General features: G+C 34.6%; 1 non-coding gene and 1 pseudogene across 1 annotated transcript; both read left to right on the top strand.

The window, feature by feature from the left end:
- The first annotated feature begins 6261 nt into the window (after positions 1 to 6261).
- On the top strand, positions 6262 to 9995 carry LOC114401825 (annotated as a pseudogene).
- Positions 9996 to 25488: 15493 nt separating this feature from the next.
- LOC114403955 lies at positions 25489 to 25595 on the top strand. Its single transcript, XR_003664721.1, has one exon. It is a non-coding gene; the product is annotated as a small nucleolar RNA R71 (small nucleolar RNA).
- The last annotated feature ends 46494 nt before the right edge of the window (positions 25596 to 72089 follow it).

The following is a 72089-nucleotide window of genomic DNA, read 5'->3' on the forward strand; positions in this document are numbered from 1 at the left end:
GTACTCCTAAGCGCCCCAGGGTGGTTTTTCACTGACATGGTACCACATTGCATATAGGCTTGAGTCTTAGCATAACTGTCCCATGCGCTTGCTAATTGTTTATTATGAAATTGAGGTGTTATTATGTCTTGATCAGAGTGTGTGATTCTTGTGCAATGTGATTGATGATTGAAAAGTGTGATTGATGGATGAAAAGTGAACCTTGAATGAAAAAGTGGTGGAATTACATGAATTACGTGTAAGTAAGTTTTATTTGGTTTATATGATATGTATATCTAGTTGTCTTGTTTCTCTATTAGTTAGGAATGTGATAACTCACTCCCGGTTTGTTGTTTGTGTTTGGATCCTGTGATGATCTTGAACTTTGTGTTCGGGGGAGCAGATGACTAGGTGAACTGCGTTAAGGAATATTGTGCTGAAGGACGTCGAGACACAATGCTTTGATAGGATGTGACATTGGGGTATAGGGTTTTATATTAATTCTATGAAGTCTCAGACGACCTTGTTTGAGCCGATGACTTTATTATTTATTTGGACAAGTTTAAAAATGATGTAGAAGGAAGTGATTGTGAACCTTTTATTCCTTTGAAAGACTTGTATTTAAAAATGTTTTTAAAAAAATGCTTTTAATTAATATTTGAATTTTCATTCCTTTGTTAGTATATAGATGAGGGGTAGAGGGTGTCACAACACACAAAATTGAAGAGGGCACCTCTTACTTTATTCCCTTTGCGAAAGTTCCAAATGAAATATTCCCCCCAAAGCTCTTTCAATATGCACCACTTTAAAGGAAATGATGTTTTTTTGTCACCCAAAGCCCTTTGTGATTGTTGGGATTACAGAGAGAAGGGTGGTTAGTGTTAGAATAGGCTGAGTGTGGATGGGGAAAGAGGAGGAAGAGATAAGGGGTGAGATTGAGGAACGACTGATTAATGAGGGGTGTGCTAACACGTTATTTATGTCTCAATAAATTTATATTGATGAATTTGCCATACCAGATTCATCTTCTTGTAAAGGATGATGTATCTCATTTTCCTCCTTGAATATATTACAGTTTATTTCTTAAAAAAAAGTGATAACTATGATTTTGTATGGAAATAAGGTCAAATCAAACATGGCATATTATTTTTATTAATACTTCTGAGTTCTGACACTATCATAATATAGTCCAAATGCATATTCGTGATATGACATCATTTCCAATCAAAAGGAACCTTGCTTTGTAAATTTGTGACCAAGGGTTTTCTTTTCCATTTTTTAACCTTGCTTTGTTGCTTCACTGTCAGCATTTCATGATATGACATCATTAATGATGGTATTACTTGTTCCTTTTCTTGATTAAACAAAAAGTGAAATGATTGTGAGTAGTAGTTGATGTAGTTTTGCATAATTGAGTGATAGTGAAAAATGTCATTCTACTTTATAGTTGCTAACACGACTGTGATTGACTTATACATGGATATTTTAGTTATACTAAGCACTAAATCATTATGTCTATTTCATTCTACTTTTTCAGTTTATTTTATCAAATGGATAAGAGTTGGATAAACTACAATTCTCTTAATAAAGAGAAGTATATTAGAGGAGCTTTAAATTTTCTAGATTTTGTATTTGTGAAATCGTCAAAGGATGGAAAACTTTTATGCCCTTGTACCAAATGTGTCAATTGCAAGTGGCGCTCTCGGATGAATGTTTATGAGCACATCATTAGTAATGGGCTTCTAAAAGGATATGTTACTTGGATCTTTCATGGTGAACAAGTCGGCCCATCTAGTTCTTTAGATACATCCCAAGTGGAAGGGGAGTTTGATCATGACATAGATACATTGGTTCATGATGCATTCACAATGCATGCAACTAATGAGAGTAATGACACATATATAAATATGGAGAATGGAGATTCTAGAGAATTCATGAATGGACCTAGTGTTCAACAATCTGAAGACAATAATAATTCAGATAAGTTCTATCAGATGTTAAGGGAGGCAGAGCAAAGTCTTTATAAAGGTTGTAAGAAGTTTACAAAATTGTCATTCCTTGTACATTTGTATCACTTAAAGTGTCTAAATGGGTGGACTGATAAAAGTTTTTCGATGTTGTTAGAGTTGTTAAGTGATGCATTACCAGAGGAAAATACTTTGCCCAAATCATTTTATGATACAAAGAAGATTATTTCAGGGTTGGGTCTATCTTATGAAAAAATTCATGTTTGTCCCAATGAATGCATATTGTATAGGAAGGATTTGGCTGATGCTGAAATTTGCCCTAAATGCAATTTGTCAAGATGGAAATACAACTCTGATGATGTTGAATGTAGAAAAAAGATACCAGCAAAGATTTTTCGTTGGTTCCCTCTTATACCTAGATTGCAAAGACTTTTAGTATCACCAAAAATAGCTTGTTCTATGATATGGCATGAGGTTGGTCGAACTAAAGATGGACTCCTGAGGCATCCAGCTGATTCATTTGCTTGGAAGGATTTTGATTGTTAGTATCCTGATTTTGCTTGTGACGCTCGTAATGTTCGACTAGGTTTGGCTACTGATGGCTTTAATCCTTTCAAAACTATGGCAATTTCCCATAGCACTTGGCCTGTTATCTTGATTCCTTACAATCTACCTCCATGGATGTGTATGAAGCAACCTAATTTTATACTTTCATTGCTTATTCCTGGTCCAAAAGGTCCAGGTATGAACCTTGATGTTTATATGCAGTCTCTTGTGGAAGAATTAAAGGAATTATGGGAAATTGGGGTAAAAACATTTGATGCATGTAAAAAAGAGTCATTCCAAATGTGTGCTGCAATTATGTGGACTATTAATGATTATCTTGCTTATGCAAATTTTTCTGGTTGGAGCACTAGAGGCCAATATGCTTGTCCATGTTGTGGTTTTGAGATTGACTCAAAGTGGTTGCGTTATGGTAGAAAGTTTTGCTATATATGTCATCGTTGTTGGTTAGAGCTCGATCATAAGTGGAGATACAATAAAAGAGATTTTGATGGAACCCAGGAGTTTAGAGCTCCACCTGATCTACCTAGTGGAGCTTTTTCTTTGAGACAGATGGAATATCATGGAGTTGGGGATTGGTCACCATGGAAAAAGAGAATTATTTTGTTCACATTGCCTTATTGGCAACATAGTGTGCTCCGTCATAATCTTGATGTTATGCACATAGAAAAGAACGTGTGTGATAACATTATTGGGATGTTGTTACAATTAGAAGGTAAGTCAAAGGACAATGATAAGGCACACTATGATCTTGTTGATATGAATATTAGAAGCCAATTACATCCAAAGATGCAACCAAGTAAAGGCAAATAATATTTTCCTAGAGCTTGTTACCAAATGACTTTAAAAGAGAAAGAAACATTTTTGGAAGTTCTCAAAACAATAAAAGCTCCTGATGAATATTTGTCTAATATTTCAAGATGTGTGCAAGTGAAGGAACACAAAATATCCGGTCTCAAAAGTTATGATTGTCATCTTTTAATGCAAGAGTTTCTTCCTATAGCTATGAAAGGTTGTTTGCCAGACAAAGTGAGTTTAGCTATATCCGATCTTTGTTGTTTCTTCAAGGAGTTATGTGGAAAGGTGCTTAATGAGCGTAATTTAGAGCACCTAGAGCATCAAGTAGCTCTAACATTATGCCAATTAGAATAGATTTTTCCTCCACCTTTTTTCACCGTAATGGTACATTTGGTAATCCATTTGGCACATGAAGCAAGAGTTGGAGGTCCTGTACATTACCGATGGATGTATCCTATTAAAAGGTATGAATACTTTTTAATCATTTTAAAACATTCTAGAGTTATAAAGTAAAATGATATTATCTTAATTTGTAACCTAAAATTTTCTTTTTAGGTTCCTTCTGACTTTAAAGTCATTTGTTCGTAATCGAGCACATCCAGAAGGATCTATTGTAGAAGGATATTTAGCTCATGAATGCTTGATATTTTGTTCAAGATATCTATCTAGGGTGGAGACTCGTTTTAATCAATCTGCTCGAAATGATGACTCATGTTTTGTGGAAAATGTAAGTGTTTTAAATCCTAGAGGCAGACCATTGGGGAGAAAGAAGCAAGTTGGATTCAATGTGAAGAAGAGAAAAAGAGCTTCTCGAATTTCTCTTGATAAGAAAGCATTGGTTCAAGCACATAGATATGTGCTTTTCAATAGCAACAATGTTGACCACTTTCGAAAGTAATACAATTTTTTTCATGTTCATTTAGTTATTGAATATTTGTATAATATCTTTCTATCAATGATAATGCTTACTTTTTCTAACCTTTTATACATAGAGCCCATACTGATCTTATCAAGAGCCAAAATCGTCGATTTTCTCCATATGAAGTTGACAAAATTCATAGTAAAGAATTTCCAGATTGGTTATGTGAAAGAGTAAGTTTAGGAAGCACCAATAATATTAAATTTTGCATTCATTTAAAGTTTTAACCATTTGAAATAAAATTGTGGTAGGTTGCTCGATTGGAAGAGCAAGACAACACTCTAGTGACAAATGATATCAAGTGGTTAGCTCGTGGTCCACTAGAAATAGTGAGAAGATATAGCGGGTACATTGTTAATGGAGTTAGATTTCATACAAAGACACGTGAAAGGTGCTTGAAGACTCAAAACAGTGGCATTGTTGTAACTGTTAAAACAAGTTATGTCAGTTCAAGAGATAAAAACCCAAAGGAGGGAGAAATCCACTACTATGGTGCACTAACAGATATAATTCAATTGGATTATTCAGGAAAATAAAAGGCTATACTTTTCAAGTGTGATTGGGTTGATATAAACAGGGGTTGCAAAATTGATAACTTCGGTATGACATTAGTGAATTTCAATTATTTGCAACATACAGAGAATGATATATGTGATGATCCATTTGTTTTTGCATCTCAAGCTAAGAAAGTATTCTATGTGGAGAATAAAACACAAAATGGTTGGCTTGTTGTTGTGCATGCTAAAATCAGATATGTATATGATAAGGGTGATGAGCAATCCAATGACACGGATCAAGGGAATGAACAAGTCTTACAAGAGATAAATCATAATGATTTGATTAGAGCAGAAGCCGATGATAGTGATGATATCATTGAAGTTACAATACCTATGGAGAACATTTTACCACATGACAGGGATGATAATTATATAGATGATGATGAGAGCGATGCAGACTTCTTTTGATTTGTTTTTATTTGTTCTATTTGAACATTTGATTATATTTTGAGTATACATGTATTGAACATTTTGTCACATTTATATACTCTTATTCCTTTCTTTAGTTTTTTGTTCTTATTATTCATTAATCTTGTGTTTATTTTTTGTTATGTATAAAAATCACTCACAATATAATGATGTTATCCGTTTTTTTATCAAATTTTTTTTTGTTGTTTCCTCAATAGTTTGATTCTTGGTGATTGGAGATTGGTGAAAAAATAGCTTACAAGCAATCTAAATTTGCATTTTAGGTAATTACTTTATTCTTCTTTTATTTTTTGGCATGGTGTTTAAAAAAATCATAGTCAATAATGTAGTTATATCTAATTTTTATTTTATTTTATTTTTTGGATTGGTTTATTCAGCATACTATGGGAAAGCACAGAAAGTTGAATATCATTCAAAATGATGGTCAATCACAAGCAAAAGAGCAATCAATTGAAAGCTCTACTGAAGTGAACCAAAATAACAACTCTATACTTGAAGAAAATGCACAATTTGAAGGAGGTATAAAGATTTTATTAACTTAATTTCTTTATTTTATATTAAATTATTTATAACACAATTGTTTATTAACTAAATCAACAATTACAAACAGAACAACACATACAAGAAGATAGTCATGTTCAGTCTCATACTTCTCTTGAAAGTGCAAGTGAAAGTTCAACTAAAGGTATTTATACACATGCTTTTTTGGGTTAGAATTATATGTACAATTCTGTTTGAGTTGAATATCTTTTAGAATATGATAAGATTAAATTTACTAGTGAGTTTCTTTTTTTCATATAGTTCAAATCTGTGTGTGTGTGTGTGTTTGATAAATGTCATATCCATGAATGATTTAGGTAAAAAGAAAACCAGAGGTTATACACATATGCTAGATGTGTGGGACTTGCTAGATGGAGAATTCATACTTGTTGAAGTAGATCATTGGGGCAATCCTATGGGTTGGGAATGGAAAACTCTACTAAATGAAATTCGGAGCTTGGTAAGGAGACACCAATGTGCTCCTATCAATTTTCTTAGCTGAAAAGACATGCCTAAGGACTATATTACTGACATGGTTGAATTAATTCAGGTCCGGTATAAAACTTTATAAGTGTTGTTTCATCTTGCTTCTTGTAAAATTTTATGTCTTCTAATGTCTAACAAAATGATCTTTTTTGTTTGTTAATGATACTCATAATAGAGTAAGTTTCGATTTGTTCCTGAATTAACTGAACAAACAAAGAAAATATTGATTGATGACATGAGTCTGAAATGGAGGCAATTTAAATATGAACTGAAATCAAAAGGATATGCTGAGAGCAAAACCAAGGAGGAAATGGTTGCTTACATCCCAGATCCAAGGGTTGATCCTTCTCAATATCATGATTTAGTACATTATTGGTGTTCTGAGAAAGGATAGGTATACATGACAATGTCACCAACCTTTTGCTAACATAAAAATTATATATTATATGTTTATTTTTATTATTGACTTTTTATATTTGTTGGTTATAGAAAATAAGCAACATCAACAAAATGAGCCGCTCAAAATATGAGGACTTGCATTGCATGGGAACCAATAATCTTCCAAGACGGATTTATGAGATGGTTTGTCTTTTTTATATTTTTTATTATTAAATTGCTTAATACAAATAGGATGATTCATTTTTTTAACTAATGTTAGACAACAAAGGCTAAGGGAGTGCAACCTTCTAGGGCAGAAATTTATATTGACACTTGAACTCGAAAAGATGGAAGTATTGTTACTGAAAAGGCTGCTATTGTAATTGTAAGAATTTTAATTTTTATTTCAATACTTTCACTTTGTTTTGCTCAATTTTCTAATAGAAGGTTATGGGGTGAGGGGGAGTAACTAATGTGGAGATGAGTTTTGTTTAGTGATATTGAAGTATTCAGGATATTGATGTATGATAATAATTTATAAGGTGTATTTATGTAGGATGAACTAAAAAAGAAAATGGTTGAAGTAGAGAGTTCGCAAAATTTACAAAGCACCCAAGATTCTGCTAATTGGACAAATGATATATATTCAAAAGTCAAAGGACCTGAAAAAAAAGGACGTGTGCGTTGTCTTGGCAAGCTTCCACATCAAGCAAGTTCATCTCAAAGCTCTTATGCATACAATAGAATTCAAAAGTTGGAGAATTTGCTTGGAAACCTTGTAGTTGTGCTTAAAGTACGATTTGCAGAAGGTCCACAAATTAATCAAGTCTTAGAAGCTATAGATCAAGAGGTATGAATTTATAATTCTACTTATTCAACGATTTAACTATGATATGATACTTTACATAGAAAAAACATTCTTTTAAGTTAGGTACCTACAAATGGTTCTACCAGTAAAGATCATCAAACTACAAACAATCTTAACTAGAGGTGAGTTGAAATTTAGATGGTAATGAAGATGTGAGCCGGTGAAAAAATGTTATTTCAGGAACATGATTTAGATGGTAATGAAGATGTGAGCCGGCGACAAAATGTTCAACAGTTTGGTTTTTACTTTAGCTATTTGTCCAGAAACTCGAATTAACTCTTTTATGCATTTAGAAATTTAGAAACTTGTTACATTTTAGTGATGATTCCCTCCATGTAAAGAGGGTCATGGTGCACCAAAAATATACACTTAGGAAGGACTATGCACATGGTACTAAAAAACAAGGCAAAGTGAATTGGAAAATTTTCTATAGCACTACAAATGCTAGATCATTTCACAATGACAATGGATCAAGGGCTGCAATATGTTAAAAAGCACACAATCTAGTTACAATAATCACAAATTAGGCTAACAAAAATTTAATTGTATGTAGCAGGTTGTTGTACCTTTTCAAAGGCCATGTTGCAACAGATCTCTAACTTTGTGCAGCATAATAATAAGCTCATGTATATTTAATTAAAAATTATAATCAACAAAGAGTGTAATTAGGAACTAGTTTTATTATTATTATATGACATTTACCTACAGAAGACCGTAGGTACAAGTAAATTGACTTTTACCTACAGTTAGAGATTATAGGTATAAATTAATATCTTTTACCTACACATTTGAAATAGTAGGTGTTACCTATAGTGATAGTTAAATTTGACTGTAGGTAAAAATATATCCGTAGGTAAAGCCTATAGTGACAGACTATTAGTTGTCACTGTATACCCCTCAAAGTTGACGCAAAAAACGCCTGTAAGACAAAGTCCTTTATACATTTACCTACGGATTTTGGACTTCTAGTGATAGATTTTGACTGTAGGTAAAAGTCATTTACCTTGTAGTATGATTGTTTAAATTAGAGATTAGAGATGAGACAATGTCCCTTTATCTTATATATAATATGATATGATAGGGGGTCCTAACAAAAGGTTTAGTCAGTGGTTAGGATGAAAACACCCAAAGTCCATATCTTATAGAACAAGTCCTGTAGGTTGGCTTTTATAGACAAACACTCCAAACATTATTCCTTCAAATCAGCAAAATTAGATTGTGATTGTGATTGGAATCATTTCCTTCAAATAACTTTATTCCTCTGGCATGTGGGATTTCTGTGTGAGGATATCTAACCTGTCAAGGAGCATATTTGCTTCTAAAAAAATGAATATCAATGTGAAAGGGGAGTGGATCCTAATGCACATAATGTCATGTCCAAATTTTTTGTCTCTCTCTTCGTACTATTCTATCACATCATGTATGTTTAAGCATTCTGTTTTTTCTTTGGCAACTGCTAGAGTGGAGATCCCCTTTCCCAACTCTATGTAACAACCCAATCTTGACATTCATGCAACCCCAACCTTGAGATGTCTGTGGTTCTTGGGTCTCTATTTTTCCGAGGACACAACATATACTGCCCCATGCCATATTCTAGACATTCACTAGCCCAACCATTGTACCCTTTTTTCTTCTCTTCCTTTTAGGCATACATAGGAACGTGCATGATTTTCTCTGCCTTGCATTCAATTCATACTCTGATTTTGAAGTGAACATCTCTATCCTGAAGTGAACATCTCTATTCTTTCTGCTAGGTTTTGTCTATACAAGATGTTGTATTGAAACACTTGGGTTATAATTATTGTTTCTTCAATTCAGCAAACTATGGGACCAGTCATGTTCTTGTTCTGGCTGACTTTTCACCAAGTACTAGGACAACAAAGCTAGAGAAGCTTTTTGAGAACTTCAAGGATTGTGGATTTGTGATTCGTTGGGTCAATGATACAATTGCTCTTGCAGTATTCCGAACACCTCCAGTTGGTAATTATAAAGTTACCTGACTTTATTATTGTTTTCCTATGTAATATTATCATAAATTTTGCATACATTGAAGTGTATTGTGATGCATTATGATGGGGAACTCAGGTTGCATGCTGCTAAAGTTAATATTGGGGGGCTGATACATGTATCCTTATTAAAATGTAAACTAGTAATTAAACACTTTATTTGGATCTTTAAATTGAGCAACTATATACTTAGTTTCATGAATGTTTATTTATATTTGTTGATTATTACTTAGATAATATTGTAATTATAAATACGCAGCTTTTCATATTAAAAGTAATATTTATAATTAGAAATATTGATTATTAGTAACATAAAATAGTTTTCTAATTATAAATATTGATTTTAATATTATATAATAATATTTATTGATTATTAGCAATATTGATAATATCGTAATATTGATTTAATTTACCTAAAATTTATTTGCAGGTAATTCAACATTTAACATTGGTGCTGACAAATATGGAGTTTTTAAGATGGTGCTGACGTCAGTACCGTCTTAGAAACTCCATATTTCTACATCGTTCCTAACGTCAGCACCGATGTGGAAACAGACATATTCTACATCGTTTACCAAGGGACGACCGACTTAGAAGATGTAATTTCTACATCGGTGGTCTAGATAGCACCGATGTAAAAATGCGACCTTCAACAACGTGCATAAATTTCGCAATGATGTACATTAAACACTTTCTAAGTCGTTTTGAATCCATCAACGTCTTCAATAAATACTTTTCAAAGACGGTGGTGGGCTTAGGACTGATGTAGAAAATGTTGTATTTCTACAATGGTGAATTTTGGAACGATGTTGAAATATAACACTAACAACGACATCATATTCTACATCGGTTGACCACCGATGTAGAATGTCATTTTTGACCGATGTAAAAAACGCGCTTTGTAGTAGTACGTGCACTTAGCCAAACATATTAATAATGATTAGAATGACAAATGTTTGATCAAATTGGGCAGCCATACCTCGTGTTTAGTCACAAGTTCAACAAGAATTTCAATGGCTAGATCAAATGATAAAGGAACCTACACACATAATGCAATATAAATTAATCTTGAGTAGTCATGAATACTCAACATAAGAATCAAGTGCATGCTAGAATACCTGCAATAATAAAGGAGTGTATGTACCTTGCTGGTACATACGATTCACCAAATAACATCTTTAAATATATAAATTACATTTTCAAATTTATAATAAATTAATTTAAATTGTTTAATAAATATTTTTTTAATCATTAGAAAATGATCCTACAAAATATACAATTAGGGACTAAACATATATTTATATATTTAGAATTAGGGGCCCATAATGAAGGAGTGTATGTACCACGTTTGCCATCCCAGTCTTACACCCTGCGTTGTAATTCACTGCAGTCTTGGAAAATGGTCCTACAAAATATACAATTAGGGACCAAACATATATTTATTAGCATATCCTACTATTAGGTACCCAAAAATATTCCTAATAAAATTAAATAAATTGATAAATAAATAAATAAAATTGAAAAAATAGTATTGAAGATGATGGTTGGTTGGAACTAACTGGTTGCTTACCGCTAATGACAACACCCCTGTGATAAGACCAGCTTGCATAACTGCTGGTAAATATTTAGAATTAAAGTTCAAATAGTGGACGGACAAGGATTTAGTCCTTTATCTAGATGGCCCACCTATATAATTAATCAACTTCATACATAAGAAAAAAAAACGAAATTATGGTATATAAGATTGTTAGAAAGTTTACTTTAAAAAAATTAGAAAGTGAAAAAAAAAATGATTATATCTAACTCACAATTTGAATTCCATGATCTTGGCCCTTGACGAGGTAGGTGAAAACCCCAGCAACTACTATAGTCACCATATAGGAGCTATAGCCGTTACCCAAAAGAGTTTTGGATTCTTGTTCCTCTAAAAGATTGTATCAAAAGGAGAAATAATCCATTAGAATAAATTAACTTTGATACACGTATTAACTTAATTAATTAAAAAAATTAACAACACTTACGTACAGAAGAAAAGAGCATGCTTGTAAAAAAAAAGAAGAGCATATCCCGCCAAAAAAACATATATACAGTATATTATTACTACCATATTATATAATAGTTTGAGTTGTTTTCATGAGATTTTAATTATATGAGGCATTCATATAATTTTGAACACTTAAATGATTAACGTGGGGTTACCGTGTTCTATAAAGTGTATGAGAGGGTAAGTTTACTAAAAAAAGTAAAAAATATAAATTAAGTACTTATTTTTTTATTTGTTGATGAGCCAAACTTAATGATTGTTTTTTTTTTTTTGGCGTAACAAACTCAATGACTGATAGTTACTCAAAGAACAGAACCGTTTTGATGCTGATAAATTTTCTTAGGAAATACGTCATTTTTTGTTGAATGAAATTTAAGACATATTTTCCTACATCGCTGCTTATATATTCATATTAACATGGGAAGTGATTTTATAAAATCCAATTTTTTTTCTAACGATATTTAATCATATAGAATAAGAATAACAAATATTTTAAAAATTTTAAAATAAAGATGCGCATTAACACCTAGCATAGAAAAATTACATGTTAGACGATATTTATAAATTATAAGTCGTATATTTTAAAATAAATAATACATATATTATATAGACCGTGTAAAAATTAGACTACAATGTAACTTCCTATTATGTGGTAAATTATTATACTAGTGTGACACACGGAGAAGAGGGAGATTTACCTGTACAGAAACAAGTGACAGGCCTATCCATTTGCACATCTCATAATTTGACCCGATAAAATTCTTGAACTGATAAATATTTTTTCTTAGGATGCATTAATAATTAAAAATTAGAATCAGTGCAGAAAATTAAAAGTTTCAGCAGTGAAAATTACCAGTGGTGTTTGATTAATACTTACCAGAAGTTAAATTAAGTGAAAAGTGCCAAAATCATTAAGTACAGGGGGATCAAAAGATAAATACATTAAACAGTAATCATTTCATCATTGAACTTGGAAAAGTTAAATTAAGTGACTACTGAGTTTATGTCTTTTGAGGTACTCACCAGGAGCAGGCATTGAACTTGGAAAAGATATCGAGAAAACCAAACAGCAGGCAAATGCGAGAGTAGATAAAATATCCAATCTGAAATCCAGCCTTTCGATTGCAGTAATATGAAGGGTACAAGAGTACCTACATAAGCTGTTATGATGTATTTCCAGTATACTTTAAACCCAACTCTACCCTTTTCTCGTTCTTCTTCTTGAACAAGTTGTCCTTTGGGCTCAACAACTGTGTCATTTGACTTATCAGTTTGATCATTTGTGTTTTCCACATTTTTCTCAAGTTCAAAATCACTTACTAAGAGAATAGTAAATTGACGAAATGCTGTTGTTTGAATTCTTGACCATGAAATTCTTGAATCACTTACCAATATTAGATCAGCATTAGGTAAGAATTCTACTTGATGAGTAATGTATATCACAGTTTTTGATTTTAAAAGACCAAGCAAGCACTCCTGAAACAATGTAGCACAATCAGATAACACTCATATCAGCCTCTCCATCAAATGCATGACAAAAACAGGGTAATTATATTTTAAGTATATAACTATATCCAACAACAAGAACAACAACAAAGCCTTAGCTGAGTACACAATATGCTGAGGACGAACAGGTTTGCCGAGCAGGCTGATATCATAAGATCACTAACTCCAGAAAATCAGCAGTGTCAAAGAAGATAAAAAGAATACCATCATGTATGATTGGGACAACCCTTCGATATTGATATTCTGCCAAGTAAAATCAAAAGTGTAAAAATTTGCATAAATCTGAAAACACAAGTTCATTCCAAATTTATTTTTCAGCAAAATTAAATTCCCAAGTGTTAATGCAAGTAGAGTTCAAAATTGCACCAAGGAAAAAGAACATCCATGATTAAACCACCTATCAATTGAGACCAACAATTTACCTTTTCCCTCTGAATCAATGAAATTCACATACTGTGTAGATAATATAGAAAGGTGAATGCATTTCTAATTTACAACTCCTTAATTTTTTAAGGTCAGGCTTTATACCAGTGTTGACATTGCACACATAACCAATGATTCTCATCTTGTCTCGTTAGTTCAACTTGATTACTTTTAAGAGAACAATGTATAGCTTCCAGACCAGCCACAACTGGTTCAAAAAACTGCAAATATGACTCACTGTACCCCAACCAACAACCATCATGATGATATTAACATGACTTGAACAGTTACTTGATATCCCTTGATCATTTCTCATGAGAGCACAAATAGCTTGGATATTCATAAATCTTATTAAAACAATGGAACATGGGTTCTGGACTTCTGGTTCTACAGCTAGAAAGGAGAAAAGGTAGTATCAAGAAAAAAAGAACCTAATACCCCAATTTCAAACAGAAGGTAGATTTTAAATTACATTATTACAAAACTTGTTTATCACCTATTGACTTACATTTAAATGTTTTCACACATTGACTTCTAATATAAAACAGGTAAAACCTTCTTACATAAAACTCGTAGATATATTCAACACAAGTTTGAGAAGATTTGTAAGCTTATTCCTCTCCCCCCTGTATACATGTCCTGATCTCCTTAAGGTTGTTCTGATCAAGTAAGTTGTCAACGATGTAATATTTTATAAAAGCCCAAAATGAATTAAAGAGCATTTATAGCAATAGTGAAGGCAAGCAAAAGCAAGTGCAAAAAAGGGAGGTAGATAAAAGCATTTATACCACATTAGCAAAAGCAAATGCAGGTGGGAATGCGCAAGAAAACATCAAAATCATTCCAAACTACAATGCCAATTCTAAGAAATCTGCAAAACAGGATAGGACTATGTCAGTCTTGGGACACTTCTCGAACATGATGAGAAATCAAGCCTTTTTAGTTTAGAATACCACACACACATGTATATCTAAATCCAACTACTTATATTCCATATGTTCAAGAATTAATTAAAAATCATATACAATTTAAAAGTATAATGAATTTGGAAGTACCATCAAATAGCACATCTTCAATCTCTTCACCAATGCTAGCAGAGTAAGAGGGCTTCAGGTATTCTTTCTCTACTCTAGAAATAAACTGGAACTTGATGTAAGCTCCATTGGAGCTTGTAGGCCTAGGATTTTCTTCATCAATGAATTCCTTTGCTTCTTGGAAAATGAATGGCAGCGAAATGGAGAAGGAAGAGAGAGAGGAGACGCCACTTCAAGGAGAAGATGAGTCTAGAAGAAGCTCACCACCATAGGAGGCCATAGATAAGAGCTTGGAGGAAGAAGGAGATGAATGAAGGGAAAGGGAGAGAAGAGCACGAAATTTTGTGCTCTAAAAGAGCTCTGAAATCTGAAGTTTAATATTCAAATGATCAAAGTTGAAAAAAATGCACACACATGACCTCTATTTATAGCCTAAGTGTCACACAAAATTGGAGGAAAATTTGAATTTCAATTCAAATTTTACTTGAATTTGAAATTGAATTTGTGAAGCCAAACTTTGGAGCCAAAATTTCACTAATTATGATTAGTGAATTTTAGTTATGGTTCATCCCACTAATCCAAGATCAATTCCAAGATTCTTCACTAAGTGTGCTTAGGTGTCATGAGGCATGTAAAGCATGAAGGACATGCACAAAGTGTGACTATATGATGTGACAATGGGGTGTAGTAAGCAAATGCTCACCTCCCCCTCTAAAATTTAATTGGATTAGGCTTCTACCAATTCAATTAAATTTATTTCCCAACACACACATCAAATATTCACTTAGTGCATGTGAAATTACAAAACTACCCCTAATACAAAAACTTGTCTAGGTGCCCTAAAATACAAGGGCTAAAAATCCTATATTTCTAGGGTACCCTACCTACATTATGGAGCCCTAAATACAAGGATCAAATATAATGACATCCTAGTCCAATATTTACAAAGATAATTGGACCCAACCTTGGCCCGTGGGCTCAGAAATCTACCCTGAGGTTCATGAGAACCTTAGGGCCTTCTTCAGCAGCTCTAGCCCAATCCTCTTGGAGCCTCTTGCTCATGGCTCTAGTGACTGGTCCCTTTCTAGGGAGGATTGCATCATCCCCTACCCCTTGAAGAGGATTTGACCTCAAATCTGTTAGTTCCTCCTCCTCAATATCAGCTTCACCTGCAAAAGGAATTAAATCAGAAATGTTAAAAGTGGTGCTGACTCCATACTCTTCTAGTAGGTCCAACCTATAGGCATTGTTATTGATCCTCTCCAAAACCTGAAAAGGTCCATCCCCTCTAGGGCTAAGCTTGGATTTCCTTTTAGTAGGGAATCTATCCTTCCTAAGATGGATCCAAACCCAGTCACCCTCATTAAGAACTAGCTCTTTTCTTCCTCTATTGCCTTTAGTTGAATACATCTTTGTTTGGTTCTCTATTTGGTCCTTAACCCTCTCATGCAACTTCTTTACAAACTTTGACATAGATTCCCCTTCTTTATGTATAAAAGAAGTGTCCAGTGGGAGGGGAATAAGGTCTAATGGTGTTAGGGGATTAAACCCATAAACAACCTCAAAAGGGGACTGCTTGGTGGTTCTATGAACCCCCCTGTTGTAGGAAAATTCTACATGAGGAAGATACTCATCCCAAGACTTATGGTTGCCTTTTAGAAGAGCCCTTAAAAAGGGGGATAAAGACCTATTCACTACCTTTGTTTGCCCATCAGTTTGTGGATGACAAGTGGTAGAGAAAAGAAGTTTAGTTCCTAGCTTAGCCCATAAGGTTTTTCAGAAGTGGCTAAGGAACTTAGCATCTCTATCTGACACAATGGTCCTAGGCAAACCATGGAGTCTCACAACTTCCCTGAAAAAGAGTTTTGAGATGTGGGAAGCATCATCCACCTTGTGGCATGGTATAAAGTATGCCATCTTGCTAAACCTATCCACCACCACAAAGATAGAGTCTACACCTCTTTGGGTTCTAGGAAGCCCAAGGACAAAGTCCATACTAATGTCTACCCAAGGTGCAGAGGGGATGGGTAAGGGTGTGTATAGCCCATGAGGCATCACCCTAGACTAGGCTTGTAAACAAGCCACACACCTAGTGCAATGCTTATGGACATCTTTCTTCATATGGGGCCAATAAAAATTTTCTTTGAGTAAGACAAGGGTCTTGTCTATCCCAAAGTGGCCCATGAGCCCACCCTCATGGCTCTCTTTCACAAGTAATTTCCTAATGGATCCTTGGGGTATGCAAAGCTTTCCCACTTTGAACAAATACCCCTCAGCCAAATAGAATCCATCTTGGGCCTTTTTCCCACAACTGTCATAAATGGGAGAGAAATGTTCATCTAAAGCATACAAGTCCCTAATATTATCAAATCCTAAAATTTGAGCTCCTTGGGAGCAAAACAATGTGTGTCTCCTAGAGAGGGCATCAACTGCCACATTGGTTTTTCCCTTTTTGTATTTGATAACATATAGAAATTGCTCTAGGTACTCTACCCATTTTGCATGCCTCTTGTTTAACTTGCTTTGCCCTCTAATGTACTTAAGTGATTGATGATCACTATGAATGACAAATTCCTTGGAAACAAGGTAATGTTCCCAAGTTTGGAGGGCTCTTATTAAGGCATAAAGCTCTTTATCATAGGTAGGGTAGTTGAGGGTGGCACTATGAAGTTTTTTACTAAAATAAGCAATAGGGTGCCCACCTTGCAATAATACAACTCCATCTCCCACTCCAGAGGCATCACATTCTAGCTCAAAAGTTTTAGAAAAGTCAGGAAGAGCTAGAATAGGTGCCTTAGTAAGTTTTTCTTTGAGCAAAGCAAAGGCTTGCTCTTGTTTTTCACCCCAAGTAAATGCCACATTCTTCTTCACCTGCTCATTGAGAGGTGATGCAATTGTAGAGAAATTAGAAATGAACCTTCTATAGAAGCTTGCTAACCCATGGAAGCTCCTAATATCTCCCACACTTTTTGGGGTGGGCCATTCTTGGATGGCCTTGATTTTCTCAGGGTCCACTTGGACCCCATTTCTTCCAACTACAAAACCTAAGAAAACTATATTATCTCCACAAAAGGTACACTTCTCTATATTTGCATAGAGGGTGTTTTTCCTAAGGACTGAAAGAACTTGCCTAAGATATCCTAAGTGATCATCTAGGCTCCAACTATACACTAAAATATCATCAAAATAAACAACTATAAATCTACCTATGAAATCCATTAAGACATGATGCATAAGCCTCATAAAGGTGCTTGGTGCATTAGTGAGCCTAAAAGGCATCACTAGCCATTCATACAAACCAAACTTGGTCTTGAAAGCGATTTTCCACTCATCACCCTTTTTCATCCTGATTTGGTGATAACCACTTTTAAGATCAATTTTTGAAAAGATATTGGCACCATGCAACTCATCAAGCAAATCATCAAGTCTAGGAATGGGGTGCCTATACTTTATAGTGATGTTTTTGATGGCCCTGCAATCTATACACATTCTCCACATACCATCCTTTTTGGGCACCAACAACACTGGCACAACACATGGGCTTAGGCTCTCTTGGACCCAGCCCTTCTCCAACAATTCTTTAACCTGAGACTCTATCTCCTTAGTCTCCTGAGGGTTAGTCCTATAGGCTGGCCTATTAGGAAGGCTTGCTCCTGGGACTAAATCTATTTGGTGTTCTATTCCCCTTAAAGGAGGTAGCCCAGGGGGTATCTCTTTGGGAAATATATCACCAAAATCATGTAAGAGTTCTTGGACCGTTGGGGGTAAGTTCTCAAATGTAGGAATTGTGGCAATGCTAAGGGAAGTTTCCCTTGATAGGAGAAGGTAGAAAGATTGTTTAAGAATGAGTGCTCTTTTAATATCACCTTTTGTTGTAAAATGATTTTCTTTCTTAACAATCTTCTTGGAGGAATCCTTTCCTTCTTTTTCCTCCCCCTTGGCCTTTGAAGACAAGGCCTTACTATCCTTCTTTTTCTTTTGTTTTTCTACTTTTTCTTCCTCATCCCTCTTATCTTTCATAGTAAGTTGATCTTAGGCCACCTGTGAAGGTGTTTGAGGATGCAACACAAATTTAGTGCCAAGATGGGTGAGGGTAATCTCATTAGTTAGGCCATTGTAAATGATCTTCCTATCAAATTGTTACGGCCTTCCTAAAAGAATATGTCCTGCTTCCATGGGAACTATATCACAATTAACTTCATCCTTATATGTCCCAATGGAGAAAGGTACCTTCACTTGTTGGTTAACTATCATTTCCCCTTGCTCATTGAGCCATTGAAGTTTATAAGGTTTTGGGTGGGGAATGGTAGTGAGGTTCAACTTGGAAACTAATCTTGTGCTACAACAATTGCAACAAGATCCACTATCCACAATGAGAGAACAATTTTTATCTAAAATTTTGCATCTTGTATGAAAGATGTTCTCTCTTTGGGATTGAGATAGATCACAAGATTGACCTCCAAGGAGCCTTCTAACCATTAAGAGTTCACCTTATTCAAGGGGGTAGACTTCCTCACTAAACTCTTCACCCCTTACATCATCTTCACTTCCACTAGAGGAAGGGGAAGAAGTAGTCTCCTCTTGACTACTATAAATGTCTTGACCCCTCATAATCATGGTTTTCTTTGTGGGCCATTGAGAGGCAATGTGACCTCTCCCAAGACATTTGAAGCATTTAATGTTGCTAATCCTTTCTTGGGAATTAGTCTTAGGGGTGAATTTCTCTATGGTCTTACCCTTATCTTCCTTGGGTTTTGAAGGTGCAGCCCCCAAAATTCCTTGAGCTTGGTCATTCCTTGGATAAGAGTGAAAGCCATAAGATTTTGAAGAAGGCTTTCTTTTAAGTTGATGCTTCACTCTTATACAAAGTTGGACTAGCTCATCTAGGTCCCTATATGGAAAGAGTTCAACCTTATCCCTCACTTGCATATTAAGCCCACTAAGGAATCTAGCTATGCTTGTTCTTTCCTCCTCCCTAAGTCCAGCTCTTAAAAAGAGTAGTTCTATTTGTTGTCTATATTCTTCAACACTCATACTCCCTTGTCTAAGCCTTTGGAGCTTGTCCATAAGCTCCCTTTCATAGTAGGAGGGAATGTGCCTCTTCCTTAGGGCACTCTTAAGATCATTCCAATACTCTACTGGAGGATCCTCATGAATCCTTCGTTTCCTAACAAGGGAAGTCCACCAATAGAGGGTGATCGAGGCTGTACCCGAATCAAATAAACATTAAAAATGCAGTATCTAGGAAGTGATCCTAGGTCGTCTCCCAACGAGCAATGGTCAACCAAACGTTCATAACAGATAGTAGGAAAATAGTAACGAATTTGGGGGGGGGGGGTTATTTGCTTTTGTAAATTAAACAGCAAATAGATGTGAATTTGAAAATATCAGAATTAAAACATGTTGCTTCCCCTTGATTCACAAGCAAGTCCCTTATCCTAGGTTACGAGAATTTATCCTTTATCAGTTCAACCACTTAATCCAACCCTAAATTAAATTACAAAGCGAAATTTAACATAAAGCATTCATTATGTGATTAAGCAACACATACACCAATTAATCATGAATGATCATTAAGCATGAACGTAAATTAAGCGCAGAGACAATTAATCAAGCACTAAGCATGCATGGATTAATAGCAACAAATACAGAGTAATTGGTGAAGAGGAAAAACTGATCAGAATTTAATAGTGATAATAGAACCTCAAAGAGAACTATGCTTGATCCTCAAGAGAAAACAACGCTGGAAACTTAGCCTTCCATTAATCAATAGAGTACGAAATTATAGATTGAAGCAAGAACGAAATTTTATTGCTAAAACGAAAAGTGACTAAAACGAAAAAGAGAGTAGCACTCTAAAACTAAAACGAAAAAGAGACAGAGGAGAGGAGAGAGAGAAGAGAGGAGAGAGAGAAAGAGAAAAGAAAGACTAAACTAGAACCTTGGTGCTGTTATATAGTTTTCTGCCCCAAAGCTTACAAATCTGTTTTAAATCCAAGTCCATAAATAAAATAAAATCTAGATAAGATAAGATAAGATCTAGATGAGATAATATCTAGATGAGATCAAATCTAAATAATATCTAGATAAGATAAAATTTGGTAGAATAAAATAGTCTGCTCTCTTCAAGTCCAAGCCCAATTCTGGATTCAAGCCCAATTGCTTATAATTCTCTTGAAATTAAATTAAAAACACAAAATTAATCCAGTAGGCCCAAATGATAAAACTGCATAATTAATTTGACAATTAAGACTAATCAGTAATTAAAATGGTGTAAAAAGGGTTAAGAAATAGGAGAAAATAATGGCACATCAAAACTCCCCATACTTAGCCTTTTGCACTCCTGGGCAAAATGAAACAAAGAACAAAATCCAAGGATATCAAAGAGAGACAAACCCAATCATGGAAAAATAGTTAATCAGCTCAAGAATGAAAAGTGATAAAGCCTCACAAGATATACATTGTATCTCTCAAGTGTCTAGGCTACTATTTACCCTTAAAGCACCCATGAAAACCAACACCACATAAACTTGGCAAGATTCCAAAATTGACAATCAACCCATAAACACAAGCACATGAGGATCAAAAGGTCTTTTAAGGTTGTAATGAGGCCAAGGACAAGGTAGGGAAAAATATGGAATAAGTAGCTAAATCCCAAAGGAATAAAGGAGCAATGGGGAATAAGTGCATAATAAGAAAAAATAAGAAAACCTAAAGATAAAATTTTAAACACAAAGAGTAGAGCCAAGAGTCTCATCATTATTTTTCCATTTAAGATCTTATTCACTCAAATTTATTGCTTTTCTTTTTCTTTTTTTCGAATTGATTCAACTTGAATTTTTTTTTTTTGCAATTTTTTTTTGAACAGTAGCATTTGAGAACTAACAAAGGTAAACTTATCACTTTCAAATGGACATTGTTCAAAACACACCAAAAGATTATGATGATGGATGGCTCAAATTCTCACAAAGGTAAACTTATCACTTTCAAATGGAGCTTTCAAAACTATCATGACATGTAGAGGAAAAACAAGGATTTCAAATCACAAAACGGCAAGAGACTTTTATTTTCAGAACAATTACCCATTTTTTGAACATATCCTGTAATTCATAGAAAAATATGCAAAGTTGTACATGCAAGCAGAATTGACCTAAACTGTTAAACTAGAAACCCAACAAAACTAACAAAATTAACAAAACCAACAAAACTAGCAAAACCAAAGAACACCCCCCCCCCCCCCTCATACTTAAACAACACATTGTCCTCAATGTAGCACAATTAAAAGATTAAAAGCAATTAAACCATCAAATAGAATCAGACAAATGTAATAAAAGTAAAGAAGGAGATAGGAAAAGAAAAACTCCCTAAGTCATGGTGGAGGAAGAGTAGGGTGGAGTAAGGAAGTCTCTTCCACCACTACGTCCACTAAAGAAGGGTTTGTGAGGAATGACTTAAGTTGGTGTCCATTGACCTTGAAGCTCTTGTTTGTGGAGTCGCTTTTGATCTCAACTATACCATAAGGAAAAAAATTAGTAACAACAAAAGGACCAATCCACTTAGACCTCAACTTACCACTCATGAGTCCAAGCCTAGAATTATACAATAACACTTTTTGCCCAACCATGAAGTCCTTCTTAATTATCATGCTATCATGGAACTTCTTGGTCTTTTCTTTGTAGAACTTGGCATTCTTGTAGGCTTTTAGGCGGATCTCATCTAACTCACTCAGTTGCAACTTTCTTTCCTCACCAGCTTGATCCATAGAGAAGTTGCTGGTCTTCACTGCCCAATATGCTTTGTGCTCAATCTCCACTGGAAGATGACATGCCTTTCCAAAGACAACCCGATAAGGAGACATTCCTACGGGTGCTTTGTAGGCAGTCTGATGTGCCCAAAGAGCATCATCAAGCCTGGTACTCCAATCTTTCCTGCTTGGCTGCACAATCTTCTCTAAAATTCTCTTGATCTCCCTGTTAGAAATTTCTGCCTATCCATTGGTTTGGGGGTGGTATGGTGTGGATACCCTGTGTACAACCCCGTACTTTTTAAGCAAGGCATGCATTGATTTGTTGCAAAAATGGGTTCCTTGATCACTAACGATTGCTTTAGGTACTCCAAACCTGCAAAATAGATTAGATCTGACAAAATCTGCAACAACCTTAGCATCATTAGTTCTAGTGGGCTTGGCTTCCACCCATTTTGAAACATAATCAACTGCAAGGAGAATGTAAACATAACCAAAAGAGACAGGAAAAGGGCCCATGAAATCTATGCCCCAGACATCAAACACCTCACATAATAGCATAGGTTGCTGAAACATTTGTTGTCGCCATGTAAGTGCACTTCCTGCTCTCTGACACTGCTCACAAGTGCTACAGATCTTCCACACATCTTTAAAGATGGTGGGCTAATAAAAGCCACAGTCAAGCACTTTGCGAGCTGTCCTTTGAACACCCAGATGACCTCCTGGTGCGGAAGAATGACAGAACTGCAGGACTGAGTCAGTCTCATGATCTGGAATGCATCGTCTAATGACCTGATCACTGCCAGGCGTTCAAGCATCTAGTCAATGAATGGCAGTGGAAAATGGTCCTTTTTGGTAACCTGGTTTAGCCTCCTATAGTCGATGCAGACTCTCCAACTGTTCTGCACCCGAGTAGGAATCAGCTCCTCCTTCTCATTTTTTATCACGGTGAGGTCAGTTTTCTTCGGGACTACCTGGACGGGACTCACCCATTGGCTGTCGGAGATAGGACAAATGATTCCAGCTTGCAAAAGCTTGGTTACCTCCTTCTTCACTACATCAAGAATCACCGGGTTGAGTCTTCTCTGTGGCTGTCTTATTGGTTTAGCCCCATCCTCTAAATTTATCCGATGCATACATGTGGATGGGCTAATACCAGGAATGTCCGCCAGGGTCCAGCCTATAGCCTTCTTATGCTTCTTGAGAACTGATAACAACTTCTCCTCTTGCTCATCAGCAAGGGAGGCAGATATAATTACTGGAAAAATTTTGCTATCATGGTTAGTTCTATCTGACTCTAGAAAATCAATCTCAAGAGGTAAAACATCACCAGACATATAATCAATATCAAATTCAGATTTACTCTCAGCATCAAATTCAGACATATGATCAAGTACAAATTCAGATTCAATGCATGAAGAGTGACAGACATGCAGATTAGAATGAAGATCAGTCATGTATTCATCAACAATATGGTCAATTATTTCAGCACGAAATACAGAAAGATCTTCAGGTGGATGTTTCATAGCATCAAGAATATTAAAATGAACATTTATATCACCAAACTCCATAGATAGTTTGTCTGCATATACATCTATCTTAGTTCTAGAAGTTTTCATAAAAGGTCTGCCTAGAATGATGGGAACTGATCCTTGAGAAAATCCCTCCTCCATATTCAAAATATAAAAATCAACAGGGAAAATCAGTTCACCAACTCTAACTAAGACATCCTCTATGAAACCAGCAAGATAAGCAACACTTCTATTAGCTAAATGAATTACCACATCAATTGACTGCGAAGGACCAAGAGATAGAGAATTAAAAATAGACAGAGGCATAACACTAACAGAAGCTCCTAAATCTAGCATGACATTGTCAAACTTATTGTTCCCTATAATACAAGGTATGTTGAATGTACCTGGATCTTTACATTTTTTAGGGATTTGGGGAACAGATTTACCAATCAATGCAGAGACATTTCTGCCCATACTAATTCTTTCACTTCCTTTAAGCTTCCGCTTATGAGTACACAGCTCTTTCAAGAATTTAGCATATCTTGGAATTTGCTTTATTGCATCCAGCAGAGGTATGTTTACCTCTACTTTTCTAAATGTTTCCAAGATCTCCTTCTATGCCTCTTCCATTTTTTTGTTGGAAATTGCTCTTGGAGGGAATGGAAGAGGGATATGCTGCTTCTATAAATCAGAATTACCAGTGGAAGATTCACCTGCATAGAAATTGTTAGGTAACTTACTCTTTAAATTTTTGTCATCATCTTATTCTGGAGTAGAGTGAAGTTGGGCAGGTTCATTTGCGGATGAGGAAGATGTTGCTAGTGGAGGTCCTTGACACTGCTTTCCTGACCTTAATGCAATGGCACTCACATTTTTTGGATTCTGGACAGATTGAGAAGGTAATCTGTCAGAATTATGGGACTGTTGTTGATTTAACTGTGTAGCCAATTGTCCCATCTGATTAGTTAAGCTCTGAATGGAGGCTCTAGTCTCTTGTTGAAACTACATGTTTTGCATAGTCATTTGTCTCACAAGTTCTTCAAGGGAAGGTTGCGGAGGAGCCTCAACTGTTTGCTGTTTCTAGGGCTGTTGTTGTTGTTGTTGTTGTTGTTATTGGATTGGTGGAGGAACGTATGGTCTGCTTGGACCAGCAGCATTCGGAAAATAAGGCTATTGTTGTTGTTGCTGCTGTTGTGAAGGATTCGACCATCTAAGGTTGGGATGATTCCTCCACCCGGGATTGTACCTATTGCAGGAGAGGTCATAATTGTTCTGTTGTGGCTAATTTTGATGTTGAGGTTGAGGAGGTCTATTGTAGATGTTTGCAACATAAGCTTCAGGCTATTCAATTACTTCAGATTGTTGCATAGAAGGGCAAAGGTCTGTGTGGTGGTCGGCAGAGGAGCATAAACCACAGAGTTTGGCGACAGGTGCAGATTTTTTATTCATGGCCAGTTAGGTTACCAGGTTAACCAAGGCATAAAGATTACCTTCAAGCTTCTTAGTCTTGGCTGATGAAGATGAATTTGTGGCTACTTCATGCACTCCTCTAATGACAATAGCATCATTTCTGGCACTAAATTGATGGGAGTTGGAAGCCATCTTCTGAATTAAATTTCTGGCTTCAGCAGGGGTCATGTCTCCAAGGGCTCCACCACTGGCAGCATTTATCATACTTCTCTCCATGTTATTGAGTCCTTCATAAAAATATTGGAGAAGAAGTTGCTCAGAAATCTGGTGGTGAGGGCAACTGGCACATAGTTTTTTAAATCTCTCCCAGTATTCATATAGGCTCTCTCCACTGAGTTGCCTAATGCCTGAAATATCCTTTCTGATGGTCGTGATCCTGGAAGCAGGGAAAAAAATTTCTAAGAATACTTTCTTGAGGTCATCCCAGCTCGTGATGGACCTTGGAGCAAGGTAATATAGTCAATCCTTTGCCACTCCCTCTAAAGAATGAGGAAAAGCCTTCAGAAATATGTGATCCTCCTGGACATCTGGGGGTTTCATGGTGGAGCAGACAATATGGAATTCTTTCAGATGTTTGTGCGGGTCTTCACCTACAAGGCCATGAAACTTTGGAAGCAAATGGATCAGTCCAGTTTTAAGAACATATGGGACATCCTCATGAGGTTATTGGATGCACAAGCTTTCGTAGGTGAAATCAGGTGCAGCCATTTCCCTTAGAGTTCTCTCACGGGGTGGAGGTCGTGCCATGTTCTCAGAATGTTCAAAATCAGGATGTTCAAAACTATAATGCTCAAAATCAAGATGTTCAAAATTACCAACCATAAAATGCTCAGACTCACCAATAACAGAATGCTCAAGATGCTCAAAAGGAACAAAATGATGCCTAACTAATCTATGAAATCTCCTATCTATCTCAGGATCAAAGGGTTGTAAGTCAGATGGATTGCCTCTAGTCATACACTACATTCAGCATGCACAACTAGTTGCCTTCTTATGCAAGTAACAGTGTAGGTTTGAACTACAGCTACCCTCAAATGATATCCAAAATGACTTGAAATTTTTTGATCAACACCCTAAAATCATGAAAAGATGGCACAAAAATTTTCAGGCAAAAATTCAAAGTCTAACTATGGAAACTACCAAAGGAAAGTTTAGAAAAATAAAACAATAAAACTTGAAAAATAAAAAAAAAACTAGTAAACAGGAGATTTTGGCTAGCTAGAGACCTCAACCGGCCTTTGGTGGGCTGCCACGATATGGGAAATTTTTTTCTATCCCAAATACATATATAATAATAGTCATTCTGATACCCAGAGCAAAAGTTATGGCCGTTTGAAGCTTTGCTAAACACAAGTTCTCAAATTTTTTTGAATCTCTCAAATCTAGCCACAACAAGTGTTCCTGGTATTTTTCACACAAAATATGAGTCAAAAGAACCTACCACACCAAAATTTAGCCAAAAATAACAACCCTAACTATCAAAACAAAAATCGCCAATTAAATTGTCAACAACAGTCACTAATTCAGTCGCTAAAGGATTTGCACTACTACTCTGTTTTCCAGATCAGCAAAAGTGGTCGTTAAATCTGTCGCAAAGCACTATTCACAGCAAAACACAAAAACTGAAACAGGGAAAGCGCTGAACAGAAAAACTAAAACAAAACACCACACTAAACAAAATAACAAGACACTAAACAACACTAACACAACACGAAAGCATAAAACAACTAAACATAAAACATGAATCACTAGCTATTATGAACCTTTGGACGCTGCTCCCCGGCAACGGCGCCAAATTTGATCGAGGCCATACCCGAATCAAATAAACATTAAAAATGCAGTATCTAGGAAGTGATCATAGGTCGTCCCCAACGAGCAATGGTCAACCAAACGTTCATAACAGATAGTAGGAAAATAGTAACGAGTTGGGGGGGGGGGGGTTGTTTGCTTTTGTAAATTAAACAACGAATAGATGTGAATTAGAAAATATCAGAATGAAAACACGTTGCTTCCCCTTGATTCACAAGCAAGTCCCTTATCCTGGGTTACGAGAATTTATCCTTTATCAGTTCAACCACTTAATCCAACCCTAAATTAAATTACTAGGCGAAATTTAACATAAGGCATTCATTATGTGATTAAGCAACACATACACCAATTAATCATGAATGATCATTAAGCATGAGCGTAAATTAAACGCAGAGACAATTAATCAAGCACTAAGCATGCATGGATTAATAGCAACAAATACAGAGTAATTGGTGAAGAGGAAAAACTGATCAGAATTTAATAGTGATAATAGAACCTCAAAGAGAACTGTGCTTGATCCTCAAAAGAAAATAACGCTGGAGACTTGGCCTTCCATTAATCAATAGAGAATAAAATTATAGATTGAAGCAAGAACGAAATTTTATTGCTAAAACGAAAAGTGACTAAAACGAAAAAGAGAGTAGCACTCTAAAAAGAAAACGAAAAAGAGAAAGAGGAGAGGAGAGAGAGAAGAGAGGAGAGAGAGAAAGAGAGAAGAAAGACTAAACTAGAACCTTGGTGCTATTATATAGTTTTCAGCCCCAAAGCTTACAAATCTGTTTTAAATCCAAGTCCATAAATAAAATAAAATCTAAATAAGATAATATAAGATCTAGATGAAATAATATCTAGATGAGATCAAATCTAAATAATATCTAGATAAGATAAAATTTGGTAGAATAAAATACTCTGCTCTCTTCAAGTCCAAGCCCAATTCTGGATTCAAGCCCAATTGCTTATAATTCTCTTGAAATTAAATTAAAAACACAAAATTAATCTAGTAGACCCAAATGATAAAACTGCATAATTAATTTGACAATTAAGACTAATCAGTAATTAAAATGGTGCAAAAAAGGTTAAGAAATAGGAGAAAATAATGGCACATCAGAGGGCATACCCTTGAAAGCTAAGGGTAGCCAATGGAACTTTTCTCTCTTCGCTAATATGATGGCAAGCAAAGAGTTGTTCAACCTTCATTTCCCAATCTAAGTAGGCCTCAACATTATCTTTTCCATGGAAATATGGGAGGCTAAAGTTAATCTCTTGAGGCCTTCTATCCTTTTCTTTGAGAGTGATGTTTAGTATGTGAACTATGGCGCCCTCTATAATAGTCACAAAGTTCTTCACTTAAACTCTTGCAAGAGTCATGACTACTATAGGAGGCATGTTTTTCTCTTTTCATTTCTTTCATTATTTTTCTTCTTTCTTCCTCTCTTATTTTCTCTCTTTCATCTTGACTTATTTCTTCCACTCTTTTTTTACCTTTTTCTCTTCTCTCTTGTTTTTCTTTCCACAACTTAAGGGATCTCAACTCATCTAATATCTTATACAAGGGGTCCTTAGGAGTAGAATCCTTATCATTAACACTAGATGAAGAATGAAGACTCATGTTGGTTCCTAAGTTATGGTTCTTTCTTGTTGGGGGTTTGAAAAAAAAAGGTAAAAGAAACTATGGTTGAAACTAGCCAAAATAAACAGTAAAAGAGGTGTGAAAGATAAGGTAAAAACTAATTGGTAAAAGGCAAGCTATCTAGGCGGTTTGACAATGGAGGGTAAAGGAAATAAGCTATGAAAGTAAGCAAGAAGTTAAAGTGCAAGAAATGCAAACTAGGCAGATCCTAAGAGTGTTTGGATGACCTCATTTAAGGTTCCCAACAAAACGCTCACTATCCTAAGGGAAAATTGCCTAAAATTATTACACACAAATGGAAGTAGGGTGACCTATTGGAGGCTCCCAACTTACTTCCAATGAAAGGCCTTTTTGTTACAAAGTTTGAAAGCAAAGAAAATTTCCAATTACAAATTACAAAAAAAAAGTCCTCAATTTTGGTGGCTATTCTCTCTTTTGTGTTTCACTCAGTTTGGAGTGCTTCTTATTCCAATAGCTCTTAAGGTGGTTGGCCTCTTGCTTCTTGACTCAAATTCTTCAAGGAATGACACCAATTCTCCTTTCCAATTCCCTATATGACAACTCACAAACAAGGAAACAAAGAGACAAGTAATAACCAAAGACCAAAAAATGAGATGAAAGATAAACCAAAAGAGTTTTGACAAGACAAATTTTCAAGGATGATTCAACAATTAAAGCAATGAAAAGCACATAAAAGCAAGGTAGGACTCAAAGAGAAACTTAGAATGGCTCTAGAGTAGAGTAAAAAAAAAAACTAAAAAAAAAAGACTCAAGAAACCTCTAGTTTTGGCACTTGTATTCACAATAATTTTCAATTGAAATTTCATAACTAGGATTGGTATAAAATAGGCACCAATTATAGAACAAATTTTGAGCCAAAACAACAAGCACACTTCCCTTTCACTTTTTTTTCCTGGACACTGATTTTTCTGCCAACTTGTGTGATTTTTCTTATTTTTTCCTTTAATCCAAATTGCTTGGTTCTTTTTTTATAATTTTTTTTCCAGATGTCTAGAAAATTAAGTAAAAATTTCAGCTCAAAACACGTAGTGACCAATTCCCAGTAATTTATACAAGTTTGTATGTTCAAGCTGTCAGCACCAGCGATTTCAACCTAGAAATCAAGAGTAATGTTTATGTTGCTTAAGGCTTGGATAGTTACAATTTGTGTTTGCTTATGCTCAATTATCTTGAATAAAACAATTCAAGAGAGCTTAAGACTTATTTGATTCACAAATCCAGCCACAACTCAGCACCACAACTCAACTTCATCATAGGCATCATGTAGGAATCTTAGAAAAGAAAAAAGAGTTCAACAACAAGACTACTTCTAGGAATTGATTTAGAACATGTTATGAACTAAATAACATTCATGAATTAGACTCAAAATTCAAAAGATAGGCTAAGAATGACAAGAATACATGAACAAATGTATCTAGAATTCAATAAACAAAATAAAAATTCAACACAAACTTAGAGCATAATGTGACAATTACTATGACTAAACATGACTCTAAGACAACATAGATTAAGTGATTTACACTTAGATTTTTGTTTTTTTTTTCTAATCAATATTTTGGAAGAAAATTTAGATCTAAAGGTTCAGCACAATAATATTATGAATGAAAAATGATAGAACCTAAAATCAACACAAAAACATGATTCAAGAGTAGATCTACAAAATTTGAACCATATAAATGCAAGAACAAATGTAGATCTTAGATTTAATTGGTTTATTTTATTTTTTTAATCTACTCTAAACAGCACCAAACCACAAGACAATGGAGGATGTACATGGAGAATAAGATGAAGAACAAGGAATTAAAGAGAATTCACCGAACAAAAAGATAGAGGAAGCAAAAGAACATCACCTAGATGAAGATGCTCTTGATACCACATGGTGTAAGCTCCATTGGAGCTTGTAGGCCTAGGATCTTCTTCATCAATGGATTCCTTTGCTTCTTGGAAAATGAATGGAAGCGGAATGGAGAAGGAAGAGAGAGAGGAGACGCCACTTCAAGGAGAAGATGAGTCTAGAGGAAGCTCACCACCATAGGAGGCCATGGATAAGAGCTTGGAGGAAGAAGGAGATGAATGAAGGGAGAGGGAGAGAAGAGCACGAAATTTTGTGCTCTAAAAGAGCTCTGAAATCTGAAGTTTAATATTCAAATGATCAAAGTTGAAAAAAATGCACACACATGACCTCTATTTATAGCCTAAGTGTCACACAAAATTGAAGGGAAATTTGAATTTCAATTCAAATTTCACTTGAATTTGAAATTGAATTTGTGGAGCCAAACTTTGGAGCCAAAATTTCACTAATTATGATTAGTGAATTTTAGTTATGGTTCAGCCCACTAATCCAAGATTCTCCACTAAGTGTGCTTAGGTGTCATGAGGCATGTAAAGCATGAAGGACGTGCACAAAGTGTGACTATATGATGTGGCAATAGGGTGTAGTAAGCAAATGCTCACCTCCCCTTCTAAAATTTAATTGGATTGGGCTTCTACCAATTCAATTAAATTTATTTCCCAACACACACATCAAATATTCACTTAGTGCATGTGAAATTACAAAACTACCCCTAATACAAAAACTAGTCTAGGTGCCCTAAAATACAAGGGCTGAAAAATCCTATATTTCTAGGGTATCCTACCTACATTATGGAGCCCTAAATACAAGGATCAAATATAATGACATCCTAGTCTAATATGTACAAAGATAATTGGACCCAACCTTGGCCCGTGGGCTCAGACATCTACCCTGAGGTTCATGAAAACCCTAGGGCCTTCTTTAACAGCTCTAGCCCAATCCTCTTGGTGCTCCTTGTTCATGGCTCTAGTGACTGGTCCCTTCCTAGAGAGGATTGCATCAAAACTTTTCTCTTGCTTCTCCTTTCTCATTCTTCTTGTGTCTTGAGAAATAAAAGATCAATTAGCTATTGTATATTGGTAACAGGTAACATGGTTAACAAAATAAACCCAGCATAGTCCATGTCCAAGGGGTGAAAAGGCTTACCAAACCCGACCTATACATTTTATAGCTATACTTGAGATAAGGCAATGAATTTTCCACCAAGTTTTCCAACACCTGGAAAGATGTTTTCTTTTACTCCACTATTTTAAAGGAAAAGCCCCAAACTAAAGAAAGGGAGAAAAGTAGAAAAGTAATGGGTAAAGGAGAATGGAATAAATTAGCAGTAAATAATACACATTTACATAGCGGTAGGTGACTCAGTGAGAATAGATAATATAAAAAATAGGAATCTTTGGAAAAGGATTAGCAAAACCAATAGTAGCACACCATGAAAGCCAAAAGAGCCAATAATGTTTTCAAATCCACATCTCCTGGAACAAAGATGATCTTTGGTGCGCTTCACCATGTACTTAAAATGAACTTAAATTTTGCAAACAAATTCACCCAGTGGTTCAAAAATTAAAGAAAAGAATAAGTTTGTTATGAAATATCAAATTAGAATAATAAAAACTTCCATAAGGGATATAGTCTTGTTATGTTATCACAAAACAAAACCAAAGATCCCATGCATCTTCATACAAAGTAACATCGAGCGGCTATGTTGATTGATCTTCTTACAAACTATGAACACCAACAAATTTCAGAGTACTACATTCATCACAAAATCAACCCTAATCAACAAATCCCCAACCCTAAACTACGAAAAAAAACCAATTAACCTCACCAGAATTAACAAATTCACTCACACAATAACCAAAAGCGATAAGAAGAAGCTGATGATCATCACCGCGATATGAAGACTCCCAAAAGCAACCGAGGAGCACGAGAAATCAACGTGGTGGAACTTTGCAGTTCCGTTAGGGTAGAGAACCCCCCAACTCCTCCTTGTTGCTCCTTCCTCCTTATCGAACATCTCGTAAATGAAAACCTCTATCACACCGTCTTTGAGCAACGACGTTCCCATTCCAGATTTAAGATGCTTCACGAGCCCCTTGAGGTATATCTCAGCATATCCTAAATTCGCGTCGAACTCGTTAGCGGCAGCGTTGGAGCTCGGCCAGCCAGTTTCAGTCAGAATAATCGGCACGGTCTCATAGCCGGCGACGACAACGACAGAGACTACGGCGTCAACCATGACGTCAAAGTGGTTCCGGTACCAAACACCGATGGTGAAGTCATCGTGGAAGTTAAAAGGATGTTCTTGAAAAAGCGCGATTCTGAGAGGAATCTCGGGGTTGAGGCGATAAAGATTGTAAGGGTAGAGGTTGATCAAGAAGGAGGAGTTGGTGTCGTGAAGGAATTGGAGGAGTGGAGTGAATAGGGTTGCGCCGTTGGATTATTGAAACTGTGCGTTTGAGGGAGGGAAAGGGGAGGTGAGTGCGGTGACGAATGAGAAGGAGGTGGAGACCTTGATTCACGAAATGAGAAGGTTGGAGAACTAGGGTTGGCGAAATGAGAAGGTGGGAGGACGCGTTTTGCTTTTTTTAATTATGACGATTTTTCATTAAAACCCGTTGTAAACTTTATTGTATATAACATTCTAAGGCAGTTTTTAATAGCTGTCTTAGAATGTACGTTGTAAAATGTAATTTTTTTAGTAGTGAAGGCATACTAATTGATGATCGCTAGATCACCCAAATGACTCGAACCTTACGACATTCCGACTTATTTTGTGCGAGTCACAAACTTGCCTTTACAACCGATTGATTTCATTAATTGGATATCCTAAAGGGTTTGTACTATTGAAGTACTACCTTGAACCGTTAGGACATGGCAACACTAGGGAACTATTGAAGTACTATACTTGGTACGAAGGTAGAAGGACTGCACACACAAACACGTGTGTATCATTGTTGCAGGACACCACATACAAATAGGGGAGAATTGTATGGTCCTTCATAGGTTAATGGTTAGGCAAAGCTAGGAGGAAACATTGACGAATGTTTGAGCTTAAGACACCCTAGTTCTCTCGTTGGTGTTCTTCGACATGAAAATAGACATTAATAAATTACTTTATATTTATCAATAATTTTATTATATGCTTCGAATTCAATAAAAATATGTATTCTTGATACAACTTTTATAAAAAAGATTCATTAAATTTTAAACTTCGATCTAACTTATCATAAATTTTTATAATTGAATAGTGCCGAAAAAAACAAGCACGTGACTCAGGTATAGAAACACTTTCATAGGTTTGCACAAAAAAAAAACCTTTAATTCGCCGACAGTTACTTGGTTTATGTTGAAAAATGAAATTATGTATTCTTGATACAAATTTTCATCAAATTATTAAAAAAGTCTTATCAGAGAAGGTACTACTCCCTTCTTCTCATTATGATTATCGTTTAGATTATTTTAAACAAAACAAGAAAAGTTAATAAATGGACGAAAAAGAATAATAATTTTACAAAATTAATATTATTATCAGTAATTCATTTTAGTTTTCGTAGCTCTTATCATTAATATTAGAAGGGGATATCAGTGAAAGAAAACAATTCATGTTACATTTTTTTTCTAGGTCAGAGACCACGAGTATCTCCCAAACTACTAGGTTAGAGACTAATCCCGCTCGCAATGCATGACTGTTGCTGGCCCAAGGGGATTTAGCACATAGTAGGAATCAAATACAGATTCTACTATTAAATAAATCGTTCTAAAAACATTGAAAAGCTAACATGATAATTATTTTGAGACTAATCCCGCTTGCAAATGAGTCTTACAACATTGCGCCAACCCTTTGGATTAATTCAATTCAATTCAATTCATGTTACAGTGAAAAGCTAACACGATAATTATTTTGACACAATTTTTTTTACGCAACGATTATTATAGGACAAAGGGAGTAATTAATTTACTAGCTAGTATCAATTATTTACAAGTTCTAAAAAAAATATCTTTTTTTTTGTGTGTGAATAAAAAAAAGTATCTACAAGTTAAACTAGATATCATTTTTTCCAAAAAAAAAAGTAAATAATGTATTATAAAAATAGTGTATCACGCATAAATGATACTAATTTACTAGTATAATAAATTTTTAACGAAATGTAATTAATAAATGATACCAATTTTTTTTTCTTACCGAAGGAAACTCAGCTCATATCATTATGAACAAACTGGAAAATACAATAAGGAATCTCGTAATAAATAAAGGGATGAACTAGCTTTCTCAATAGCTACTCTTACCAACATATGAACACCTATATTAGCTTCTCGTCTAATCAACTCCACCCAAAGTAAGGGAAACGAGATAAGATATGTTTGCACTAAGATATAACAACATCTACTTCTGATAAGTCAGAAGGTCTCCCACTCAATCTATCAACAACCCCCTTGGAATCTAGCTCGAAAGTTACATGAGTCAAGTTCAATTCGAGCCCCCACCTTATCGCTGAGTAGGCCCAAAGACTCTCATTCTAGCACTGAGATACAGATACACTCCATTATGTTTTTGCCTTCAAGGCCTTTGTTTACATAATTACGTTAAAATCGATAGAAGTGGAAGGAAATAATATACCACATTATTCTTTTTACATTTTAGCATTGTGCATAAATTGTCAATCATTTGTTTTTTCAAAATTGTGGATAAAATTTTGTTGAGAAATAGAAATATCGCCCATTAATCGACTAATTACTAATAATTATTTTTCTAGAAATTATTGGTAATCATCTCATTTTTATAATACTTTTTATATAAATTTAAAAACTATATGAAACTTCATTTTAATATTTATGTAGACTAAATAGAAAAAAATTGATGTCTTTCTAAAAATGGAACCCTCGGCGGTTGCCCCTCTCGAACATGCTCAGGACCGCCACCAGAAAAAAAAAAAAAAAAAAAAACTAAGTTTGAATCTAAAGAAAGAACGTACCCCTCTTGACAAAGGTATCAGCAACCTTATTACACTCTCTTAATATATGAGAGAAAACAACTTGCATATGCATGGGGGAGGCCAATAGCAATTTGAATAGTATGAGTAATCATTTGCTCTTGATGTTGAGGACTTGAGGAACCTTATCACCAATGACCAGACATTTGGTCTTCAAATAGCTACTTTATAAGTAAAAGCCATAGTTAGGCCACCAAAATACCAAACACTGCTTCACCGTCTAACTATAGTCCTGTATATAGACAACCGTTGTCCCCGTCAACAAACAGTATCTTTGACATATTTGCTCAAGATGAGACCCTAAAATTACTTATCACCGAATACGCGTTGCACCAATTGAATTTATACCAAAGAGATTTCTTCCTATTCATAGATACTATAAGAGCACCACTCATGTAGATTAAACAAAATTATTGCAACTGAATCAAAAGTTTTGTATATAATTGTGTTAAAATTTTTAAAGAAAATTTATGTCATCCATATTGATTCTACTAAATTATTATCTCTTCTAAAATATATACATGTAATTCATACTAAATAACATTATAAGTAATATACTTTTACAAGCTTGAATATGACATAATTAGGAGACTTGGGGTATGTTTGGTGTAACATCCTCAAATTTCAATTCTAGGAAGTGATCCCTAAAAAGTATCTTGTGCTAGTGGATAAAATACTTGTCACCACTTGCCTTATAGACTCATATAAGTCCAATCATATATATGTCTTAATTTAGATATTTCTATAAACATAATTACTTACATTTTTTAGGAGTATTAGAAAAGCTTTCTAAAATACCATATTTATTTATGAAGTTTTTTTTTGTTAAGATCCTTGTACTCTTTAAAATTAAAAAATCTTATATATGAAGCATTAGTTTTCTATTTTAAGAGAATGTATTATAATTATAATTTTCGTTATTTACTATGAGGAACTTATTTGATAATTAATTTCATATTCCGAATAATTCAAAAGTATAATATATTATTTTATAGCTATACCTGTAATACTGAGTTATATAGATTATATTAAACTTTCAAAGTTGGAATGGTCATACTGCCAATGGTTTTATGAAATTTAGAAGATTGTTGTGATAAGGTAATAACTATTAGATCGACTATTTTGTAACAATGGGTTATCATTTTATTTATCTTTTAATAGCTTAAATTAGATAATAGAATTTTGAGCTAAAGTGCCCACACTATAACTATTTTACTACATTAAGATAATGATACTTTAAATTGATAATTATTATATTTTTTCTTAAATTTTTCAAAATTATTACCTTTCTTAATAATTATTATAATTTTTCTTAAAGTGTCCGCGTTCTTTTTTTGTTTCATTGTGATCATTCCATTGTATCCTAAGTTATGTTTTACTCCTTTTCTCACTAAACTTACTATACACTCACACTTTAATTCTTACTCTCCTTACTCTACATGGCCACACCACCTATCCAACAACCAATCAATATTGTTTCATTTGCTAGCTTCACACACAACAATGCATACCACCGTGGACCACCAACATTCAAGCTAAACTTGCCGTTCCTACATCACCTTTCTTGAATCCCATTTCAGACACCCACATGCATACAAGTTTTCTCTTTCTCGTTCTCTAGACCGAGACCTCCTTGGTTCATTGGAATGTCATTGTTTGTCATCGAAACTTGGAATCGCATCAGAGTTTATAGGTCATATGCGTTGATCAGACACCTGAGTGAGAGGTTATCTGTGTTAGGGATGCCATGGGGGATTTAAAATAGATCCTTGGATGGCTACGGAACTATGAGGTAGGGTAGCTCATAGAGCTACTTGTTGAAATATAAACTTGATTTGGGCCTAAATTAATTATTTGGTTCCTTGGACTTAGCTATTTTGGGCTTAAGTAATTATGGGTCATGTTTCTAGAGAATTCTTGTAGTGTTTGGAGTGTCTAGATATTTCTTATGGTTGTAATATTCTCTAGAATACTCTTTGGATCTCTAGAGTTGAGAACTCTCTAGAATTAGTGTATCTAGAGTTCTCCTTAGAGTAGTATAAATAGAGATGTAATCCTACACATTTGAATCAAGAAAAAATACAAAGTTCTCTCCTCCATAAAGAATTCTCCTTCCTATCAAGTTTCTATTCAAAGTCTCCAATATTCCTAAACACTTTTCCTAAACATAAAAAGCCTTATTTCCAACAAAGTGGTATCAGAGCTTCAAGATCCTCAAAAGATGGCGAATGGAGGTTTTCCTTTCCAAATGCCGATGCTCACAAACAACAACTATGATAATTGGAGTATCAAGATGAAGGCGCTACTAGGAGCTCAAGATGTGTGGGATATCGTAGAGAATGGCTTCGAGGAGCAAGATGAAGCCTCGCTAAGCCAAGGTGTAAAGGAGACGTTGAAGGAGTCAAGAAAGAGAGACAAGAAAGCTATTTTTCTCATTTATCAATCGGTGGATGAAGATACATTTGAGAAGATATCCAACGCAACGACGGCCAAAGAATCATGGGATAAGCTTCAAACTTGCAACAAAGGAGTTGAGCAGGTAAAAAAGATTCGTCTTCAAACTCTTAGAGGTGACTTTGAGCGTTTGTTTATGGAGGAGTCCGAGTCAATTTCTGATTATTTTTCTCGAGTATTGGCCGTAGTCAATCAACTTAAAAGAAATGGTGAAGATGTTGATGAGGTGAAGGTCATGAAAAAAATACTTCGACCTTTAAATCCAAGTTTTGACTTCATTGTTACCAACATTGAAGAAAACAAGGATTTAAAGACCATGACTATTGAGCAACTCATGGGTTCCTTACAAGCATACGAAGAAAAACAAAAGAGAAAAATTAAACAAAAGGAGGCTATGGAGCAACTACTACAACTCAACGTAAAGGAAGCAAACTATGAAAATTACAAGAGCCAAAGAGGACGAGGTCGCGGCCAAGATCGTGGACATGGACGAGGACATGGAGGAGAAGGAAGAGGTGGTTACAACAACCACTCCAACAAATTCAATAATGGAGAAAGAAGTTGGAATCCACAAGTAACAAGAGGTCGTGGAAGAGGAAATTCATGGTCGAGGTATGACAAATCACAAATCAAGTGCTTCAATTGCAACATGATTGGTCACTACGCATCCGAGTGTAGATTCTCGAAGAAGGTTGAAGAGAAAGCTAACTTTGTAGAAGAAAAAGGCGGAGAAGAAGAAATTTTGCTACTCGCGTGCCAAAACAAATTTGAAGAGAAAAGAAACAAGTGGTACCTCGACACCGGCGCAAGCAACCACATGTGCGGCGATCAAAGCATGTTCGTGGAGATCAATGAAGCGGCAACTGGCGATGTCTCATTTGGAGACGACTCAAAGATACCAGTCAAAGGCAAAGGTAAAATTCTCATACGTTTGAAGAATGGGAGTCATCAATTCATATCCAATGTCTACTATGTGCCTAACATGAAGAATAATATTTTGAGCTTGGGACAATTATTAGAGAAAGGCTATGACATCCATTTGAAAGAACATAGTCTTTTCTTAAGAGATTGTAGACATAACTTGATTGCTAAGGTGCCTATGTCAAAGAATAGAATGTTCCTCTTGAACATTCAAAATGATGTGGCAAAGTGTCTCAAGGCTTGCTATACCGACTCTTCGTGGCTATGGCATCTACGATTCGGGTACCTCAACTTCGACGGTCTAGAGCGTTTAGCAAAGAAGGAGATGGTGAGAGGCTTGCCTAGCATCAACCACCCAGACCAACTTTGCGAAGGATGTCTAATTGGGAAGCAATTTTGTAAAAGTTTTCCAAAGGAATCAACAACAAGAGCAACAAAGCCGCTAGAGCTCATACACACCGATGTCTGTGGACCAATCAAACCCAATTCATTTGGTAAGAATAAGTACTTTCTCCTCTTTATTGATGATTATTCCAGAAAAACCTGGGTTTATTTCTTGAAAGAGAAATCAGAAGTGTTTGAAAACTTTAAGAAGTTCAAAGCCCTCGTGGAGAAAGAAAGTGGTCTTTCCATCAAGGCCATGAGATCTGATCGAGGAGGAGAGTTCACTTCAAATAAGTTCAACAAATATTGTGAAGACCATGGAATCCGTCGCCCACTGACAGTGCCAAGATCGCCACAACAAAATGGAGTAGCAGAGAAAAAGAACCAGACCATACTTAACATGGTGCGAAGCATGCTCAAAAGCAAGAAGATGCCGAATGAGTTTTGGGCTGAAGCAGTGGCATGTGCAGTTTACCTAACAAACCGTTCCCCAACAAGAAGCGTGCATGAGAAGACACCACAAGAAGCATGGAGTGGAAGGAAGCTCGGGATCTCTCACCTCAAAGTGTTTGGAAGCATTGCCTATACCCATGTTCCAGACGAAAAGAGGACAAAGCTCGATGATGAAAGTGAGAAGTACGTGTTTGTGGATTACGACTCAAGATCCAAAGGGTACAAGCTCTATAATCCAAATAGTAGAAAGATCGTCATAAGTCGCGACGTGGAGTTCGACGAAGAAGATTGTTGGGATTGGAGTGTTCAAGAAGATAAGTATGATTTTTTTCCTTATTTTGAAGAAGATGATGAAATTGAACAACCAATCATAGAGGAACATATTACACCACCTGCCTCACCAACACCAAGGCTAGATGAAACAAGTTCAAGTGAGAGGACACCGCGACTAAGGAGCATTGAAGAGATTTATGAGGTAACCAAAAACCTAAACGACATTAACCTCTTTTGTCTTTTTGGTGATTGTGAGCTTCTAAGCTATCAAGAAGCGGCGAAAAACATAAAGTGGAAAGACGCCATGGACGAAGAAATCAAGTCAATCACGAAGAATGATACATGGGAACTTACTACACTTCCACGAGGACACAAAGCAATCGGAGTAAGATGGGTGTACAAGGCAAAGAAGAATGCTAAAGGAGATGTGGAGAGATACAAAGCAAGATTGGTGGCTAAAGGCTATAGTCAAAGACAAGGAATTGACTATGATGAGGTATTTGCTCATGTTGCTCGTCTTGAAACTATTAGACTGATCATTTCTTTGGCAGCCCAAAATAAATGGAAGATCTATCAAATGGAAGTGAAGTCAGCCTTCTTGAATGGTTTTCTCGAAGAAGAAGTCTATATTGAGCAACCACTGGGCTATGAAGTAAAAGGGCAAGAAGAAAAAGTCTTGAAGTTGAAGAAGGTGTTGTACGGTCTCAAGCAAGCACCGAAAGCTTGGAATGTTCGAATCGACAAGTACTTTCAAGACAAGAACTTCATCAAGTGTCCATATGAGCATGCACTCTATATCAAAGCGCAAAGTGGAGATATTTTGATTGTGTGTTTGTATGTAGATGACTTGATCTTTACAGGGAACAATCCAAGCATGTTCGAAGAGTTCAAGAAAGATATGTCAAATGAATTTGAGATGACGGATATGGGGCTAATGGCATATTATCTCGGCATCGAAGTAAAACAAGAAGACAAAGGAATTTTCATCACCCAAAAAGGCTATGCCAAAGAAGTCCTTAAGAAGTTCAAGATGGATGACGCCAATCTAGTTGGCACCCCAATGGAATGTGGCAGCAAGTGAGCAAGCATGAAAAAGGAGAGAATGTGGATCCAACTCTTTACAAAAGTTTGGTTGGAAGTTTACGTTACTTGACATGTACAAGGCCGAATATTCTCTATGCTGTAGGAGTAGTAAGTCGCTACATGGAAGCTCCAACCACAACTCACTTCAAGGCAGCAAAGAGAATCCTTTGATACATCAAAGGTACAACAAACTTTGGCTTGCACTATTACTCTTCTGACAATTATAACATTGTTGGCTATAGTGATAGCGATTGGAGTGGAGACTTGGATGATAGAAAGAGCACTACTGGTTTTGTGTTCTTTATGGGAGATATTGCTTTCACTTGGATGTCAAAGAAGCAACCAATAGTCACACTATCAACTTGTGAATCCGAGTATGTCGCTGCCACATCATGCGTTTGTCATGCAATTTGGCTAAGGAACTTGTTGAAAGAGTTAAAAATGCCACAAGAAGAACCTATGGAAATATATGTTGACAATAAATCAGCACTCGCTTTGGCAAAGAATCCAGTCTTTCATGAAAGAAGCAAGCACATCGTCGCCCATTACCACTTCATAAGAGAATGCATTGAGAAGAAGGAGGTAAAGTTGAAGTATGTGATGTCTCAAGATCAAGCTGCTGACATTTTCACAAAGTCACTCAAGTTGGAAACTTTCGTGAAGCTAAGGAGTATGCTTGGAGTCACAAATAAAGTTTAAGGGGGGATGTTGAAATATAAACTTGATTTGGGCCTAAATTAATTATTTGGTTCCTTGGACTTAGTTATTTTGGGCTTAAGTAATTATGGGTCATGTTTCTAGAGAATTCTTGTAGTGTTTGGAGTGTCTAGATATTTCTTATGGTTGTAATATTCTCTAGAATACTCTTTGGATCTCTAGAGTTGAGAACTCTCTAGAATTAGTGTGTCTAGAGTTCTCCTTAGAGTAGTATAAATAGAGATGTAATCCTACACATTTGAATCAAGCAAAAATATAAAGTTCTCTCCTCCATAAAGAATTTTCCTTCCTATCAAGTTTCTATTCAAAGTCTCCAATATTCCTAAACACTTTTCCTAAACATAAAAAGCCTTATTTCCAACACTACTCTATTGGCCACAAACCAAAGGTCAAGAACTATATGACAAGTTAATTGTAGTGACTGCTAAATTCATATATGTTTAAATGCCGCAACTGCTCTATTAACCCTCAATGTGAAAACATGACCTTAAGCAAATATACCACTTGTTTGCCTACATTTTTTTTAAGTGATTGGTTGATTAGTGCTTTGTTAGACTTTTGATTTTGAAGGGAATATATAACTTGGTTATGTGCAGGTATGTTGGGAATGTGTTGTACATGTGGCAGGTGAGATATCTAAAACTATTCCTTCTTTAATCTCATCTCATGTTGTAACCATTGGTTATTGAGCCAATGATTTGCTTAAATGATTTTGAATATAGTGGACGTTCAACAAATCGTTACATGGTTGACATTGAAAATTTTAAACTAGGCAGTTAATATGAGTTAAGCGTAGAGTATGATATGAATCTGTTGGATGGAAGTTGTGTAGTGAATTAGAGTCCAAGAATCCTATTTGCATCTACTTACTTAAGTGTATAATAATTGTATCAAACCATGTGTTTTCAGATACTGGATGACATGAGGAGAATTTGAGCTAAGTAGTACTCAAAAGCTTTGGTTGTTAAAAACTGGTACTAATCTGGAATGAACTAGTTTAAATTCTTGTTGTGGTCTTCCACAATTACGTTTTATCTTTCAAATGACATTGGTTTCATCCTAATGTGGATTCTGGTTAAGGTGGATTAAGGTACAAGGTAGGTTTTGTATATCTAGGGCTTTGTATCAATTTGAGATATGTCAAGTTGACTTATGGATTGTAACTATACTCCTTATTCTCCTGCACCTTGGAAGTGTGCCCTAATTTAGTCCTTCTTAAGTCTAAGCCTTGTATGAACTAGAGTGAATTTAATCATCCTAAACCAAAACAAGAGATAATGCTAAATGGTTGGTACATATACAATATCTTTGATGTTGCTATGTAGCTTGCACAAGATATAAGAATCCATTTTAGTTATTTTTATAGACTTAGAGTTTCATGTCTTAGCTATTGAACTTAATTAACCTTGTTCCATTACATTCTTCTATAATTTATAAGAATAATTACATTAAGACATATTAAACACGGAATTGAACAATGACCTGTTGCAAGGGCAGACCTAGATCTAAGAAGACAAGATGGCTGATCACAAAATAAAATACATCCAATAACTTTTTTTTTTCTCAATAAATACATCCAACAACTATATATCATTAATTTTTATACAAAATATTCATAATTTGATGTTTCAATACATTAAATTATATTATTAGTCTATTAAAACACATAACATTGTATCACTAAAAGAAGCACATATCGTCTTTCTTATATGTTGCAAAAATAATCAATAATTACTAATTTCAATAATTTTCTTTTCAATATATACTAATAAGTGTTAAATAAAAAATTATCTTTCATCTTATTACGAAGTTTAGTGTTGTTAATAAACATTAAATTAAAATATGAAAAATTAAGAAACTTTCTTTTGTGTGGTGCAATGTCTTTCAGACTTGTCGATGTCCAAACTTGTGATTACAATAATTTTTATTGTGTGTTTCCATAATTTGAAAATTACAACAATATCCAATCAATCCAATGACACTTGTTTATATGAGATTTCGAAACAAGAACTCCTTCAAATGCAAAAGAAGAAGAAGAAGAAGAATTTAACAATTAGATACTAACGAAGAAAAAAAACTCATTATATAATAACTAAAATCTAATGAAATATAATATTTAGATAAATTTTCTTAAAAAGGATAAAAGTACTATTAATTTTATAATTTAAAAAAGTTCGGAGATAAAAATTGATCATATACTAACTAAATTTTGATCAAATATAATATTGAGATAAGATTTCTTAAAAAAAATATACTATTTATTTTATAATTTTAAAAATAAAGTTAAGAGGTAAAATCTATTTGCATAATAATTTAAATTTTAAAAATAGGTAAATAATTAAATTTTTCACTTAAAGTGTGAGGTATTGATAAATTGGTCCCTGAAAAATAAAAAATTTAAATTTAATCTTTGAGTGTGCCAAAAGTTTGATTGATTAGTCTTGGAGACAATTTAATAACAAATTGATCCCTAAACTTTGCAACTTAATGTCAAATTGGTCATTGAAAAGTATAACTTATTGTCAAATTTGTCTTTGAACATTACAACATTTTTTGGTGAAAAAATCCATTTGAATATCAAAACTTAATGCCAAAATAATCTCACAAATTTAACAATGTTACTAATTTGGTGCACTTTTTGAACATTCAATGACTATATTTGTATTTTTCATCTTCGAGAAACTAATTTATAACCACCACATCATACTTTTGGGAACAAATTTTGTTATATAACCTTAAAAACAAATATTGAATGTTTGCACGCAAGATTCATGTCCTTGTTATTCAAAGCTTATGTTATTTATAGCTTTCATCTCGAAGAGTTCATTATCTCACAATTGGTAGATTTCTTCACTTGTTCTTCGTCTAATGATATTGATCATTGGAGAATTTAATGATTGCATTAAATGCATGTCCTTTCTCCATGCAAAGAGTCCACTCTGGTTGACTTTTGTGTTGAGCAGTTCAACAAAAAGTTAGTTTTCATTTGTCAAAGCAGGTCTACATAGCAGAGCGTGTCATTTGATGAAATTTGCTACTTTTAGATCTTGAGCTTCATTTACTGCATAAGATTTGACATATCCTAGGAAAATGCCTCTAGAAAACGAATCTCAGGCACAAAACAATAAAAGAAGTCTTGAATGCTAACTCTAAAAATATTGTATCACATCATGGTTTTAACTTGTTATCGTTAGATAGTTCAAACACAGATTCATAAAGCAAAATCGGATAGCACACAAGACGTAACTTTGAACATTTGTATTTATTTGCATGTAATCAAAATAATTAGGAGTTTTGATTCCTCTTATGACATAAATGTCTTTTGACTTAGCACTATTTTTTTAAATAATTTCAAATAAAAAAGGGATTTGAAGTTCTTTTAAAAATTAAATAAAATGAAAACTGAGTAAGTATTCTTTAAATTTTATTGTTTTAAGTAAAAGAAGAATTTTTTTTGTGCAACTGAAATGGTGTTGGAAGCTAACATACACCTTCTAAAAAATAAACCGTTGATCGATGTTCATCTAATGGTTTATAATATTTCAACTAAAAAATAAAAAAATTAACAAGATGTCATCTGATGAACTTGCCCAATAGGCCAATCCTCTCCAAGTCCATTTAGCATCTTCGAAGGGTTGTGGGAGAAGCCAAATCCTTCAGTCGTACTGTCTAAGCCACCATCGGACAATCTCTTATCTTTGTTCCTTCCTCTGTCCCTTCTCTCTACATTGTTTCTTGATCATAATATCCTTATCTCGCAATTATAAGGTGAAAGAGGATTTAGTAAGTTTGTTGACAAAGACCAAGATTGATTTGGAGAAAAAAAATTACAATCGATCTAGTCATCTAATTGTTGTATCTTTCACAAGGGTTGATTTGTACTCTAAAGAATTAATTGCAATTTATCATGCAAAAATAGCTCTGGCCAATTTTAAATTCCTGCAATACTAAATTTGAGCATTGAATAAAGAGAACAATCATTGATAATGCACTCAGTGCATTCAGTCTTGGCAGAACTTGTCGGAGCCTATCCCATGGTTGTGATAGCGTATTGCAACCACTACAATGCGCTTCAACTGTTGAACAACTGCTCGAGCGGGAGAAGAAGAAGACACTGAACAAACTTGGAAAGGATTGGTCAAGTTAATCCCGTGACAACTTGCTATTTTTCTTTTGGTTGAAATATTATAAACCATTTAATTAACATTGATCAATGGTTTAGATTTGTTGTAAGTTTAATGAATTACACCTAGTATAAATGGATCTTATCCCAATATATATAAACTTGAGTAATGCTTCATACAATTGAATTTAAGAAAGAATTCAAAAAGTCATCATAAGGATTAACGATACATTTTTTTTAACTTCCAATAAATCCCATTTCAAGAAACCAACATGTAGGCATCTAATTAGACCATGAACTAGAAATTACATGAAATGCAAGATGTGTGTCCAAAGTTCCAACAATCAAATCAATGTAGTATATGAAAGGTGACATCATAAACTTATAATATATAAATCTATTTATTATAAATGATGTCATTAAATCTAATAAATGCATCTGATTTTTTTTCTAAAATAAATCTAAATCTTAATAAATAAGGAATTAAATAAATAATTCATAAAAGTAACAAAGAATTGAATATTTATGAAATGCATGACACTTTATAACATAAATGACGTAATGATATGCAAATAAGGAAAAAAGTGAAGTAGAATTTCCATGGACTATCCGTAACCGAATAATGAAATCAACAACTTGAATTGAACATGGTGTAGTACAATGAGACATTCATAGCATGTTCCTTCAAACCACCATCTACTATGACTTAGCTTCTTTCTCTTTCGTTTGTCTTCATGCTCAATATTAGAGACAGTAAATTAGTTGAGCCCTTAAAGACCCACTACAATAAACAAGTATTATGAAAACAAGTTGAACTTTCCACGCACATAGAAATTACAATTTCCACTAAACATGATTTAATAACCATACCTCAACAAAGTAAAAACTCATTTAATATAAATAACCCATTTAATACCTCTTTTTGTTATACTATACCACTTATCTTATTATCACTTCTCTCTCTTCATTTTCTTTTCATTCATGGTGTTGACTAGCATTTATTAGCAATATTCATTTCCACTACTTACACCATATAAGCCATCAACAAGAATTCTAAAAACAATCATGTTGCGTAGAAGATCTTTGATTTGCCATGAACTCACGATTCTCCCACAAAAACAAATCACTTGAACACAAATTGAACTTGTTCATAAATAGAAGCATTGATTAATTGAAGAAATTCATTTACAATAGATAAATGGAAACCTGTATGCTGACTCATAACGCTTCTCCCAATAAAAAAACATCAAGAAATAAAACATTGCATAGAACCATCCTCTTATTCCCGCATTATGATGACACACTATAACTAATATCACACTTCAATGAAAACCTAAAATATAAATCAAATAAAACATGACACATTAAGAGATCATTCACCAACCACAGATTCCGCAACTAAATGTTGAACCCGAATTGGTTTCCACCCCTATTGCAATCAATAGGGTTATTGTTGTAATTCTTTTTTTTTATTGTTATTGTCGTCATTTTCACCTTTGTTTCCTTCAAGAATGTACTTGTAAATATTAGGATGCCAAAAGGTCCAGAGCGTGATCTTAACGTTGCCATCGACAATGACTTGGCTGCCAATGGCACCACCAATGGCTTGGCCTCGAGAGGTGGAGAGGTGGATCCCAAAAGATAAAGGAGGGGGAATGATGGCTCTAAAGTTAAGGTTGAAATTGTTGTTCAATAAGTATGAGCCGTTGAGGCAAAGCAAGGTGAAGGGCTCATGGAGTGTTAGGGTGGCAACGACATGGAGCGAGTTATGAAGGATCACCATGGTGACTGTGCCAAAGGTGTTAAGGATAGTGAGGTAGGCACGACCTAGGTGAACAACATCAAGAATGGACTCCATGATGTCCTTACTTGGGTCGACATTAATGATGACGATCCTCACAAATGGCTCACCGGGCATGGCCATAGGGAGGGAATGTTAGAATTTATGTCTCATGTGAGAGGCATGTGACTTATGTAGGGACTAATAAGTAAATAATTAACGATTAAGGACTAAATTATAATTGGGCTTAATAGGAGACATTTTTAGGGTTGACTGCTACTTGATGGGAGTAGTGGTTATAAAAGGGGCTTAATATCCACTAACGTGAAATAAGGTCCCCTTCCTGACCAGAAAAGTGTTCTCTCTCACTCATAGCCATCACTAACGGAGAGAGGCAGAAAAGAAAGGCCAAAGGAAGTGAAATCTTATTTCTCTCATCTTTCAAGGAAATCAAAGTGCACCGGAGAGAAGTTCCTATGGAGAAAGGTACAAGTCTTCCTATGGAGAAAGGTACACATCATTATCTATTGTTGTTTATTGATTGTTTGTGAGAACCATAGGTTTCAAGATCCTGTTGTTTCCTATCATTGATAGTCTAGGAAACCCCTTAAGAATTTTTACATGTGGTATCAGAGCATGTGTTATGAAATTTATGATTCTCCAAGAATGATTTAATTTCTCCCAATTATGTATGAACCCTAATTATGAAATTTAGGGATAATTTAATTTCTTCCAATTATGCATAAATCCTAATTATGAAATTTAGGAATTTTATTTTCCGCTGCATGTATTGTTTTATTGGCAATATTTTGTTATTGTTGAATACCAATTTATGGGGAAAGATTATTTGAAAACTTATGATTATCGGAGAGAAAGCTACACGACATGTATATATTAAATTTGGAGAAAGTTTTTACTTCTAATGGTGAAAGAAAGGAAGCGTGCCATTAATGTAAAGATTCAATTCCAATTTTGAAAAGCTGCGCAGGTACGTTTGGTATTTGCAACCTTATGTTTGCTATTTCCAATCCCACTTGATCCTTTTTTTTTCTTCGAAAAATTATTGTTGAAGGTGATTAAAGGATTGAAAGTTTATATTCTGTAATTAAATTAATGTGAATGTTTTGCAATTATTGGTAGCAGTAAATATATGTATATGCTACATATTTGCTTGAACGTGTTTGAATGCAAAAACACAAATAAATGCAAATATTATTTTATGGCCTGGAATGAAATTAATAGAATGGCTATGAATTGTTAATAGCAATAAGTATGTGCAGACCATACATATTTGGTTGGAATTAAATGTATGTTGAATTTGTTAGTCACCAAAGTGGCCAAATTTGTAAGGTTATTTAATTCCAAATTAATGATTATTTCAATTATACTTGGTTGGAATTAAATGTATGTTGAATTTGTTAGTCACCAAAGTGACCAAATTTGTAAGGTTATTTAATTCCAACTTAATGATTATTCCAATTACTCATAGAATAATGGATGCTAAATTATATGATTATTGGTATATGGGTAATTGAAATTCATTGTTATAAGGCATTTATGGATCGCCCAAAGGTTGATTAGTTGTTCTTATAATTAATGAATATAATTGTAGGCAATTTGTGTGTATCATTAGTTTTATTTATATGCCCAAAGGAAATAGATATTACTAATTGGTGCATATTTAATTGTCAAATAATGTTAAAATTTTATTAGCATCATTATGTTTGTATGTTGTGTGTTGGTGTATCACCCAAAGGAGAACATCAATATACATTAACCGTTATCTGAATGAATCATATGTATGACATGTATTTTATCTCTCAAAACACTTAAGTGAACTTTATTATGTAATACATGTTTTGAATTCATTGGATTCTTATGTATCATCTGAGCCAATTTTAATGGGCTTAACTTCTCTGACTGAAATGAGCAAGTCCAATTTCACCTTAGTGTTTTGGATCATGATCTTGCTATGTTGGAAGAGAAGTTTGTTACTTTTATTGATGCTAGTAGCAATGAAGAGAAAGTCCATTATAAAACTTGGGAAAGATCTAACAGACTCAGCCTAATGTTGATGAGAATGACTGTTGCAAACAGTATTAAGACAACTCTCCCTAAAATCGAAAGTGCTAAAAAGTTTATGTGATTAGTGGGAGAGTGCTCTCAAACAGCTGATAAGTCTGTTACTGGGACATTAATGAGTACATTGACCACCATGAAGTTTGATGGTTCACGTACTATGTATGAACATGTCATTGAGATGACAAACATTGCAGCAAGACTTAAGACCTTGGGAATATAATGGCTGTGAATGAGAACTTTGTTGTTCAGTTTGTTCTAAACTCATTACCGTCTGAGTTTGGCCCGTTCTAAATGAACTATAATACCATGAAAGATAAATGGAATGTGCATGGATTGCACAGTATGTTAGTTCAGGAAAAAAAATAAGGCTTAAGAATCAAGGAAGTCACTCAGTTCATTATGTAAGCCACCAAGGAAATCAAGGAGCTTGAAAAGAAATTTATGAAGAAGCATGATAAAGGCAAAGGGTCATTAAAGAACAATGACGACTCTTTGCAAATCCAAAGGAAGGTATCAAAGGGAAATAATTGTTAATTTTGTAGGAAATCCGAACATTTCCAGAAGGATTACCTAAAGTGCAAGTCTTGGTTCGAAAAGAAAAGTGAGCTTAATGCTCGTGTATGTTTTGAATCAAACTTAACTAAAGTTTTCCATGATACATGATGGATTAATTCTGGATGTATGACTCATGTTTCTAACATTATGCAGAGATTCCTTACAATCCAAACCATAAGCTCAAATGAGAAGTTCATTTTCATGGGGAATAGAGTGAAACTCCAGTGTAAGCAGTTGAGACTTATTGCGTAAAACTCGACGCTGGACATCATTTAGATTTACTGGAAACTCTTTATGTACCTAGTTTATCTAGTAATTTAGTTTCATTATCTAAACTTGATGTTACTAGATACTCTTTTAATTTGGTAATGAATGTTTCAATTTATTTAAGCATAATCATCTCATTGGTACTGGTATTCTTGTGATGGTTTATATAAATTGGAAATAAACAGTTTGTATGCTGAAACTGTTTTAACTCTGCATCATAATGTTGGCACTAAACATAGTTTAGTGAATGAACGATCTTCTTTCTTGTGGCATAAATGTTTAGGTCACATTTCTAGAGAAAGGATGGAAAGATTAATAAAAAATGAAATTCTTCCTTATCTAGATTTTACGGATCTAAATATTTGTGTGGGTTGTATTAAAGGAAAACAAACAAAACATACAAAGAAAGGAGCTACAAGAAGCACTCAGCTTCTTGAAATTGTGCATACTGATATTTGTGGACCTTTTGATGTTAGTTCTTTCGGAAAGCAATGATACTTTATCACCATTTTTTATGATTATTCACGTTACAGTTATGTCTACTTACTGCCCGAGATTTCTTAGGCAATGGATGCCTTAGGAATTTACTACAATGAAGTAAAAGGGCAATTAGACATAAATGTGAAAATTATTAGATATGATAGAGGTGATGAGTATTACGGAAGATATGATGAAACTGGGCAGCACCCAGGTCCATTTGCTAAGCTTGTTCAGAAACGTCATTTGTGTGCAATACACAATTCCCGGTACACCACAACAAAATGGTGTATCAGAAAGGCGAAATAGAACTTTAATGGATATGGTTAGGAGTATGTTAATCAATTAGACTTTATCCGTATCCTTGTGGATGTATACCTTGAAAACTGCCATGTAGTTGTTGAACAGGATTCCTAGTAAGGTAGTTCCAAAGACACCTTTTGAACTGTGGACAAATAGGATACCTAGTATAAGGCACCTGCATGTTTGGGGTTGCCAGACAGAAATAAGGATTTATAATCCGCAAGAAAGAAAATTGGATGCAAGAACAATCAGTGGATATTTCATTGGTTATCCAGAAAAGTTAAAAGGGTATATGTTTTATTGTTTTAATCATAGTATGAGAATTGTCAAAACTGGAAATGCAAGGTTCATTGGAAATGATGAAATCAGTGGGAGTACAGTTCCACGAGAAATAGAAATTAAAGAAGTTAGAGTGTAAGTCCTTTTAGCTTATGCCTCTAACAGTAAGGTGATTGCTCCTTCAGTTATTGCTACAAAATTAATGAAGAGGAGCAACACAATAATGAACCCATGATGCATAATGAACCTATTATGGAAGAACCACAAGAAGTAGCATTAAAGAGGTTTCAAAGAGAAAGGAGACCAGCTATTTCGAATGATTATGTGGTATACCTACATGAAACAGAAACAAACTTAAGCATTAATGATAATGATCCAGTTTTGCTTTCACAAGCTATAAGTTGTGATAATTCTGAGAAGTGGTTAAATGTCATGAAAGAAGAGATAAATTCCATGGAACATAATAGAGTTTGGGACCTTGTAGGATTACCAAAGGGTTGTAAGAGAGTTGGTTGTAAGTGGGTTTTCAAGACTAAACGTGACTCTCATGGCAACCTTGAACGTTACAAGGCTAGACTTGTTGCTAAGGAATTTACTCAGAAAGATGACATTGATTATAAAGAGACATTTTATCGGTCTCATGAAAGGATTCTTTCAGGACTATTATGGCATTAGTAGCCCATTATGACTTGGAGCTACATCAGATGGATGTGAAAACTGTCTTTCTTAATGGAGATTTAGAGGAGAATGTTTGTATGGACCAACCAATGGGGTTCTCAGTTGAAGGAAAGGAACACATAGTGTGTAAACTAAAGAAATCAATATACAGTCTTAAAGTAAGCTTCCTGCCAATGGTATTTGAGGTTTAATGATGCCATTGTTTCCTTTAAATTTAAGGCAAATACTGTTTATCAGTGTATATATCTGAAGGTCAGTGGGAGTAAGGTTATTTTTCTAATTTTGTATATTGGTGATATCTTGCTTGCAACTAACGATCTTGGTCTTCTTTATGAGACTAAGAAATTTCTCTCTAGAAACTTTGAAGTGAAAGATATGGGTGAGGTAAGCTATGTGATAGGGATAGAAATATTCCATAATAGATCACAAGGATTGTCAGACTTATCTCAGAAAGTATATATATCGATAAAGTACTAGAGAGATTCAAGATGGAAAGGTATTCAACATCACCTATTCTAATTTAGAAGGGAGACAAATTTAGTCTCGCAAAATGTCCTAGAAATGATATGGAACGAAAATAAATGAAAGCTATTTTGTATGCATCAGTTGTTGTTGCATCTGAAAGCTGAATTTGTAGTATATTTTGAGGCTACAGTTCAGATTAATTGGTTGCGGAACTTTATTTCAGGGCTTGGAATTGTCGACAGTATTGCTAGGCCGCTGAAAATGTATTGTGATAACTTTGCAACAATATTTTTTGTAAGAACGACAAGTACTCTAAGGGTGCTAAGCATATAAAATTGAGGTACTTTGTCGTGAAGGAAGAAGTTCAGAAACAAAGAGTGTCAATAGAACATATTAGCACAAACCTTATGATAGTTGACCCTTTGAATAAGGGATTATTTCCCAAGACATTATAGAACATGTTGAAAGTATGGGCATTATTGTTATTGATGATCATTAAGTGTAATTTACCTTATGTAATTTTGCTGACACTCTGAGCTCAATTATGATATGTTTCTGATTACCTGTTCTCTATGTTTGCATGCATGTTTGTGTTAGAGTAATGTTAACAGGTTTTGTCTTGAATGAAGACATTATGTTGGACCAATTATGTACTCCTAACTAATGGTCACATTAAGGAGAAGACTAATTTGTAGTACATGGAAGGGACTATGTCGATTAGATGATGTACAACCGCCATGACTCAAATTGGTTCCTATTCTTAATCATGAAATTATGATGTACCCAATGTATAGAACAATTTAGTCAATTTTAATGCGCATTATGTTAGTTAATCTATTTATTTATTTAGTCCATAATGTTTATTAATATCACATGAGCCAAGTGGGAGAATGTTAGAATTTATGTCTCATGTGAGAGGCATGTGACTTATGTAGGGACTAATAAGTAAATAATTAATGATTAAGGACTACATTATAATTGGGCTTAATAGGAGAAGTTTTTAGGGTTGACTGCTACTTGATGGGAGTAGTGGTTATAAAAGGGACTTAATACCCACTAACGTGAAATAAGGTCCCCTTCCTGACCAGAAAAGTGTTCTCTCTCACTCATAGCCATCACTAACGGAGAGAGGCAGAAAAGAAAGGCCAAAGGAAGTGAAATCTTATTTCTCTCATCTTTCAAGGAAATCAAAGTGCACCGGAGAGAAGTTCCTATGGAGAAAGGTACAAGTCTTCCTATGGAGAAAGGTACACATCATTATCTATTGTTGTTTATTGATTGTTTGTGAGAACCATAGGTTTCAAGATCCTGTTGTTTCCTATCATTGATAGTCTAGGAAACCCCTTAAGAATTTTTACAGGGAAATGGTCTTGTGCTTGTTCTTGGAGCCTGGTGGCCAGCCACGTGGCTTCTTAGAAGGTGAGGTTGGGAGAAGGAGATTCTCTTAGGGCTGGTTTGTACCAACAATTGGTGGTGGATGGTGGGGGCATTGAGAGGAGGAGCCAATGTGGTTGTCCCAAAAGGATGTCGATCTTGAGTTAGAAGATAAGGAGTTTTGGGAGAGGGAAAGTGCAAAGGAATTGTTTGTCAATGTGACAAAGAGATGTATGGAATGGGAGAAGGTCAAAGAAATGTAGGGGTGAAATGTTTCGAGAGATGTTTAGAGTGAAAGAAGAAGAAAAAAAGTAAAATGCTTTGGGCAAGGGAAAATTATAGTTAGATAAGGCAACAAGTAAGGTGGTAGTGACTTCTCTAAAGAGTTGAAAAGATAAAAAATTGAGGGCATCTTGAGAAAGGTTTCAAGTATGGAAAGTGGGCATAGTAGTGCTAGGGGTGTGGTTTTGAAAGTGTGATTTCCTTTTATTAACAATGTAAGAAAAGATTTTAAGTCTTGAAGAATTTTATTTATAAAAAGTAATATAATTTAAGGTTGGTATTATAGTCAAAGGTTTGGAAATCATTTATTCAAATATATACTAAAATTATTTGATAAGGGAACTATGTTATAAATACACTAGTCATAATATAATGAATAATGTTGGTGATATATTCTTTTTAATGTATTACGTTTTAATGTATTATTTAATAAGATCAAAGTTACATTTGACTCATTGATTACTCTCAAGTGTGTTGATAGCGTGAGATTATTCCAACTTAATATGTTGTCTACATTATAAATATTGGAAATACTATTATGTAAAATACTTAGAGAAAGTGTTTCACTACCTTTAGTGATCTTATCCATATCAAACAAAATTTTCTTTCATGAAAGGTAAAACGTGGTCCCTGTAAAAATAAGTTAGACTCATTAATTGAATAATAAAATACAACGAGACACATTTTATTATGTTAATTTCATTCAGTGATAAAAATATGTGTCATGAGAAATAGAGTTCAATTAAATTATCAATATCATGTCTATTTTATATGAATTTTACTCAATTATAAAATGCACGTTAAGATAAATATATTAAAAGTTGTATTAATTAAAATTTTTTACTTAAATTACGAAAAACTATGATGAAAAAACAATAGTAAAGTAGGTTTTTTTAAAGCATAGTAAAATAGTTGAGCTCAGTAAATAATTATATTTAATATACTTTTATATTTTTTATCTCATTTATCTATAAAAAAATAATAATTAAAATTTATTTTTTTTAATTAGGAATAAGTTATATTATAAATATATTTGTAATAACAATGAATGATCTTAGAAAAGTATTTTTTAAAATATAATTATTTCAATATACTTATTATTTTAAAATAAAATTATAGTTAGGTGTAACTCAATTAAGACATATTAACTGAGAAATAGAATTCAGTGAAACACATATTTTTATGTAACCTTTATATGAATTTAATTCAATGATAAAATGTTTATGAAGAAAAATGTATTGAAAATACATTGTTTAAGATTTTCTAAAGTAATTAGATTTAAAAATATGGTAAGATATCATCAGTAAAATAGTTGAATTCGTTATATAAAGTTGTTGAAATTCATTTTTGATTTCTTCTACTTCTTGTTTATCTGTAAAATTACTGATATGAATAATCAACTTAGGATAAATTATTGGATCTCTATTAATTAACAATTAAAAGTTAATGTACTTTATAAAAAATAATTAATATTTATAAGTTTTCTTATATAATGTCAAAATTATGCAATAAATCTATATAATATAAGAAAATTTTAAATTTTAATGATGTAAGTTTGAAATAATTTTTTATTTGGTAAATTTGTTATTAGAACTATTATATGAGAAATATATTTCAACTTGACCTTTACTTTTATATAAATTTTACAATAATTTTATCCAATAATATAAAGTTTGTCAAGCAAAATGTTACATATGAATCATTTAAGCCTACTGGCCTTCCCTGTCTTGAACTATTGCAACATTTCATACCCCAAATGTGTTTTTCTAGGAAAACATCCCCCTAAATTTTTATGTACTAGAAAAGTATGTATTACTTATATGTTCTTATAACACTAGAGAAAAAAATATGTTAATGTTTTTTTACAATAACTGAGTTCTTTATTAGTGTAAATTGAATGGAATCTATCTTTGAGTTATCGTCTACTGGTTTAATTATAAATTATTCATTCAAATTTATAATCAAAGTTATCTAATATAGAAAACCAGAAGTCATTGACACATGTCATTCAATACCCGTATCTTTTAATTAACCAAGGTCTAAGATTCAATCTCTACCTTTGAAATAAAGTTGCGACTTGAGGTACAAATTTATTCCAAATTAGGCCAACTCGGTAGGAGGAGGATTAGTTGGGTGCTAGATAGAAACCTCTGATACCTCAGTGACACCAAACAACTCTAATATAGAAATCATGTCATAATTTTACCAATAATAATCTAATGGTTAATTTTAGTTACAACTATATTTCCAAAGCATTAATTCTTTCTAAATAATTATTTGGGTAGGGTCAGTTAAATGAGAAATTGAAGTCAATCATAAGGGAGTAGTGTTAGTAGCACACTCTCTAACACACACTATTTTAAACACATTATCTCTATTCGATTAATATTTATTAAAAATAATAATATGAGGAGAGAGAATCATCAAATGTAACGTGAGACCAACAAAATTTTGTCATTTGCCATAAATTTTAATTAATGAGGGAGAGAGTGTGTCCTAGCAATTCTCAAGATAATGATATTTTCATATAGTTTTTACATGAATTTATCCAAAAATAAGAATAAGTTAATATTTGTATAAAAATGGAAAATATTCATTAATATTTTTCTAATAAATTCAAAGATTATATGGTAAAATTTAATGGAAGAATAATTTAAATCATTAATCTATTGGAATATATATTTAAATTTTATTCTTTTTGTTTGTCAATATAGTTGTTGAGTGATAAGAAGAATCAAGACTCTCAATAATTTTGATTAGATGCAAATAATTATAATGTTTAAAAGTTGCATAGTATCTATGTTTTAAAAATTAGATAAATGTTGACCACTAGGAAAACATTAAGAGTTCATTTAATACTCTATGTCTTAAATTTTTCTTGTAGGGAATGTCTTGAAATATTCTTCCAAGGATTTTTTGAAAGCCAAGGAAGTATGAGAATAATCAAGTCTTAAAATAACAACATATTTGTTCATCTTAAAAGACACACCCTGATATCTATAATCATAACTGTTCTGTGTGAAAGCACATTGACTTCTGGTGAAGTGTGATTCAAGAAAGCTAAAAAGAGTGATGTTTCAGCATGAAGAGGAAGCACATTTATTACTCACATTTAATGTACAAACAGACATATCTTGGGAAGCAAGCTCTCAACAAAGAAAAAGAAGTCATTAAGAGATAATGGACACTTTATGAAGACTACCTATAAATACAAAAATCTTTGAAGAGAAGAAGAAACAAACCAACAACAAATCTTCTAATATGTTTAGAGTAGTAGTGGCTTGGTAGAACAAGAAATACTAGGTGTTTGTAAAGCTTAGGTATAAGTTGTGTTGTAAGAGCCAATAGTGGCAAAGAAAAATACTTGTAACTTTTGTGAAAGTTAGTGGAACTTGGTGGGTTACCAAGAACCTAACGTAATCTGAGTGACAGAAACAAATCAGTATAAAACTATATGCATCTTATGTCTTTATCGTCTTCTATTTTAACTAATATGGGCTTGAATTTAATTTTGATTTTTGATCAGATTTTAACAAAAAAGGTTTTTGAACAAGGACTTGGGTTTTAACAAAGAGTTTCTGAAAAGAGGTGGAAGGGAGTGGAGGAGCACCCATAGTCATTGTTAATGTTTACTTTTCATGAAATTTAGGGGAGATAAGAAGACTATGGGGTGATTTATAGTGAAGGAAAAAAAGCAACTATACGGACAATCTATGCCACATAGTCGGTGACTTTAATTCCATAAGGTGTTTGGAGGTAAGGAGTTGTGTGAGGAGGCTTAGAGTGGGCAGATATAGGGAAATTGATTAATTTAATCATTTTCTGGAAGCAATGGAGTTTATAGATATTCCTATGGTTGGTAGGACTTTCACTTGGTATAGGGCGGGAGGTTAATTATGCTAAAAGCCAATTGGATAGAATGGCCGTCTCTATGGGTTGGCTTTATCTACAGCCAAAGTCAACTAAGTTGTTCTAAATTAAGATATCTTGGACCTTTGTCCCATGATCTTGAAGCATAAGATGTTCAATTGGGGCCCTAAAAAATTTACGGTACTCAATGCATGGTTAAACGAAGACGAATTCAACATGTTTGTAAGAAAAGCATTTGTTTTTAGAAGTACATCGATGAAGGGCATATGAAGTGAAGGAGAAGTTGAAGGCTTTGTGTAGAAGCAAAGACTTTGCCTTTGATGTTTTGATGATGCCATATGATCGTGATGTTTTGATGGCTTATGAAAATGCGCTTCTCAAGTTTAATTCAAGACAAAAATCCAAGAATACAAGATACAACATCAAGAAGATCTCTAGTGTTTTTAGAAAGGGAATTCCAAATTGAAACTGCAAAAGGTTTGGCCAAGAAATTTAAGCTAAAATGTCTCTTGCAAGAGATTTAATCTCTGATAATTGATTACTAGAGGATGTAATCGATTACCAGTGGCCAAAATGACTTTAACATCTATTAGAAATTTGAATTTAAATATTACACTGTGTAATCGATTACACAAGTATGGTAATCGATTACCAGCAGTTATTGAACGTTTTAATTCAAATTTTAAAGCCTGTAATCGATTACACAAGTCCTGTAATCAATTACCAGAGGAGATTTTCAGAAAATTATTTCCAAGGGTCACAACTTTTCAAATGGTTTTTATATGGCCATCAAAGGTCTATTTATATGTGACTTGGAACACAAATTTGCTTAGAGTTTTTCAGAACAAAAAGTCTTATCCTCTCAAAAAGCAAAATCATTTTATCCTCTTAAAGAATTCCTTGGCCAATACACTTGCAATTCAATAAGGAATTATTTGAGTGCTCAAATTGTTCAATCTATCTCTTTCAAGAGAGATTTCTTCTTCTCTTCATTCTATTTCTTAAAAGGGATTAAGAGACCGAGGGTCTCTTGTTGTAAAGAAATCTGAACACAAACGAAGGGTTGTCCTTGTGTGGTTCAGAACTTGTAAAGGGATTTTGCAAGATAGTGGAACTCTCAAGCGGGTTGCTTGGGGACTGGACATAGACACAAGGGTGTGGCCGAACCAGTATAAATCTGAGTTTGCATTTTCTCTTCCCTTAAACTCCTTTATTGTTTATTGCTTATTGTTTCTATTCAGTAAGATTAATTTGCATTGTTATCTAGGAGTTTATTTTTAAAAAGGAATCTTGGGTTGTTGGGTTAAATTAAAAGTAGAATTTTTAATTGGAAAATAGTCTGTAATATCTTAATTCAACCCCCCCTTCTTAAGATATCTGAGGCCACTTGTCTAACAAGTGGTATCAGAGCTTCATTCTTGTATAAAGTTTAGAAGCTTCAAGAATAATGGCCTCAACAAACTTCTTATTTCTAGAAGGAAATTCAATCAATAGGCCTCCAATCTTTAATGGAGAGGGTTACCACTACTGGAAAACCCGAATGCAAATTTTCATTGAGGCAATAGACTTAAACATTTGGGAAGCCATAGAAATAGGACCTTATGTACTCACCATAGTAGAAAGAACCACAATAGATGGAAACATAACAAGTGGATGCACAACAATAGAAAAACCTAGAGATAGATGGTCTGAAGAAGATAGAAGACGAGTACAATATAACTTAAAAGCCAAAAACATAATTACATTTGCCCTGGGAATGGATGAATATTTTAGGGTTTCAAATTGTAAGAGTGCTAAGGAAACGTGGGACATTCTACAAGTAACACATGAAGGCACAACAGATGTTAAAAGATCTAGGATAAACACATTAACTCATGAATATGAATTATTTAGGATGAATGCAAATGAAAATATACAAGACATGCAAAAGAGGTTCACACACATAGTAAATCATCTTGCATCTTTAGGGAAAAATTTTCCAAATGAAGATCTCATAAATAAAGTATTGAGATGTTTAAGCAGAGAATGGCAACCTAAGGTAACAACCATTATTGAATCATGAGATTTATCTAACATGTCTCTTGCTACTCTATTTGGAAAGTTACAGGAACATGAAATGGATCTGTTGAGATTAAATCAATACGAAGAAAATGATAAGAAAAAGAAGGGAATTGCTCTTAAAGCCTCATCTTCAATCTAAGAGGAAAGTGACATAGAAGATTCAATTGACATAGATGAAGATGAAGATCTTAGCCTCTTTGTCAAAAGATTCAACAAATTTATTAGAATGAGAGGAAATCAAAGAAGACAAAACTTCAAACCTAAAAGAAGGACTGAAGAGTCATCTCAAATCCCAAAATGCTTTGAGTGCAATCAACCCGGACATCTGAGGGCTGATTGTCCAATCTTTAAGAGAAAGATAGAGAAGTCTGAAAAGAAGACTATTGGAGATAAGAAGGCAAAGACGGCCTATATCACATGGGATGATAACGACTTAGAATTTTCTGATGATTCTGAAAAAGAAATGGTTAATCTATGTCTAATGGGCAAAAATTATGAAAGCGACGAAGAGGTAACATCTTCTAACAAATCTATTTCTTTTGATGAGTTACAAGATGCATTTGCTGAATTACATAGTGAATCAATTAAACTAGCAAAACTTGTCTCTTCATCTAAGAAAACAATTTCAGATCTAGAGAAAGAAATTTCAAAATTAAACAAAGAAATAGATATTCTTAAAACTAAAGTTTCAATCTCTAAATCTAGTGATAAAGTTCATGTTTCTACTATGACTAATGAAAAAGTAAATTCATGTAAATGTTGTAGCAAATATGTAGAAGAAATTAAAAATTTGAAAAACTCATTGGCAAAATTTTCTATTGGCAAGAATAATCTAGATGTTATATTAGGAAATCAAAGATGTATTTTTGATAAAGCAGGAATTGGATACAAACCTAAAAAAACAACAAAAGTTTTACAAAAGTTTCTTTTCTTTCTCACAAAAATACAATTCTCCTTTCATTACATGTTTTTACTGTGGAAGAAAAGGGCATGACACATCTACACGTTATTTTAAGAAAAATTGCAACAATATCAAAATGATATGGGTACCAAAAGGATCTTTAGTCAGTACTAACACACAAGGACACAATACAGTTTGGGTACCTAAGTCACAAACTAGATCATGTAGGTATCTTTGAAGAAGAAATGGTACATAGATAATGGTTGTTCAAAGCATATGACGGGAGATTCATCAAAGTTCACACATATCTCTCCCAAGAAAAGTGGGCATGTTACTTATGGTGATAACAACAAAGGTAGAATTCTTGGAGTTGGAAAAATAGGTACGAATTCTTCAAACTCCATTGACAATGTTCTACTTGTTGAAGGTCTTAAGCACAGCTTGCTTAGTGTTAGTCAATTATGTGATAAGGGCTATCTAGTATCATTTGATTCTCAAAAATGTCTTATTGAACATAAACATGATACAAATATAAAGCATATAGGGTATAGAGTTAACAATGTTTATATGATAGATTTAAGACAAAAACTAGATAATAATAAATGTTTTCTTAGCAAAGATGATGATCCATGGCTATGGCATAAACGTATTGCTCACATAAACATGGAACACTTAAATAAATTGATTTCAAAAGATTTAGTTGTTGGTTTGCCAAAACTAAAATTTGAAAAAGATAGACTATGTGATGCATGTCAGAAAGGAAAACAAACTAGAGTTGCATTCAAATCCAAAAACATTGTTTCAACTACTCAACCTTTACAATTACTACACATGGATTTGTTTGGCCCTTCTAGAATCATGAGTCTTGGAGGAAGTTACTATGCCCTTGTTATAGTTGATGACTATTCTAGATACACTTGGACACTATTTATCACTCATAAGAATAATGCATTTCAAGCATTTAGGAAACTTGCAAAAGTTATTCAAAACAAGAAAAATCTCAAAATTATATCTATTAGGAGTGATCATGGGGGTGAGTTTGAAAATAAAGAATTTGATTTATTTTGTGAAAAGCATGGTATTGAACATAATTTTTCTGCACCTAGAACCCCTCAACAAAATGGAGTTGTTGAAAGGAAAAATAGGTCTTTGGAAGAAATTGCTAGAACCTTATTGAATGATACTCCACTTCCAAAATATTTTTGGGCTGAAGCCGTTAATACTACATGTTATATCATGAATAGGGCTTTAATCAGACCTATCTTAAAGAAAACTCCATATGAATTGTTCAATGGTAGAAAACCAAACATCTCACATCTACATGTTTTTGGTTGCAAATGCTTTGTATTAAACAATGGAAAGGAAAACTTAGGAAAATTTGATGCTAAGTCAGATGAAGGAATTTTCCTTGGTTATTCCTTGCATAGTAAAGCTTATAGAATATATAATAAAAGAACTATGGCTATTGAAGAATCTATTCATGTTTCCTTTGATGAGTCTAATGCTATTTCTCCAAGAAAGGATATTTTAGATGATGTTGCAGAATCCTTAGAACAAATGCATATTCATGGACAAGATTCTAAAGGAAAAGGGAAAGGAAGCAATGAAGATCCTCCAAAAGAAGCCAAATCAAATGATGAACTTCCAAAAGAATGGAATGCTTCAAAAGATCATCCCCTTGACAACATTATTGGTGATATCTCAAAAGGGGTAACAACTAGACATTCTCTTAAAGATTTATGCAATAATATGGCTTTTGTGTCTATGATTGAACCTAAAAATATAAATGAAGCCATAATAGATGATCATTGGATAGTTGCTAGGCAAGAAGAACTAAATCAGTTTGAAAGAAACAATGTGTGGGAACTAGTAGAAAAACCTGAAAACTACCCCATCATAGGAACAAAATGGGTATTTAGGAATAAGTTAGATGAACATGGCATAATCATAAGGAATAAGGCTAGATTAGTTGCAAAAGGATACAATCAAGAAGAAGGTATAGATTATGAAGAAACATATGCTCCAGTTGCAAGATTAGAAGCCATTAGAATGCTTTTAGCTTATACATCCATAATGAATTTTAAGCTTTATCAAATGGATGTTAAAAGTGCTTTTCTAAATGGCTTAATTCAAGAAGAAGTATATGTTGAACAACCTCCAGGTTTTGAAATATTAGATAAGCCAAATCATGTTTATAGATTGAAAAAGGCTTTATATGGTTTGAAACAAGCCCCTAGGGCATGGTATGAACGTCTAAGCAAATTTCTTTTAGAGAAAGATTTTTCTAGAGGAAAAGTGGATACTACACTATTTATAAAGAAAAAGTATGATGATATTTTGTTGGTTCAAATATATGTTGATGATATAATCTTTGGATCCACTAATGATTCATTGTGCAAGGAGTTTTCTCTTGATATGCAAAGCGAATTTGAGATGTCAATGATGGGAAAACTAAATTACTTCCTGGGGTTACAAATCAAGCAAACTAAAGAAGGTATATTTGTCAACCAAGAAAAATACTGCAAAGAATTGATCAAAAGATTTGATATGGAAAGTTCAAGGCACATGGCTACACCTATGAGTACTGGCTGTTATTTAGATAAAGATGAATCCGGTTAGTCTATAGACATGAAACAATATTGAGGTATGATTAGATCTCTTCTCTATTTATCTGCTAGTAGACCAGATATCTTGTTTAGTGTATGCATGTGTGCTAGGTTCCAATCCAACCCCAAACAATCACATTTGAGTGCAGTAAAAAGAATCATAAGATACCTAATAGGAACAATCAATTTAGGATTATGGTATCCTAAGAACTCAACATGTAACTTAATAGGATACTCTGATTCTAACTTTGCCGGATCCAAAACTGATAGAAAGAGCACAAGTGGGACATGTCAATTTATTGGATCTGCTCTTGTATCATGGCATAGTAAGAAACAAAACAATGTTGCTTTATCTACTGTTGAAGCGGAATATATTTCTGCTGGCAGTTGCTGTGCTCAAATTTTATGGATGAAGCAACAACTATCTAACTATGGAATCCTTCTTGATCATATACAAATAAGGTGTGACAATACCAGTGCAATAAATCTATCCAAAAATCCAGTTCAACATTCTAGAACCAAACATATAGAAATTAGGCACCATTTTCTAAGAGATCATGTTCTGAAGGGAGATTGTGTGCTAGAATTTGTTGATACAAAGAATCAGCTTGCTGATATATTCACAAAACCTCTCCCCAAAGAAAAATTCTTTTCCATTAGAAGGGAATTATGCCTCTTAGATATTAGTGATTTTGATAAATAAGGATTGATTGATTGAATCATCTATGCTTAATGATTGATTGTTTGTGTTAAGTGTGTTACTTTGCTTGATTTTGCTTAAATTCCTGTTATTATGTTTGATTGATACATTATTGTGTGTTTGATGCTTGAATGATTGAATTAAATACATATGAGTGGTGATGGTTGATATAGTTAGATGTTTTTAGCATAGACATAAATAATTTTTAGAGGAACAAACTTAGTTTGTGTTCTGGTAATCGATTGCCATTAAGTGTAATCGATTATACAAGAGCAGATAGCCTGTAATCGATTACAGCAGCCAGTAATCGATTACCAGAAGGCTAAATGCTTCTGTAATCGATTAACAAACCTTGTAATCGATTACGTCACGTCCTTTTCTATAAATACTTACGAAATCCAATGGCAATGCGCAGCCACACTCCTCCTACGTGCCTCCTTTTTAGACATGGCAATGGGGCGGGTCGGGTGCGGGTATTGCCTCCCCAATCCCTTACCCCAACTCCTCAACATATCCCCATACCCGTATCCGATACTCGACGGGTTTGAGTTTATTGTCCCATCCCCGTACCCGTCGAGTATCGGGTATCCCCAATCCCGTTCCACACACCATTTAGAAAAATATTTTTTTTTTTGTAAAAAAATATTAAAAAATTGATTTTAGAAAAAAAATAAATTGATTGTTAAACATTTATTTTTAACTACTTATATATCAATAAATTTATTATAACGCGTGTGTCTACATAAATAGTTAAGAAAATAATATTAAATTATGTAAAAAATTTTAAAAAAATTAACTAGTAATAAAAATTATATGTCTTTTGATTAAATTATGCAAAAATTCTAAAGATTTTAAGTGGCGGAGCGGGTTCGGGTTTGGGGTCGGGATGAGTCTAGTAATCCCATACCCGTACCCGTACCCGACTTTGGTTATCGGGGAAAACCCGAACCCGAACCCATACTCGGTCAACTCGGGTATTACCCGTCAAAGTCGGGACGGATTCGGGCAGGTACCCACGGGTACGAGTTTTCTTGCCATGTCTACTCCTTTTCCCTATATCTTCAAATCTTCATAACTCCCTCTATTCTTAACCAAATCATGTCCCACAAAGCCTAATCTTCCTCATTTTCACTCCTCTTTCAATTTCACCGATTGAAATTCACTGAAACTTCATCAAATGGAAGAATCATCGAAGAAGCGAAAGGGAACGTCCTCCACCACCACTGCTGTTGGCCATCGCCGCCACGGACCATCTGAAGCACCCACAACACCAATTCATTCTTCCTTATCATCTCCAAGATCATCTACTCTATTTTCTTCAGATGATCAATGTCTACAGTACAACTCTCAATTTTCTTCTAGGATCATCTTAGACCCTAAGTACCTAGACACAAATTTCACATTTGACTGTTATCAAGTGTTTCAAAACTCTGGATTGGTTGATTTTATGTCCTTAAAATTGACTTACTATCTTGAACTTGTTAAAGTCTTTTACAACAATTTAAAAATTCAGGATGATATTATTTCTTCTGAGGTGCATGATATTTCTATGAACATTGATCAATCTTTGTTCTTTTCATTGACTAAATTACCCAGTCAAGGTGCACCTTTTGAGGGCACCATTGTTGATGACTGGAAGTTTGATTATTCTAGCACTATTAGAAAATACACTTTCAACATCGGTTATTTAGAACATTCTACATCGGTTCTAAAACCGATGTTGAAAGTGCCGATGTTGAATGTATCAATGTTAACATCGGTTTTGTAAAACCAATGTTAACATATATATGACAACATCGGTTCTCTAAATACCTGATGTTAAACACAATGAACAACAACAAAAAAAGTGTACACATGATGAACGTTGACATCGATTTTGCAGTAAAATCGATGTTAATATGTTATATTAACATCGGTTTTCTAGAAAAACCGTTGTTAATGTAATATATTAACATCGGTTTCCTACGATAACCGATGTTAATATATTCCATTAACATTGGTTTTGCTAGAAAACCGATGTCAACGTTGATGATGCATACACTTATTTGGTGTAGTTCTTTGTGTATAACATCGGTTATGTGTAGATAACCGATGTTAATATTCAAATGTTCACATCGGTTATTTATAACTAACCGATGTTAATGTACAAGAGTTGACATCGGTTATCTACAGATGACCGATGTTAAAATACAAACGCTGACATCGATTATACACAAATAACCGATGTTAATATACAAACGTTAACATCGGTTGTCTTACAACCGATGTTAAGGTTCATGTCGACATCGGTTTTTGTAAATAACCGATATTGTTTATCATATTAACATCGGTTTTTGTTAATAACCAATGTTGTTTTCAAGTATTTTTTTTATATATACTTTCTGTTTTTACAGTAAACCCAAAATTGAACCTGTCAAATGTAATTTCAAGCCCAATTCACAGCAAATAAACATTTTATTCTACTTTCAAGCAGTTTTAATGATAATAAACATCAAATAATTGATTTATCATAAAGAACAATCATCAAATGAATTCAATGTTCATATTACATAGAAAATGTAAAAAATGTTAAACCAAAGTAAACTAAGGAAAAAACCATTGTCCCTAAATCCTAGGCCTGATCTCTAACTCGGAGATAAAACTGTGCCCACTGGATCCGCAATGCCTTTAATCTCTCTGGCTCCAATGGTCTAGGATCGTTAAAATACTGCATGATGAAATAAATCATAATAAGTTAATAATGTAATACAAATTATAAATAAATCGATTTTGTTTGAAATAAACTTACCGCTTCCCAATTATTCCTAAAAGTTCCTAAAATGATGGCGGACATCCAGTGCATCACATAGTAGCCGCACTCAGTACTTCCTTTTTTTCTATTACACTAAATACATAATGAAATTTGGATATTAATTAAACAACTAGTGTACATACACATAAAGAAATATATATAAGTGGAAGTTTTATGTAAATGACGTACCTTGACGACAATCCACCTAGCAGAAGCCTTTGATTTAGGCTGTGGAGCATCATCAAGACCTTTTAACGCACTGTTCCAGATGAGTAACAATTAAAAACTGGTGTTGTACGTTGAGGTATTACAATGCAAATGTATTGAAAAGAACACTAACCTATTAATAATCCCCTTAAGGAAGTTGTCTGGCCTATTATGCAATGAACAAAACCAGACAACTAGGTGTTCCTTGGGCAAGATGACCACCATCTGCCAGTGTCCGCTGCAGTGGAACCTAAAATGGGTTAGTACATTAGTAAACATTAATTAAATTTAGTTATTTTGTGACTTACCCATTTAGGTAGGCTCCAAGATAGACATCGCGTTGTGAACTCTGCATCCAACTCTTTATGTAACTTTCAGACTCAAACTGCGATTACCCTGACCTCTGAATGGACTGTGGCTCGAGGAATCCATAGATATCAGAATTCCCCACTCGCATACATGTTTCAGTGAGACGCCTATTTATGTTAAGTCAAAGTTAAATATTTATGAATTGAAAGCAATAACTTAGGTAATTAAAAGTAATATAAAATGACTTACAGAATCCACAACTATAACACTGATATGCTGAGACATTGACCACCGTGTGCAATTTCGGAGAGGTCTTCATGCTTTGTGTAGAGGGGGAAATCTGGATTAATGACCCCGAACACGGTGGCATCCCATCTAACCTGATAAGGCCTCAAGAAAAGCTCTGGGATGGTCAATGCCATCAGATAAAGCGGATCATCGACCTTCGGATCGGGCTTCGGAGGTGGTTTTGCCGGAGACACAACTACCTGTTCATGAAACAAAGTTAAATAGCCTAATTTGAGGCACGCTTAATGAATTAATTTAAAAAGAAGAAACATATAGTAAGGACAATAAGTACCTGCTGTGATAAAGATTTGACCAGATGTGTCGGCCAAGCAAGGAAGGTGTGAAGTGCCTGCCCCACTAAGGAAACCTCATCAGTGGGTACAAAAACTGGAGCATCTGCATCTGTAACCTCCTCCACACTCACCTTTACTTGGCCAGGCAACAAAGGAGTGTTATGAACAACAGTGGATCCCTCATAAACTCTCCCAATGGCAACCAGGCAGGCAGGATCTGCTTCTATGTACAAGCCGCACCTGTCAGAGTCACCCGTCTCAGGATCGTTTCTTGAGGGATCAACACAACTCCCCTTTGTGCTCACTCGAGGACCGGAGGGACCAACCAGAGGCTCAGGAGGCACTGCAAGTCCCTGAGATTGCATCTGCGACTGAAGCTGGGACTGCATGTGGCTGAAGGATTCCATGACCTGCCTCGTCACTTTCTCTGTGATGGACTCCTCTAGCTGGTCCCTGATTTGCTGGGTCAGTTGTTGCAATTCGCCAGGAGGCAGGGAGGAAGCGCTGCGGGACGTCCGTGGAGCTGATCTAAAGTATTGCTTGATGGTGACACCGGCTCCAGCATCACGGACACGTCCAGGGTGCTCTAGACGTGCAATAGCAGCGGTGAGAACATCTTGACGTCTATGGGGGACGAACGATCCCTGTGTGGCCTGCTCCTTAGAGGAATCCTGCACAGAAAACACACAGTGGTATATGGCATTCTCAAAATATTGAAATATAATTGTAATGGTTAGTTGAAAATGACTTACAATCTTCTCAGCGATTTCCTTTGCGGCCTCAGTCGTCATCTCCCCTGTCTTCTTCGTGCGGGCCATCTTCCACTTCACGTGGCGTCTGACCGGGGATAGAGGGTCGATGACGCCATCAACGCTTCTTGACTGTGCAGCTTCCTCCAGCTTCTTCTTTGTCTTCTCAGCCAGGAGCTTCTGCTCCAAATAATCATAAGCCCCACGAGACAAAATGTGGGGGGCAGTATTCTGCTTCTGGATGGCCTGTGCCTTCTTGCGCACATCCTAAAAAAATTAAACAATAATGTTTGAAATGGGTAGAATGAAGTATAACAACATCATGTTTTTTGAAAAACAACTTAAATGGCAAGGAACATACCTCCCAAGAAGGGTCTCTGCAAGTCTGGCAAAACTGGACCCACTTTTCCTTGCTGATGCCGTATTTCTCACAGACAATGTCCTCGACACCGTCCTGATCGGCTGTAAGGGCCCATTTCCTCGTGAGGTTTGATTTAAATTGCCTCCATCTCTCCCCAACGGTCTGCAGTAACTTCCTTTTCGTCCTACTGTTAGAAGCCTCTGGGATATCAAATTCCGCCTGACAACATCAAATAAAGTTTATTTGTTACAATAATATATTTTTTGGCTATTAATTAAAAATAATCAAATAAGAAAAGAAAAATACCTGAATATCCTCCCAAATCAGGTCCTTCTGAGCAGTAGGGACCTCTTTCCAGTTCTAGTAGGTGATGTCCACCTTATCACGTGCCACAATCCCCAAATATGTTCTTAATTTCTTTTTGTGGGGACCGTCGGCCTTCCCGATAGCAGGATCAACATGCACCACTGGTCTCTCAGCACCAGGTGGTCTAGTGGACAACGATCGTAGACGTGAGACTTTGTGTGTCTGCTTCACGGCAGACGGCGAAGCCGATGCGTCTGAAAGAGGAGGAGAAGGAGGAGGAGGAGGAGGATTGGAGGCAGGTGGAGAACCCATGATCTTTTATACAATAACATACAGAAACATACAAAATAGGATTAATCAAAAGAGGATCAGTCATAAGTTTTTTTTTTGGAAGGCAAAAGTATAATATTATTAATAAAACATAACAGTACCAGAGGTACTGAGGAGATCAAATACAAGACACCCAAGGTGCCACCTTCCAAAAACATAAAACCCAAGAAAACCCCACCATAGAAGGAGACAAGACAAATTAACCAAAGGACTCCGAAAGATTGGTAGACCAATGGTTAAATAAAGTATTGAAACCTTTCTTAGTAGCTTTTAACCAAGACCAAGCAAGAAATAAAGCATCATCCATGACTTTGGGAGGGTCAAAAGGGGTGCCTTGAAAGTGATTTAGTTGTGCTTTTTAATTGTGATTTGGGGCAACCGTGTTATAAAAAGTCTCTTACATGTAATCAAAAGTCAATGTATGCTTGATGGAATATAAATACTATATCTTCAGAAATACACATGTACATGGCATCCTTAGGACTTCATCCAGCTGATGTTTGTCGTCAGTTTCATCATCCACCACCCTTTTCTTCTCTGCCTTCTCACGTTTGTTGTTGTTAAACCCATATTTATGCCTTCTTCCCTTAATGTCTTGTTTTATCACAACTTTAGCCGAATTTCCTATCTTCAGCACAGTTGAATCTCCTGTCTTATTCTCCAATGACACACTTTGATGGCCTGTATCTCTTTTCTTCGTATGTTCTAGTGGTTTAGCTTCAGAATGCATAGAGCAATCTGAATTTTCCAGTGATCACCAAAGGCTTCTGCATCAGCATTGACATTCTCTACCATCTTTGGTTTATGCTTTTGTGTTGCATTCCGTGCTTCCTCCTTATAATTCTCGGATTTATTGGAGGTCTCACTAGAAGGATCAGCACCAATCCGTGCCTGTTCCTCCTTTACCAGCTCAATATCTTTCGTTTCACCTTTGCTTTTGTAAACTACACTGTAATTTACAAAACAAAAGTTGAAAGGAAAGATATTGAGCTGGTAGACGAGGAAGAAGCACAGATTGGTGTTGATCGTTCTAGTGCAACCTTTAATAAATATGAGATTTATATGGAGGAAGCACGGAATGCAGCACAGAAGCATAAACCAAAGAGGGTGGAGAGTGTCAATGCTGATGCAGAAGCCTTTGGTGATCACTAGAAAATTCAAATTGCTTTACGCATTCTGAAGCTGAAGCACTAGAACATACAAAGAAAAGAGATACAGGCCATCAAAGTGTGTCATTGGAGCATAAGACAGGAGATTCAACTCTGCTGAAGATAAGAGATTCGGCTAAAGTTGTGATAAAACAAGACATGAAGGGAAGAAAGCATAAATATGGGTTTAACAACAATAAACGTGAGAAGACAGAGAAGAAAAGGGTGGTGGATGATGAAACTGGCGACAAACATGAGCTGTATGAAGTCCTAAGGATACCATCTAAAAGAAAATACCGATGCCTCAATCAGAGAAAAATGTAGCTATCACTTACTTGCTTTGGTGACCGCTGTCTCTGCAGAAAATTGCATTAGATGATGTTAATCAATTCTCCTTCATCATGATCATTTCGATTAGCATGAACGTCGTCAGCTTCTTCTTCTCCGACAACGTTAAGAGTGATTTGAGCGGTCAAAGGACTAACATAGGTGTCCATGTATGAATCATCATCTTCTACATTAACACCAATTGTTTTACCCTGCAGAACCACACACCACCTTTCATCACAAGGGTCTTGCACGTAAAATACTTGTCTAGCTTGTTCTGCCATGATGAAAGGGTCATTGTGGTAACCAAGTTTCTTTAGGTCTACCAACGTAAATCCTATATCATTGGCACGCACACCA

Source organism: Glycine soja, chromosome 20, assembly GCF_004193775.1.
Source record: "Glycine soja cultivar W05 chromosome 20, ASM419377v2, whole genome shotgun sequence".
Lineage (NCBI taxonomy): Eukaryota > Viridiplantae > Streptophyta > Magnoliopsida > Fabales > Fabaceae > Glycine > Glycine soja.